The sequence below is a fragment of the Zalophus californianus genome, chromosome 11 (assembly GCF_009762305.2).
Source record: "Zalophus californianus isolate mZalCal1 chromosome 11, mZalCal1.pri.v2, whole genome shotgun sequence".
NCBI classification, from domain to species: Eukaryota; Metazoa; Chordata; class Mammalia; order Carnivora; family Otariidae; genus Zalophus; species Zalophus californianus.
The window spans coordinates 33,887,312-33,959,400 of record NC_045605.1 but is presented as its reverse complement, the minus strand read 5'-3'; the positions used below and the strand labels follow the sequence as shown (position 1 = coordinate 33,959,400).

At 34.8% G+C, this 72,089-nt stretch overlaps 1 protein-coding gene and 1 pseudogene across 1 annotated transcript in view; both read left to right on the top strand.

Annotated features, from left to right (window-relative positions):
• The first annotated feature begins 33,267 nt into the window (after positions 1-33,267).
• On the top strand, positions 33,268-40,575 carry LOC113913713 (annotated as a pseudogene).
• Positions 40,576-67,415: 26,840 nt separating this feature from the next.
• CNTN5 (contactin 5) overlaps positions 67,416-72,089 on the top strand; it is a 1,400,310-nt gene continuing 1,395,636 nt past the window's right edge. The window contains exon 1 of the mRNA XM_027581317.2: positions 67,416-67,738. The gene's annotated coding sequence lies outside the window, so the exon portion shown is untranslated. The remainder of the gene's footprint in view (positions 67,739-72,089) is intronic.

The window sequence follows — 72,089 nt, the reverse complement described above, 5'->3', positions numbered from 1 at the left end:
AGTTACCCTGAATGTAAATGGGCTAAATGCCCCAATCAAAAGACACAGGCTATCAGATTGGATAAAAAAAACAAGACCCATTGATATGCTGTCTGCCAGAGACTCATTTTAGACCCAAAGACACCCCTAGATTGAAAAGGAGGAGGTGGAAAACAATTTACCATGCTAATGAACACCAAAAGAAAGCTGGGGTGGCAATCTTTATATCATACTAATTAGATTTTAAACCACGACTGTAATAAGAGATGAGGAAGGACACTATATCCTACTTAAAGGGTCTATCCAACAAGAAGATCTAACAATTGTAAATATCTATGCCCCTAACATGGGAGCAGCCACTTATATAAGCCAATTAATAACAATGGCAAAGAAATACAACAACAACAATACAATAATAGTGGGGGAATTTAACACCCTCCCTCACTGAAATGGACAGATCATCTAAGAAAAAGATCAAAAAGGAAATAAAGACTTTAAATGACACACGGGACCAAATGGACTTCACAGATATTTTCAGAACATTCCATCCCAAAGCAACAGAATACACAATCTTCTCTAGTGCCCATGGAACATTCTCCTTGGTCCCAAATCAGGTCTCAACCTGTACCAAAACATTGGGAGCCTTCCCTGCATATTTTCAGACCACAATGCTTTGAAACTAGAACTCAATCACAAGAGGAAAGTCGGAAGGAACTCAAATACATATAGGGTAAAGAGCATCGTACTAAAGAATGAGTGGGTCAACCAGGAAGTTAAAGAAGAATTAAAAAAATTAATGGAAACCAATGAAAATGAAAACACAACTGTTCAAAATCTTTGGGATGCAGCAAAGGCAGTCCTAGGAGGAAAGTATATAGCAATACAAGCCTTTCTCAAGAAACAAGAAAGATCTCAAATACACAACCTCACCGTACACCTAAAGGACCTGGAGAAAGAACAGCAAATAAAGCCTAAACCAAGCAGGAGAAGAGAAATAATAAAGATCAGAGCAGAAATCAAAAGAGTAGAACAAATCAATAGAACAGATCAAGGAGACTAGGAGCTGGTTCTTTGAAAGAAATAGTAAGATTGATAAACCCCTGGCCAGACTTATCAAGAAGAAAAGAGAAATGACCCAAATAAATAAAATCGTGAATGAAATGGAGAGATCACAAACACTGCCAAAGATATACAAACAGATATAACAACATATTATGAGCAACTATATGCCAGCAAATTAGATAATCTGGAAGAAATGGATGCATTCCCAAAGATGTATCAACTACCAAAACAGAACCAGGAAGAAATAGAAAACCTGAAATAACCTATAACCACTAAGGAGTTTTAAGCAGTTATCAAAAATCCCCCAACAAACAAAAGCCCAGGGCCAGGTGGCTTCCCAGGGGATTCTATCATCATATAAAAAAGAATTTATACCTATTCTTTTGAAACTGTTCCAAAAAGTAGAAATGGAAGGAAAACTTCCAAACTCATTTTATGAAGCCACCATTACTTTGATCCCCAAACCAGAAAAAGACCCCTTCTAAAAGGAGAATTCCAGACCAATATCCTTGATGAACATGGATGCAAAAGTTCTCACCAAAATACTAGCCAATAGGATCCAACAGTCCATTAAAAGGATTATTCACCAGGACCAAGTGGGATTTATCCCTGTGCTGGAAGGTTGGTTCAACATCCACGAAATAGCAATGTTACACAATACATTAAAAAAAGAAAGAAAAAGAACCATATGATCCTCTCAATAGATGGAGAAAAAGCATTTGACAAAGCACAGCATCCTTTCTTGATCAAAACTCTTCAGAGTATAGGGATAGAGGGTACATACCTCAATATCATAAAAGCCATCTATGAAAAACCCACAGCAAATATCATTCTCAATGGGGAAAAACCAAGAGCTTTCCCCCTAAGTTCAGGAACACGGCAGGGATGTCCACTATCACCACTGCTATTCAACATAGTACTAGAAGTCCTAGCCACAGCAATCAGACAACAAAAAGAAATAAAAGGCATCTGAATTGGCAAAGAAGAAGTCAAACTCTCACTGTTTGCAGATGATATGATATTTTATGTGGAAAACCCAAAAGACTCCACCCCAAAACTGCTAGAACTCTACAGGAATTCAGTCAAGTGACAGGATGTAAAATCAATGCCCAGAAATCAGTGGCCTTCCTATACACCCACAACAAGACAGAAGAAAGAGAAATTAAGGAGTCGATCCCATTTACAATTGCACCCAAAACCATGAGATACCTAGGAATAAATCTAACCAAAGAGGCAAAGGATGTGTACTCAGAAAACTATAAAATACTCATGAAAAAAATTGAGGAAGACACAAAGAAATGGAGAAACACTCCATGCTCATGGATTGGAAGAACAAATTTTGTGAAGATGTCAATCCTACTTAGAGCAATCTATACATTCAATGCAATTGCCATCAAAACACCATCCACTTTTTTCAAAGAAATGGAACAAATAATCCTAAAATTTGTATGGAACCAGAAAAGACCTTGAATAGCCAGAGGAATCTTGAAAAAGAAAAGCAAAGCTGGTGGCATCACAATTCCAGACTTCAAGCTCTATTACAAAGCTGTCATCATCAAGACAGTCTGATACTGGCACAAAAACAGACACATAGATCAATGGAATAGAATAGAGAGCCCAGAAATGGACCCTCAACTCTATGGTCAACTCATCTTCGACAAAGCAGGAAAGAATGTCCAATGTAAAAAAGACAGTCTCTTCAACAAATGGTGCTGGGAAAATTGGACAGCCACATGCAGAAGAATGAAACTGGACCATTTCCTTACACCACACACAAAAATAGACTCCAAATGGTTGAAAGACCTGAATGTGAGACAGGAGTCCATCAAAATCCTAAAGGAGAACACAGGCAACAACCTCTTCGACCTCAGCGACAGCAAGTTCTTCCTAGAAACATCGCCAAAGGCAAGAGAAGAAAGGGCAAAAATGAACTCTTGGGACTTCATCAAGATAAAAAGGTTTTGCACAGCAAAAGAAACAGTCAACAAAACCAAAAGACAACCGACAGAATGGGAGAGATATTTGCAAATGACATATCAGATAAAGGGCTAGTACCAAAATCTATAAAGAACTTATCAAACTCAACACCCAAAGAACAAATAATCCAATCAAGAAATGGGCAGAAGACATGAACAGACATTTTTCCAAAGAAGACATCCAAATGGCCAACAGACACATGGAAAAGTGTTCAACATTGCTCAGCATCAGGGAAATCCAAATCCAAACCTCAATGAGATACCACCTCACACCAGTCAGAATGGCTAAAATTAGCAAGTCAGGAATCGACAGATATTGGCGGGGTTGTGGAGAAAGGGGAACACTCCTACATTGTTGGTGGGAATGCAAGCTGGTGCAACCACTCTGGAAAACATAATGGAGGTTCCTCAAAAAGTTGAAAATAGAGCTACAATAAGATCCAGCAATTGCACTACTGGGTATTTACCCCAAAGATACAAATGTAGGGATCCGAAGGGGTACGTGCACCCTGATGTTTATAGCAGCAATGTCCACAATAGCCAAACTATTGAAAGAACTCAGATATCCGTCGACAGATGAATGGATAAAGAAGAAGTGGTATATATGTATATACAATGGAATATTATGCAACCATCAAAAGGAATGAAATCTTGCCATTTGCAGCAATGTGGATGGAACTGGAGGGTGTTACGCTGAGTGAAATAAGTCAATCAGAGAAAGACATGTATCATATGACCTCACTGATATGAGGAATTCTTAATCTCAGGAAACCAACTGAGGTTTGCTGGAGTGTTGGAGGGTGGGAGGGATGGGGTGGCTGGGTGATAGACATTAGGGAGGGTATGTGCTATGGTGAGCACTGTGAATTGTGTATGACTGTTGAATCACAGACCTGTACCTCTGAAACAAATAATACTTTATATGTTAAAAAAAAGAAGAAAAGAAGAAGAAGAAGAAGAAGAAGAAGAAGAAGAAGAAGAAGAAGAAGAAGAAGAAGAAGAAGAAGAAGAAGAAGAAGAAGAAGAAGAAGAAGAAGAAGAAGAAGAAAGCAGAAGGTAAGAATGAAGGGGGCGAAATTGGAGGGGAGATGAACCATGAGAGACTATGGACTCTGAGAAACAAACTGAGGGTTCTAGAGGAGAGGGGGTGGGAGGATGGGTTAGCTTGGTGATGGGTATTAAAGAGGGCTCGTACTGCATGGAGCACTGTGTGTTATACACAAACAGTGAATCATGGAACACTACATCAAATCCTAATGATGTAGTGTATGGTGATTAATATAAGATAAAAAAGAGAAGTAATGGGACTCATTTAGAAGAGTTTCTGGCAAATGTTTAATAAGTGTTAGTTAGTAGTGTAATTGTATTATCAAATTACCAGAATATCTGTCATTTAGTAATATAGCAAAGAGGTTAAATATTTGAACTCCAGCCATGAATAGGCCTTCATCAAAATCTTTGGTGTGTCTCTTCCAAGCCAGTGGTGTTTAGGTACGTTATAAAATGTATAAAACATAGGTAGTTGTAAATGCTTAAGAAGAAAGTAAATATAGGGGCGCCTGGGTGGCTCAGTCAGTTAATAATGCATCCAACTGTTGATTTCAGCTCAGGTCATGACCTCAGGGTCATGAGATCAAATCTTGTGACCGGCTTCATGCTGGGTGCTGGGTGATTGACCTGCTTAAGATTCTCTCTCTCCCTCCTCCCCTGCCTCTCCCTCCCACACCTGTTCCCGCATGAGCTCTCTCTCTCTCTCTAAAAAAAAGAAGTAAATATAGAATTAGCACAGCACCAAGTATGTTTAATAAATGTTTGTAGTTATTAGTATATTATGTAATTAACAGAGCTGCTAATACTATCCATTGTCCTTTACTTAAAACCATGTCTTTGTAATGCACCATAAAAATTTAAGCAAAGGCAATACTTAATATCTTAGCTTTTTCCTTGGATACAGAGATGTGTTGCCCGAGAAACCAACTATCTCCTAGCAACTTCATGTTTCAATTCCCTTTTAACTTGGAAGTTTTTCAGATGCAATGCTGGATATTTCTGAACTTCTGGATCAGCTCATAATATCTAGGTAAGAGAGAGTTAATATAAAATAACTAGATTAAACAATAATCTTATCTCTTTGACTTTAAAAAGCATGAAAGACAAGGTTGCTTATCATGCTAAAATTAATACTAAATGTGTCTGAAAGTAGAGACTCAAAACACTCAGCATTACTGAGAAGTACATCCCAGGGCTTATACGCTAATTAAAATTCTGCCTAAACTTATATTTCAAATACTATATTTAAACTAAATTTATTTGAAATGAAGAGACATAATTCTTTGTTTAACTAAAGCTCACTATTGCAATTTCTCAAAGAAAAATCCATAATATGATGTTCTTTAAAATAAATCCCTGGGTTTTATTAAGGTAGTAAAAATACCAGTATATGTGACAGTGGATTTTCTAAGACAAAGGGATTTTTTTTCTCTTATACACTAATAAAAAAATGAGGTATACATATTTCTGGAAGGAATTTGTGTGGGAAAAAAAGCACAACTTCTATAGTATATCTTATTTATACAGCTGCCAAATCTTTCCACCAGCTTTCTGTCAGACAAATGCAGCTATGCCTGGATAAGGTTGATTTTTAATTAAACATTCTGTGTCTTTCAGCAAGTAAAAAATGAGCCAATAGCAGCATATTCATATGAAGATATCAAAGTTTTATTTCTAAAATCTGCTACTGATGATGGGTTTATTTGTGTTAATAATGTCCACAGAGGTTAAGAAACAGATATTGCAATATATGTAGGCACAGGTATTCTATATTAATAATGGCTTTCAAAAGTACATAATGCATATTAAAATGTCATATTTAAGCTAGCAATTCAAGCATGGATTTCTAAGTCCCTGCCTATTAGTTTTACTTTAATTGATTTAACCCTATTTAAGGACTTAATTATATAGAATGAAAGAATACTTCCATGTTTTAAGAGACAAACAGTATATGTGTCATAATCTTTTCTTAATTAATCCCTTGAGAATTGAACCAATTTTAGAAGTGTAGTGCCTGTTTATTAATCATAGTTTTTCCAATATTAATGAAAATATCTACAGGGCATATTTCTCTCTTACAATAATAATACCCAATGACAAGTATATTTCTTTTTTTTTAAGATTTTTTTTTTTAATTTGTCTGACAGAGAGAGACACAGTGAGAGAGGGAACACAAGCAGGGGGATTGAGAGAGGGAAAAGCAGGCTTCCCGCAGAGCAGGTAGCCCGATGCAGGACTCGATCCCAGGACCCTGGGATCATGACCTGAGCCGAAGGCAGACGCTTAATGACTGAGCCACCCAGGCGCCCAACAACTATATTTCTTTGTTTAATAATAAAACCTATTTTTAGTCAGTTTATTACTACCAAAAACATCACAAAATAAAATACTTCCTATTTCATTAAGAATGATAATAAGGCTTACCACCAACTTTAGTCAACAGATTTGGAAGTTGAATGAATATAATGAGCAAGATGCCTGCATATAAGTGAGGTTCTCTATGCTATATGATTCGATCCTCATGGTCTTGGATCCGACTTACTGTGTACAGTAGATTTGAGAAGTCATCTCTAAGGCTAAAATTTTCTATTTTTATGGCTCAAAGCTTCTCTCTTAGAAAAAACTACTTTGTTACCTTTCCATCCCAGCTCATCCCATTTAACTTCAGTAAAAGCAAATCCAGAATATCTCTTCCTCTTTCCCTCATCTTCTATCTCCTACCTTCTTTCTTTTCTTTCCTTTCTCCATTTCTGTGATTCTCATAGAATTTAAGGATGTCTTGCAGGATGTGTCAAATGTAGACCTAATTCTTTACCAGGAACTGTGAGGGAAAGCACTCCCAAACATATTCTATTGGGTAATTTGTGTAAGCCAAATCAGAAGCATGCACACTGGACAAAGGCTCTGGTTAATTTATCCACCAGTGAGTTAGGTAGTTGCTTTGATGGCAATCTTTGAGAGAGGCATAAAATTCGCAATAGTTTTTGTCCTTCATTCTTGGGGCATGCCCTGTTTAATTCAGCAGTATTATTATTAGGGAAGGCAATATTAATTTCAAAGCCCTCCATATAATTTCTGTTTCCCATTCTCCTCTTCGGTTATGCACAAATCTCTCCCTCTGGACTCCATTCCTTGGGCTACAAAGTTATCTGTTGATCCCCCTAAAAGATGCTAATCTCAGCACTCATATCTCAGAGGTTATTTCCAGGACTCAAATTTGACTTAACCCTTTAAGGTTTTCTCACATGTGATTCTAATAGGATCCTACAAAACCAAGGGGTTAGATGTATTGATTCCAAATGACATTCTGGCATCTCTTTTCCAAAGAAGAATTAAAAATCCAACCTGGCATCTCACTGCACACACATTCTCACCATCATCTTCATTAGTCAACTACTTTTGTAATATAAAACTTTGTATATGCTTTTTGATTAGACACAGCACTAATGACTTATGTATTGTCTGGATGAACATCTAGGAAATAAGTTGTGCTATTTATTAATCAAAGGTCTCAGCACCCTCTGCATAGTTTGGCATTAATACAATATCTTATTTTTCTGCATAATATTGAGATAAAGAAGGTATGTTGCAATTGCATATGTTTAGTTTATATATGTTTGCATTATAATAGAGCACAGCAAGAAGAAAAAAATAATAACTAGAGGTTCCCATGTTGATACTTCGAGTAGAAAAGATGAGACAAGTCGTCCAATCAGGAGCTATGTAATTTGAAAGAAAAACAGTCTTGATATTTTAAATATGATTTCTACTTTGAAAACAAAATTATATGGTGTTTTCATAATACAAAATATTGAAAGTAAAACACCATAAAATCATCTTGATTAGTGAGGACAAACAGAATATAATGGTCTGTGATACTTTAGGTGGAGGGAATGTTTTTTCTAAGTCTGCAAAACACAGAAACATGTGCTTATTAGTTTGAAATTTTACTGCCTCAGCTTCCTATCCAGCCATCATTAAGATATTTCCAGCTCAAGGGTTTTTTCTTCCCTCCCCTCCCCTCCCCTTCCCTCCCCTCCCCTTCCCTTCCTTTCCCTTCCCTTCCCTCTCTCTCTCCCTTCCTTCCTCTTCTCTCTCCCTTCCTTCCTCTTCTTTCTCTCTCTCTCTCTCTTTCTTTCTTTCTTTCTTTCTTTCTTTCTTTCTTTCTTTCATCTTTTTCTTTCTTTCTTTTCCCCACCCTTCCTTCCTTCCTTCCTGTCTGTCTTCCTTTCCTCACTGACTCAGTGAGTCATCAGGAAGCTCCTTTATCCAAACAGACAGCACTGAAAAATGCCACAAGGAGAAATTGGGGTTATCTTTCCTCATCCAAGCTGAGTTGTCACATACAAAGGAGAATTAAGACGAAAGCATATTTAGAATTATAGTTAGAAAAACAGATCTCTCATTCAAAGCACAATGACAAAAGAAACTATTTCAGAGGAGAGATTAGTTGAGCTTTTAAGGGTCTGATAATGTATGTACTAATTAATTCCTCTCTGACAATATATTGTTTCATGTGGGCATTGCCTTAATTTGTCAAAGCCATATATAATCTGATTCCATACTTTGAAGACTTCCTCACAGATATAGCTTCACATTTTTCCCACAAAGACAACTTTCCTGCTTATTATTTGCATAGAGTAGAAAACAAAATCAATGTTTATCTGGTGTAGCTGAAGGGAAATATTATGTCCATTAACTTTTTTTTGTTTTTGTTGTTTTATTTTATGTGCCCTCTTTAATGCCCATCACCCAGTTATCCCATCCCTCACCCACCTCCCCTCCAGAAACCCTCAAGTTTGTTTCCTATGATTAAGAGTCTTTTATAGTTTGTCTTCCTCTCTGATTTCATCTTATTTTATTTTTCCTTTATTTATTTTTTAGGGTAGCTCAATTTTTAACTTTTTTGAGGAACCTCCATACTGTTTTCCAGAGTGTCTATACTAGCTTACATTCCCACCAACAGCATAAGAGGGTTCCCCTTTCTGGGGCACCTGGGTGGCTCAGTTGGTTAAGCAACTGCCTTCAACTCAGGTCGTGATCCTGGAGGCCCTGGATTGAGTCTCACATCAGGCTTCCTGCTCAGCAGAGAGCCTACTTCTCCCTCTGGCCCTCCCCTCTCACTCATGCTCTCTCTCTTTCATTCTCTCTCTCAAATAAATAAATAAAATCTTAAAAAAAAGAGTGTTCCCCTTTCTCCACATCCTCACCAACATTTGTTGTTTCCTGACTTATTAATTTTAGCCATTCTGACAGATGTGAGGTGGTATCTCATTATGGTTTTGATTTGTATTTCCCTGATGCCATATGATGTTGAACATTTTTTCATGTGTCTGTTGATGATATGTCCATTAACTTTTAAAAGGATGCACATTTGATTAAATATGTTAAATTAATAAAATAACATGAAATAAAATTTTAGATCTTAAGAATCTATGCTCATACTATCCAGAAGGATTATTGCCATCTAATAAAGTACATTTAAAATTCATATTGAAAATCTTATATTAGGAATGCAACTTATGTATATTGAAAATATTAGACATGTGTTATGAATGAATCTTTGGCATTAAAATAGTGTTTCAGATACTTTAGAAATGTAACTTCAAAAGTGGATTTATGAAAGCAAAGGGTATTCATCAAATAATGCCCTAGTTATTTCCTGTTCTATGAAGCAATTCATGAAGATAGAAAGCAGATTAACTTCTTATCTATCTTATCCTGAGCTAAATTGTATGGTAATGTTTATCTTTAGGATCAATAAGTATTCTCTGGATATCCTGGAAAAACAAATATTTGTTTATTTTAATTGCAGATTTAGAATGTTCACTCCACCACAAAATCTGAAATATGTAGGTTTAAAAGATCATGTCCTTAGAATGAAAGAAATACTTTTAAGTTTGAAAGATATGATTCATTATCACACTTAAGTATTCATTTTTGCCTCATCTGATACATTCTTTAGTTGAAGGCCAGCTGTCTGACCCTCTACTCTTTCCCCCACTACCACAGTAATGTGATTGCAGCTTCCCTTCGTAGCATTCTAAAACTTGGTGTTGTCATGAGATATTAAGGATTCATGGATTTCTAAGAATTATATTTGCCTTTCAGAAGATCTTTTTTATTCTTTTTATTTTTTTATTTGAATATAGTTGACACACAACATTACATTAATTTCAGGTGTACAACATAGTGATTCAACTTCTCTACATATTATGTTATGCTCTCTACAAATGTGGTTACCATTTGTTACCACACAATGCTATTATGATGCCATTGACTATATTCCCTGTGCTGTGCTTACCTCAACATAATTAAGGTAATTATAAAAAACCCACAGCTAACATCATATTCAATAGTGGAAAACTGAGAGCTTTCTCCCTAAGACCAGGAACAAGATTAGGATTTCCATTCTCACCACTTTTATTCAACATAGTACTAGAAGTCCTAGCCAGAGCAATCAGACAAGAAAAAGCAATGAGATATTCATATTGATAATGAAGAAGTTAAACTGTCACCATTTGCAGATGGCATGAAACTATACATAGAAAAATCTAAAGACTGCACCACAAAACTATTAGAACTGATAAAAAATTCAGTAAATTTTGTAATTCAAGATACAAAATTAATACCCAGAATTGGTAACATTTTATGCACTAATAACAAAGTTGCAAAAAATTAAGAAAAAACTTCTATTCCTCCAGAAGTTAAAAGTAGAGCTACCCTATGATCCAGCAATTGCACTACTGGATATTTACCCCAAAGATACAGATGTAGTGAAATGAAGGGGCACCTGGACCCCAATGTTCATAGCAGCAATGTCCACAATAGCCAAACTGTGGAAGGAGCCAAGATGCCCTATGACAGATGAATGGATAAAGATGTGGCATATATATACAATGGAATATTACCCAGCCATCAGAAAGGATGAATAGCTACCATTTACATTGATGTGGTTGGAACTGGAGGGTATTATGCTAAGTGAAATAAGTCAATCAGAGAGAGACGATTATCATATGGTTTAACTCATATGTGGAATATAAGAAACAGTGCAGAGGATCATAAGGGAAAGGAGGGAAAACTGAATGAGAAGAAATTAGAGAGGGAGACAAACCATGAGGGACTCTTAACTATAAGAAACGAACTGAGGGTTGCTGAAGGGGAAGTGGGTGGGGGGATGGGGTAACTGGATGATGGGCATTAAGGAGGGCATGTGATGTGATGAGCACTGGGTGTTATATGCAACTGATGAATTACTGAACACTGAAACTAATGATGTACTATATGTTGGCTAATTTAATTTAAATTAAAAAAATCCATTTACAGTATCACCAAACATAATAGAATACCTAGGAATAAATTTAACCAAGGAGGTGAAAGACCTGTAGTCTGAAAACTATAAAATGTTGATGAAAGAAATTGAAGACAACACAAACAAATGGAAAGATACTCCACGTTCACAGATTGCAAGAACAAATACTGCTAAAATGTCCATACTACCAAGAGCAATTTTTACAGAACTAGAACAAATAACCCTAATCTGTATGGAACCATAAGAGACTGAATAGCCAAAGCAATCTTGAGGAAAACAAAACAAAACAAAACAAAACCTGGAGATACCACAATTCCAGATTTCAAGATATACTACAAGAAATATAATAATCAAAACAGGATGTTTCTGGCACAAAAATAGATTAATAGAACAGAATAGAGACCCCAGAAACAAACCCACACTTATATGGTCAATGAATCTTCAACAAAGCAGGAAAGAATATCCAGTGGGAAAAGACAGTCTTTCAACAAATGGTGTTGGGAAAATGGGACGGCAATATGCAAAAGAAAGAAAGTGGACCATTTCCTTATATCATGTACAAAAATAAATTCAAAATAAATTAAAGACCTAAATATGAAACCTGAATCCATAGAAGTTCTAGAAGAGAGCACAGGCAATAATTTTCTTGACATCAGCTATAGCAACAGTTTTCTGGATATATCTCCCAAGGAAGGAAGGGAAACAAAAGCAAAAATAACCTATTAGGGATACATCAAATAAATAGCTTCTGCACAGCAAAGAAAACAATCAATGAAACAAAAGGGCAACCTACTGAATGGGAGAAGATATTTGAAAATTATATATTTATATATTTAATAAAGGGTTAATATCCAAAATATATAAAGAATTTTTACACCTCAACAGCAAAAACACCCCAAACATAAAATTAAAAAATGGACAGAAGACCTTACTAGACATTTTCCAAAGACATACAGATGACCAAAAGACACATAAAAAAAAATACTCAGTATCACTAATCAGAATCCCTTCTTCCTTCATTTAATGTCTGTTTTGTCTCTAAACAAAGAGAATGTCACAGATATCATTGAACCTACAAAAAAAATATTTATCAGTAGTTTAAAACATTGCAAAAGTAAGATGACATTCTGGAATATTATCCAACTTTCTGTGTCAGAATTATTCAGATCAATATCAAGTTTTATCTAATGGCCATATATTTAAAAACTTAAGAAAACAAATACTTCCACATACTATGTCTATTTAAACTAGCAAACAAGAAAAATAAAATACACAGGGATAATTGAGTAAAAGAAAAAAATGAAACAAATAAAAAAACCTCAAATTTCTCATAGATCATAGTTAAATCCGAAAATATAATGAGGAAATTTTGATTAAGAGTGATATTTAGAAGAAAAATAAAAAGGTATGTTAAAGATAGTTTTAAATTATTTAAAATCTATGAATAGAAGATGTTCTTTAGAAACATTTCAGTTGGAAATACACAAAAGTTATTTGTAACGCTTCCTTGATCAGGGAGAATTTTGGAATATCACTCAACAGGTAAAAGTAAAATGTGTGAACTACATCTATAAAGAAGTTACCAGAGTGTTTGAATGAGTTTTGATAGAATGAAGGAAGTATGTAGTCACAATGTTGCCTAACTCTACCTTTTTAAAATGCATGCAAACTGGGTGCCTGGGTGGCTCAGTTGGTTAAGCAACTGCCTTCGTCATGATCCTGGAGTCCTGGGATAGAGTCCTGCATCGGGCTCCCTGCTGAGCAGGGAGTCTGCTTCTCCCTCTGACCATCCCCCCTCTCATGCTCTCTCTATCTCATTCTCTCTCTTAAATAAATAAAATATTTTTTAAAAATGCATGCAAATTTATAATTAAAGGAATAGTCTGTTTCTGACTATGAGTGTTTTTGTTTTGTTTTGTAACTAAATATAAATTCAAGAAGTAGAAAGTCAGATACTAGAATTCATATGTGAGTTCTCAAAATAATAGCTCCGTGACTAAAGAGTCAGAAGTTTAGAGAGTTGATTGTAGAGTCCTCTGTTACAAATACAGAAATGACATCAGAGAAAAACACATGAGACTATATTTGCTAATGTGTCTTGCCTTAAATGTGTAAGTACATACATACATCATAGTAGTAACAGAGCTATAACAAAACCACTACTAACACCTGAGTGTTCTGATTCCTTACTAACTTTCTGTTCAAATCTTACCACGTAGCTATCATCAAAAACCATTTAAAAGAACATCTGGTTTGCAGAGATTTAGGCACATATATTTGTTCAACATGTGTAAAGAACAGAATATTTGAAAAAATATTTTGTAAATATTTTCATGTCCTATCAACAATTTTTGTATCATCCCAACCATTGAATTAACAAAGAATGTTGTTTTCTTTGAGTTTCAAAGCTGATTTTCTTGAAATCATAACAAAGCCAGTATTTCAAAATCCAAGCTTTATTGGGAAAAAAGGGTTTTGCAAATTTCCAAATTCCCATTTTCATGTGGAGAACCAGATCTCATAGTCTTAAACTTAAAACTTTACCATTATCAGCAGAGTTATATGATTTATCAGAACTGTCAACCAGCAGGAAGGGCTCTTCTCTTTCCAACAAGGCAGCTGAAAATCAGGATGTGAGGCAGAGAGGGGGTAGAGGAAAGTACAACAAGAAGTAGATTTGAACATTCTGACTTGCTATTTGATATTAAAACATTCAAAGGGTAGATCAAGGCCCAATAAACACTCCTAAAACAGAGATCTTTACTCCTCATTTCAATGACCTCACTGAAAAAAAATTGAAAGAACTTAAGAAGCACATGATGCTGCTCAGGAAGAATATGCAGAAATTGTTGCATATTGGGAATAAACTCATTCTTTAAAAAAATTAGAAAGTAGAGGGAAAGAGTGATGCCTTAATCCTGTTTCCTATATAAGCTATATTGAGTAATAAAATAGTAGATGAGGGGAAGTTTCCTTTATAGAAATATTTCACCATTCGTTCTGTGCTCTGTTATGGTTCTGCCCTCTGCACCGCCTTTTTCATGAAGGGTAACAATCACATGTTGACATCTGAGTAGTTTTCTACTTGCTTCCCGCTGATAAAGTTTTAGCATTGGAATAAACCCTTCACTTTGTATTCCTTGTCCATTTCAATCCAAAATGACAGTACTTCCAATATAACTCTAAAAATATTTTGGGTGTCCTCTAGATTATTTTAGGTGTTAGTTCCCTTGACAAAGGGTAAAACCATATATCTCTTCAAGATTAAGCCCTTCTGTTCCTTGGGCTACTTCTGAGACTGTTTTGATAGAACACCCTTAAGCTACTTAGGAGCACTATTATTTGATTAGGAGGATCTATGAGGTGTATACTTAATTTCCTTACAAGGGCTTTTGTTTTATGTAAAGGTACTCTAAGATATTACTTTTAATTTTTTGAGGGCTTAATAAAAAATTTTGTAGTCATACTCTCAGCTTCATCTTTAGACCCTATTTGTCTTGCTAAACCTAGATTTAATCTTTGCTCCATAATAATCTCTTAATTTTAGTATCATTTGCCTGCTGAAGAGGCTGAGAAACTTCAAAATCGTGATGTTTTGACCCCTTTCTGTTTAACAGTTTTCCTTTGTTCATTCTTAACAGTTTGTCACTGTCCTCTTGCATTTCACTCTAAAGAGCAAGGAAAAAAAAAAAGACTACAATAGGTGGCACTTCTTTCGTTGTAAATCTTCCTACCCAGATCACCCAGTTTATTAGTTATATTTTCTACTTTCCATATAGCATATATATTTTCTACTTTCCAATTCTGTAGGCAACAGAATTGCTAAACTTTCTGCCACTACACAACAAAGATATCCTTTTCTCCAGTTTCCAATAAAATACTCTTCACCTTCTGAAGAGTTCTTATCTACAGCATGCTCAAAGTCCAAACCTCTACAGGTGGTAAGTTCAAGGTACTCTAAGTTTTCACTAAACTCTCCTCAAAGCCCACGGTCCATTGCAAGACCATTCCCTCATTTTAGGTTGTAGTTGTGACAGCACTCTACTTCCAGATACTAACATTGATACTAGTCAACTAGTGCTGCATTAAAATCTATCCCATACTTTTTCAGATTAAAAAAACAAACGTTTATTTACTCAAGTTCTAAGGGTCAGGATTCTGGGAGTGGATGCTTAGTTGGATGGTTCTGTTCCAGGGTCCTTTATGAAGTTTCAATCAAGCTGTCAGTCCAGACAACAATCTTTGCATTTAAGGATTGATGGATCTGCTTCCAAGTTCCTTAACGTGGTTTATGGCCAGAGGTTTCATTCTCTCAATTTGCAGACTTCTCAGTAGAGCTACTAATGCTGTTGAGTTTCCATACTGAGAGATTAGATATTAGAGTAAGGGAGAGAACCTCCAAGATGGGAAGCCACAGTTTTTTGTTTTGTTTTGTTTTTTTATAACCTATCTTGGAGTGACACGTCTTTGCTTCTATTGTATTCTATTCATTAGGAGTGAGTCATGAAGTGCAGTCTATCCTCAAGGGAAGGGAATGTGGAACACAGTTTGCTACTGTCTTTCTTTGGAATTTAAATAGGTTAAGGAAATTGTATATGGATTCCAGGTGACAAGAGGTTGATAGCAGTGATTTTGTAACATTCGTTAACGAAGTTGGAACTAAATGTTCCAGCATGTGTTAGTAATGTTCAGATAAGGTTGAGCACAAATAAAATAGCAAGATTTATAAGGTGTAAGTAAAGTGGCAAAGATTTTCATTGTCACAGATTGGCTATCTCAACTTGGTGCATGGCAGAATTCAGGCCTGAAATTCCTCTACTTACCACTGGATTTCCTTTATTTTATGCTCCACTTCCTGGGCCAGATATATGTAAAATTCAGCACGAAAGCGCACTAGCTTCCTCTGTTGTTCATCTAATGTCATCAAGATTGTAGGCAGTGAGACCCTGGCATATGTCCAGTTAATCCTCACTCTCCCCTGCTTCACACCAAGCTTTTCTTCTTCTTCTTTTCTTTTCTTTTTTTTTCTTTTGGGCCTCGATCAGAAGGACTTGGGCCCCCCACAAGCGGCGCCAGGGAGTGGGTCTTACCACTTAACTGTTGGTCCTGTTGATTTAAGGCAATTACAGACTCATCAGCTGATACACAGTAGTATATTTTCACAGCTTTCTTTACCAGCTCCCAAGATCATCTAAGGTCTAATTCTTACAATATTTCCCTTATCCACTATTAGGTGTTCTACTTTCCAAATAAAACCTAAAATGATAGAGCAGGTTACTATTGCAGTCTAATTACTCAAAAATATATCAAGATAGTTTCTGGACATATAAATGCTATGCAGTGGTTATGAGTGAAGAAAATGTTATTAACCCTCCAGACATAGGGGTTTACATGTGGGTCCTTTTTCCTACACTAATAAAAAGTAGCCATGAGTCATTTGTACTCTATTGTTTTTCTGTTTTCAGAGCAACAATTTGAAAAAAAATTACTGACATATTATAGTATATGATTTGGTCACTTCACACTTAAAAGAAAATCTCAAGGTATGCATTCTTAATTATCTCCAAAATTAAATCTAAATGATAAACCAAAAATCTCATCTCACATCAGTACCATCCACATGTGTATGTTCAAACTCATCCAAACTGCCTACTTTTTTTCAGAGCCATCATGTTTGTTAATCACATTGCCCTTATATATGTTATTTCCTCTGCCTGAAAATACCTTTGACTGGCCTTTTCATGGATACTATCTTCCAACATTTTAAGAAAACTATCATGAAGCTTTACTATCTGGGTTACATTCCCTTCCTTTTTTCCATACTCTAAAATACATTCTCACATAGTATCTATTGCTTGTATTTTATCTCTTTGTCTTCCTTATTACATTGTTTGCTAAACTGAATGGACAAATGGAGTAAGTTATGTGACATTAACTATAAGGGTGAAATATTAATTAACAATATGACCCTGGAGCTTAAGTACCATAACTTACATAATTAAAGACTATTGTGTTCATTTACTGCCTTTCTAAAAAAGGTACCATTCTAACAACAGCAACTGAGAATTGTATGGATGATTGTCTCTGATGCTCAGAACATTGCAGTCATTCAGTAAATACAAAAAGCAGAAAACATTTTCAACATCAACCACAATGAGAATGGACAGATAGAAAATAAAGTTCTGTGGCAGTGCAAATGAAATAAAGTAAAATATTCTTTCAGACGTGAAATGTAACAATTTTCTTTATTATCTGAATGTTTTGGGAAAGCTGTTGATATTTTGGTTTTGGTAAAATAGAAAGGTAGAGAAAGACATTAAAGGCAAGGAGAAACCAAGAAATGTGTTTTGCTGCAAATAATAATGATTATGTGCAATTCTCCTTCTAATGCCAGATATTTTGTGATTTAGAGTTAGTTGCTGAGAATGGGTCTATGAGTAAACACATAATATGGATTCTTCCCTCATAGAGCTACACTTTTGAGAAGGTAGATCTTTGGTGCAATAAAAGATTCTATTTTCTCAGACATATACTATCACCATAGATACTGGAACTGAAACAAATGCAGCTTAATGAGGCAGTTGCTCAGAGGATTTGGAGAAGCTATAGCCTAATTTCCCATACCCATTATTTGCCACGGAAGTTATGAATACAATTACTAAAAAAGTAGTCATCTAGTAATTACATTTAGTATTAAGGATGGAATGAATAAGAGTTTTGCTTATTCTACATGCCCGTACCGGCAATTTTATACTCATTCTAAGACTACATTTACAAGTATATGGAAATGATAATATTTGAGGTAGTACCCTCAAAGGCCCCCAAATCCCCAGGTATTTTATTATATGTTCACTGATGACTGATATTCTTTAGTTATGCACAAAATTAATATTTCATAATTTTATGTATGGAAATAAACGCTAATATCCTTATTATAGCTGATGAATTGGCAGTATAGAAAGCAATTCTGGGTTTTAGTTTTTTATTAAAAAACAAAAAGCAGATAAAGGTTAATAAAGTTACTATGAAAAGAGTAAACAGGGGCGCCTGAGTGGTTCAGTCGCTGGGCGTCTGCCTTTGGCTCAGGTCATGATTCCAGGGTCCTGGGATCGAGCCCTGCATCGGGCTCCCTATTTGGTGGGAGGCCTGCTTCTCCCTCTCCCACTCCCCCTGCTTGTGTTCCTACTCTCTCTCTCTTTCTCTCAAATAAATAAACAAAATCTTTAAAAAAAAGAGTAAACATCATAAAGTGTGTGGGGTGCTAAGCAACTTCATGTAAAATATTTTAGCTACTGTATTTACATTTGCATCTAAATATTCACCATCAAATTATTCCAGAAAATAAGTTTGAATGGAAATGGGGGGCGGGAATGAGGAACTTTCAAAAGGTAGGAAAAGGGGCTTGCATGACAGGCATAGAGTTGCATTAAAGGTTGAATAAGTGGATTCTAGCACCAGACACAAAGTATGAGAACATCAGAATTAGCTTGGGACTGCCAGGACCCAGATGATTTTAGCTTGTTTCACAGTATTATATTCCAAATGAAGTTAGAAGCTCAATTTTATTATCTTGTAAAATGGGATAATATACATTTCATTAACTGATAGGGTGTGTGTCAAAGCCCCCATCATAAATCACATTTCATTCCATTGCTTTCATAATGAAGCTAAAATTATTATCAAAGAATCAGGTCGTAACTAAAGAAAAAAATGAACAGATACATTGTATTATTATTATTATTATTCTTTTTAAGATGAAGAAACTTGCTCAAAAAGTTGATATGCTGGCAGTATATTGTAAGTTTCAGGCAGAAATAGTGATCAGCAAATTCTCTATATCATTATCTTCTAACAGTGACTGATAATATAGATTGGAGTTTGTAATTATTGAATAATTTGGTGAAAAATAAATAAGTGATTTACACATGGTCAGAGGAAAACTTGGTTGCTAAGCAAGTATTCAAAACCATGACTTTGTGGCATCAATGCACCTCTGTGTTGTTAATTCTTCCTCCCCCACATTTCCCTCACCTCCTCCTCCTCTCTCTCAACCTCTCTTTCTCTCATCTCTCTCTGTCTCTGCCTCTCTGTCTCTTCTTTCAAAGAGAACATATTGAATGGTGCGCTATTGACATCTAAGTGGTAGTACAGAATTTGGGTATCTGTGAAAATGCAGAGGTGGCATGAAACCAATATGTATCTCACCAACTTTAAGCCCATCCTAGAACAGAAAACAGTAGTATAACACAAAAGAATTTCTTCTTTTTTTTTTAAAGGTCAGCTTCAACACTTTTAAGGTATAAGTAGAAAATAAGATAAAATAAATGTTTTTCAGTAAAAATTTAATAAAATAGGATAACAATTAATTCATAAAATTCTATTTAACAAAAATGTCCCACTTCAATATTCCATATTTGTTTATAACCAGATGCTCTTTATTTATCTAAGGAGTTGTTTTTCCAACCTTCTATGTTGCTTCCTAGATTTTCAAAAATCAATTTTTTAAAAATCTAACATTTTCAAGGAAGAACTCAAACTATTTTTGGGAGTTAGCAAATTTGTCTTTAGGGCCTAGGGAAACTAACTGCAACTGTGCTCCCAACTTTCATGGATTTATGCCTCTATTTCAAACAGAAGCTCAAGAATATGGTTATTTTTCTACCCAGAATATGAAACTCTGAAAAGAATGGTTGATTAGGCTGATACAATTCTAAACTAAATCTGGAAATAAATATGCACACATCTTACTGTATCCTCTTTAACAGGAAATGACAATTCTGTTTTGGCTCAAGGGTTTGAAATGCGTTTTATAGCACAGGCTTTTGGAGAGAGAACATTTTGATACTCAGGACATAATCAATCAATCCATTGTCAGGCAAATGCATGTTTTTAATAGTGCTAACTGATACAGCATTTACATTTTACTTCAGATTTTTAGACTTCATGTATTCATTACATAAATATAGAAAATGTAATACAATATTTCAACTAACAGTCTGCTCTTAGTGGAACCTTGAAGCCAATCTTTCAGAAATATTTTCCAAATTTTATTTTGTTACATGCTTCAATTTAGTAACTATCATATTCAGTAGTTAAGCTAACTTTGCCTAAGCTGGGAAATTAAATTTTCTTCTACTTGCTTAATTTTCTTTACCATTTTTCTCTTTTCTAATTATATAATTCTAATATTCCAAGAATGTTTTCCCTTGAATTTTCTTAAATTAGAATTATATAGAATGATCACAATATCAAATCACAAAATCTCTATTTTTCCCCTCAAATTTCCCTTTATCTTTGAACTAGAATAGTTCTCTTGGACCATTTCAGGAATAAGTAGCTCACTGAAATATTCACTTGCCTTTGATAATCCAAAATTGACTATAATGGCTATAAAGGAATAATTTTCATCAGTTTTGTCTGATAACATCAAGTTCAGATGGTTCAATATGATATTTTTAATTTATTCTGTTATGTCAGTTCATGTCAAAAAACACTTTGTTCATATGTAGTGTTTTGAACATGTTCTGTTCTTTAAGTTTCTTTTCAAAATTTTAACAAAATAACTTATATACATGATTTTAAAAGCTTCTCATAGTACAGAGAAGCTGTAATAAAAGAATCTTAAACCAATTCCTAATGACAAATACTATTTTTGCTTTTACTTCTTAAATTATCAATTCTAATTTACCATGTAATATACTTGGATCAGTTTTTTTTTATCAAAACATTATCTTTTCACTCTGTCATCCAAAATATATAGCTCTAACTTCCTTACTGTATGTAATCCCACTTACCCTTTTTATGTCCTCAATTCAGTTGCACAATTATTCTCACTCTCTCTTTCCATTGGTCAAATCTGCATTTTGATTGTACCAAACCTTTCATTCCTTCTTCCAAACTCATAGATATTATATCTTGACTTCCCATTTTGTCAGATGCAGATATCAGTACTTAATCTTTTCTCTTATCTTCTCTCCTCCACTGTTTTTATTCCCATGTTCGACTCTCAGGGTTGTAAATATGTTTTGTATTTCCATTATATTTTAATTCATAGTTAAGTTATCTAAGATTGGTCTGTGGTTTTTGTTTATCTATTTCTTTGGGTTTTTATTTTATTGTTCTTGCTCTTTGTAAGTAAAAAGCCCGTAAAAAACATCTAATTATCATAACTCTGTAATTATTTTCAGTAAGAAGTAATATGCTGTGTAGTGAAGAATTAACCTTACTCAAAGAGAGGTCTGGTCTTTGCCCTTGACCACAGGGGAGGTCATCTCTAGGACCAATGGAAGGTCATGCTTGATAGGAGTGTCATGGTTTGCCTGCAAGGTTTGTCCACTGCAAAGTCTAACAATGTGATATATGATGGAGTCTTTGGGACACGTCATATAAATCCTTACCTCTCAAGAACCTGAAGACTAAAGCCATTAGCCTGAACCCCCACCCCAGCTAGCAGCTGTAGCCACACAAGCAGTATACAATCAAATCCTAATAAACTGTAGACACCAAAGGCTCTAGAGAGCTTCCCTCTCTGTCAATACACAGTACTGTGCATACTGTCACCATCATGGCCTGGAGCAGGTTATGCTGCTCATGACCCCACAGGGAGAAGACAATCAGAAGCTCCATGTTTGGAATGCCTGAACCGCGTCCTTTATCTCCTCTCCCTTGGTAGATGTTAATTGTATCTTTTCACTGTTCTAGAAAACAGTAATAGTAAGTATGGATTTTCCTGAGTTCTAGGAGTCATTTTAATGAAATAGTTAACCTGAGGATGGCTGTGGAAAACCCCAAATTTCTAAGCAGCTGGTCTGAAGTAAGAGTGTGCCAGGGCTCACAAACCTGTGACTGTTGTCTGAAACAAGGGCGATCTTATAAGGACAGTTCCCTCAGAGTTTACAGTTTGACTAATAACATTGCATGTAACATAATAACATTTCTTTCTCTAGGACTCCAGATGTTGCTCTTATGCCAATGAAAGGTGATGGTTTCAATTTTGAATGGCTTTTTTCCCCCTACACTCCACAAAATATTCCAAATCATAAGACATTATGGTTTATTTTTCCTCTATTGGGATCATCCTTTTTATATTTGCTTTTTATGAAGTCTCTAGTTCTTGACTAGGTCTTACATACTGTCTAGATTTTGTTTGGAACTAGTTTTATTTAGATCTTCCTTTAATTTGTCCAAGGTTGGACCTGTATTCAATAACTTTCCCTTCCTTATTTTAAGCACTCATTTTGTTAAAATACACCCTCAAAGGGGATCCCAAAAATATTTTGTCAGGATAAACTTTGAGTCTTTGCAAATATGAAAATAGTTATATGCTGCCCTTATCTTTTTTGATAATTTAACTGAGTATGAATTATAGATAGGAAACTATTATCCCATAAGATTTTAAAGACTTTGCTCTGTTCTCTTACTAGATGTGTCCTATCTTTTCTTTCCTTTTTTTTTTTTTTATCTCTTTAACATTTGTTCGTTTATTTGGGAGATTTCTTGACCTTATCTTCAGACCACTCTAGGATACTTTCTTGCTGACTGTTTGATCTCCAGCATGTAAAACAGTGTCTGATAAAAGTAGGCTCTCAGTAAATAGTTATTGATCCTTGAAGGACTGGATCCTGTGCTCTTTTAATATATCTTCATTGTTATAATAACTTTATTAGGCAAATAAGATTTTTTAAATTAGAAAAAGGTAGGCTTCTTATAAAAATAATTAGTAAAATAGTTGTACTTTCTTTCATTTTTCTTATTTCTTTAACTCATTATGATATCTATTTGTAGTTATTCTCCTAGAACTACATCCTTCTGTTTGGCCACACTGCTCTGAGAGGATTATTTTCAGAGTTTTAGGCAATTTAATTCCTCATTTTTAGCTATTGTGATTACTCTAATTAGTCTTACAGTCAGAAGTTATGTTATGTAGAACATGGAAGTTTCTATAGTAAAGTGTTCTTGGATTTTTCTTATTTTGATATCTTTAAGTAAAATATGTGTTTGATATCTTTAAATAAAAACAAAACTGAAAAATCTAAATTCTACATGTATCATCTCAAAAAATAGATAAAATTAATGCATTTATTCACTTATTTACAAAATACTTAATAGTGCACGAGTAAGAATAATATATAGATGTTGGGGGTACAAAAATGAATAAGATATAATGATTAGTTATATTGTTAACTATATATTAAATTATATAAGTATGCATGGATATATATTTATAACATAAGTATATAGATAGGTTATATCAGCATATAAATGTTACCTGTAAGTATAAATATTGTGAAAATATTTAATTTTAACAAGGTCATTATAAATTTAGCATAGTCATTTAAGATAGTCAAAGGAGGAAACTTCAATGACTTTTGGAGCCTACACTAAAACAAAAAGTGTGATGGTTAAAATGTCAGAAGCATAAAATCTGAAATACTGTATCACATTATTTGAATAGCCAATTTAAGATGCTATATCCATTAGAATCCATCATCCAAGGTGGTGGAGGTTTTCAGAAAGATAACCATTTGAATTTCATTACTTCAGATAAGACTTGGTATTACAAACTCAGTCTTATGTCTTTTCTTTTTTTTTTTAAAGATTTTATTTATTTATTGGACAGAGAGAGAGGGAACAGAAGCAGCGGGAGAAGGAGAGGGAGAAGCAGGCTTCCCGCTGAGCAGGGAGCCCAAAGTGGGGCTCGATCCCAGGACCCTGAGATCATGACCTGAGCCGAAGGCAGGTGCTTAACGACTGAGCCACCCAGGCGCCCCTATCTTATGTCTTTTCTTATGGTTAAAATTTATAACCAAATAAAATTTGAACAAAAGAAAAACCCTCTTGTCTACAAATATATTGTCATTTAAATAGATGTTACACACATAGTAGACTCTCTATAAATAGGCAAGGAATTATTAAATTCAAAAGTTAGATACAAAAAAGAAATTGAGTTGCATAGAAAAAAAATGCCTGGTGAATTAAAATTAATCACCATACTAAATATTCACATTAGGTATTTGTGTTTCACATTCAAATTTTCAACAGCAAATTGAAATCTCTTATCACTGAAAAGAAATCTCTCACTTTGTGTGTGGGGGGGTATGCATAATACCCAAATAGGTTTTTAAATAAATACCTGTGATTAGAAAAAAATAAGTCAATCAGAGAAAGACACGTATCATATGATCTCACTTACATGAGGAATTCTTAATCTCAGGAAACAAACTGAGGGTTGCTGGAGTGGTGGGGGTGGGAGGGATGGGGTGGCTGGGTGATAGACATTGGAGAGGGTATGTGCTATGGTGAGTGCTGCGAATTGTATAAGACTGATGAATCACAGACCTGTACCTCTGAAACAAATAATACATTATATGTTAAAAAAAAAAAAGAAGATAGTAGGAAGGGAAAAATTGAGGGGGGTAAATCGGAGGGGGAGATGAACCATGAGAGACTATGCACTCTGAGAAACAAAGTGAGGGTTCTGGAGGGGAAGGGGTGGGGGGGTTAGGTAGCCTGGTGATGAGTATTAAAGAGGGCATGTATTGCATGGAGCATTGGGTGATATACGCAAACAATGAATCATGGAACACTACATCAAAAACTAATGATGTAATGTATGATGATTAACATAACATAACAAAATAAAATTAAAAAAAGAAAAAAGAAAATAATGTTTACTTATAATTTAGGGCATTTCCTAGCATCATGAATTGTTTAATAAGGAGAATAAGAATATACTCACCTCCAACAATCATGTAAAGTAGTGTTTGTAAGAGAAGAATTTTCTAACTTAAGAACGTATTTTCTGTGTTAATTATTGTACAGCTCAGTCATAGTAGAGTAGATTGTTAAATGTCAGTTTTATTTTTAATAAATGTATAAGAAAATATTATTTTCTAATAGTAATAATAATTATTATATAGTACTTTTCAAAAGGTATATAAAGTCATATCATCCCAATTTTCTTTCTGAAAACTAAAATTAAAATTAAAATCAAAATAAGCTGATTACATTTATGATGGTCCAATTACAGTTATGATGGATGTAGAATACCAAAACTCCCACCAAAAAACAAGTAAACAAAAAAAGCTGAAATTTCTATTTAAAAAAAACTGGCTAAAGAATTGTAAAGAATCTGAGGCAACCTAACAGAAATAAAATCAAGAAAAAGGAGAAACAATTAACAGAGATGAGCTGTTATTTTGCAGCCCCTTTTTCTCTCAGGACCTTTGTTAATTCTCGACAATGGGCAAAATATGGAAGGTCTAGGGCCCAAGCTAACAGTTGCTACTAAAAGGCAGGAAAATCAACATTCTCATGACATCTCTCTGGGCTCTAGAGAAAACAGCTACAGACAAGAGATTTCTAGGATTCTTTTGAGAAAAACAGTGGGGAATCGAGTTCACTTCCATATCAGTTTCATATCAGGGCATTCACTTCTGAAAAATTAAATTCTGAAGTTTCCTAGTGTTGGAGGTTAAGACACTAAGTAGATTGCCCTCAAAAATAAAGGCAAGTTTCAACAATCTTGTGATTCTGAGGAGAAAAAGTTTCATTTTCAAGGACGACCAGTGGGAGAGACCTCACTGGTGATCATCTCAGATTCTCAGTCAGAACGTGTAGGACTCTACACCCTAGGAGGAGCAGCAGCTCTAGAAACAGAAGTTTTTATTATTTTCAAATGAACTTAGAGTCATTTCTTTTCCTGACTGAAAAAAACTGATCTAACTGTGCTCTAGCTGCCTGACCAGAGGAAAGGTTGAAAGTTTCTAGGGAAAGATATGATGAGGCAACTCAATAATTTTTCAGATAATGCTCAGAATTTATTATAAAAATATGTTATGCAAAGAGACAGACAAAGACTAAAATTCAAAAGAAATAAAGGTATAAATAGGATCAGTGGTAAACCTGACTATTGTAGTTATAGGAATATTTTTAAACTAGATATAATTAGAATATGTTAAAAATAGAGAAAATATATAATCTGAAAATCTTTTCCTGACAAATGGCTCTGACAGTAGAATGGACACAGCATAAAAAAGAATTAGTGTTTGAAGGAAACTAAAAGTCAGAGTATAGAAATGATTCATATTGAAGCACATAAAGAAACCAGAGTAAAAATTAGCAAAAGATCATAATGATATATGAAACAAAATTAAAAATCTAGCTTACTTTTAATTGGAGAGCCAGAAGAAAAAAAGAGAATGAACAAAAGCATTATTTCAAGAAATACAGGCCATAAATTCTCCAAAACCAAATACTAACAACAAACCATGGATGTAATAAATTCTGTATACTCTAAGAAGTATGAATACTAAGAAGTCTACATCTTGGAACATCATAGTAAAACAAGTGAAAACCAAAGATAAAGAGAAAATTTTAATAGCAGCTATAAAAACTGACACATTATTGTTGTAGGAACAACAATATAACTGATGACTGATTGTTCATAAAGGTATGGAAACCAGAAAACCATGAAAAAATATTGCCAAATGCAGACAAAACAAAATGCTGACAGTTCTACATTCGGCAAAAAATATTATAGATTTGAGATGGTATAGGCTTGTAGGCCCCTTGCGAGCCAGGGTCATTTGAGAACTGCAGTGAGGTTAAGGACAGCCAGGCAGGCCTGGGCCAGGAAGAGAAAATGTTCTCTTCCCCTTATCTCATGTTGCAAGTTCTGGATGCCTGGATCAGCAGGAAGTGGCTCTTGCCTAGATTAGAGGTGTTCCTTCTTAGGACAAGAACATGCTGTCTCCAGAGGAAGGGTGGCTGAGAGAATTCTTTAATTCAGCGAGCATAAACAGGATACATTCTGTTCTTAATAAATTTTGGGTTATATATTCCTTATCAGAGATACACCTCAAATGTGTGTGGACATTAGAGACTAAGAATTAAAGGATGGAAGGGGTCCAAAATGGTGGCATAGGAAGATCCTGAACTCTCTTACTCCCATGAAGATATCAAATCTACAGCGACATATGAATCATTTCCCTCTGAAAAAATATCTGAAAAACAGATGAACTCCTCTTCTACAAAAAAAAAAGATAAAAAATGAGACAACTAGAAGAAGCAGAAACACAGTCTCAGTCTCAGCGAAAAACCCTACCCCTGGAACAACAATGCACAACAGGGAAGGATCTCACTAATGTGGTGCTTCTAGAGGAGTGAGGGATTGAGCCCCACATCAGGCATTCCAACCTTAGAGATCTGCACTGGAGAGACAAGCTCCAGAACATGCCTGGCTTAGAAAACCAATGGGGCTAGCATCCAAGGAACCCAAAGTGCTATAGGAAACTGAGATTCTTCTTTTAAAGGTCTGGCATGTGGTCTCACTCACCCTTGGACCGAGCAGAAAATGCCAATTTGAAAAGTACCTAGACTATAGGTGAAGGAGATTCATTTGCTTGTCTGGGGGCATCTACTCAAGAAGTAGAGGGCAGTCGGAGCTCTCTCTGGGGATGGAAGTACTGGCACATGCCGTTTGTGTGCTCTCCACTTATACTGCTTGCACTGGAAGATGTGCTTGTATGAGGCATCATCCTGCTGCTTCACTTGGATGGGGAGGGTAAATGGTCCTGGCACTGTTCCACTGTCTTGCTGAGGCCAGAGAGATGGATAGGCATTGTGATCCTCTGCTCTCTGGCTAGAGCAGGTGAGTGCAAACAGTTGCAGCATTCTACTGTTCCCTTGCTAAAGTCGGCAAACACAGGTGGTTGTGACACTCCCACAAACCTTGGCTGGGGCTGGCAGGTACAAGTGATCACAGTATTACCCCACACCCAATCTGGGGCCAGCAAAGGCATTCAGATAGGGCATTCTCTTGCAGCCTGCTGCACCACATGCGGTCGAGTCATTTTCTCACTGCTTTTCTGAAGTGAATATAACTCACCCCCTATAATTTCCAGATGCCCTGCTAAATCCAGCAGGTGCACACAAACCATTCTGGGAACAATCCACACAAGGGATAAATTGTCTTATATGGGGATTGATTCCTGAGCTCAATGAAACTACAATAATCAGAAAGACAGTTTCTGGCAAGCCAACACCTCCAGGAGACTACACAGACAGCAGACTGAAACATACCTGTAATCTTCTTGCGAAAAAGTCCTATTTACTTATACTGGAGATTCAGCCTGAGGGCATCTGTGCCCCCATTTTCATGAGCTAATATAATCATTGTGTTAGAGCCACGGTTTGGGATGGGGGATAGTGGAGGGTCCTGGAGAGACCATGAGCATAGGTTCTAGTTGAATAAGAAGAGCTGTCCCCTTTTCATTTGTAGGAAGGAATAGGAAACTTCCACCCACAGCAGTTAGGCAAGAAAAAAAAATTAAAGCCATCCAAATTAAAAAGGAAGATGAAAAACTATATATAGACTTAAAAGATACATTAAACTAGATGTCCATAGTGGATATATAAAGAGTATTCTATCCAAAAGCAAAAAATACCCTTTCTTCTCAAGTGCACATGAAACATTACCCAGGATAGATCACATATTAGGCCAGAAGACAAGTCTCAATATATTCAAGAAGATTAAAATTATAACAAGCATCTTCTCTACTATAATAGTATAAAACTAGAAATCAATTAGGAGAAAATTGGGAAAAATACAAATTTGTGGAGATTAAACATGCTACTGAACAACTGGGTCATCAAATAAACCAAAAGAGAAATTTAAAAATACTTAGAGACAAATGAAAACAGAAAAATGACAACAAAATCGTTGAGATGCAGCAAAAACAATATTAAAAGGGAAGTTCATAGCAATAGATGCCTACCTCAAGAAATAAGAAAAATCTCAAATAAACAATCTAACTTTGCTTTTAACGGAATTAATAAAAGAAGAGTTTAAAGCCCAAAGTTAGTAAAAGGAAGGAAACAATAGAGATCAGAGCAGAAATAAGTGAAATAGAGAATAAAAAGGCAATAGAAAAGCTCAATGAAACTGAGATGGTTCTCTGAAAAGGTAAAATTGAATAACCTTTAGCCATATTCACCAAGAAAGAAAGAGAAAGCGTTTAAATAAACAAACTCAGAAACAAAAGAGGAAAAGTTACAACTGATATCACAGAAATACAAAGGATTACAAAAAGACTACTACAAACAATCATATACACACAATTCAAAAATCAAGAAGAAACAGATAATTTCCTAGAAACGTATAATCTTCCAAGACTGAATCAGGAAGAAATAGAATATCTGAATAGGGTAATTACCAGTGAGACTGAAATAGCCAGGAACAAATGGCTTCACTGGTGAATTCTACCAAACATTCAAAAAAGAGTTAATACCGATTCTCAAACTATTCCAAAAATTAGAGGAGGAGGGAACTCTTCTAAATTCATTTAATAAGGCTAGTGTTACCCTGATACCGAAAGCAGATAAGGATACCCTATAAAGTAAAATTATAGGCTAATATCCCTGATGAACATGATGCAAAAATACCCAAAGAAATGTTAGCAAACCAAATTCAACAATACATTAAGAAATTTATACACCATGATCAAGCAGGATTTACTCCAAGGCTGCAAAAATGCTTTAACATCTATGATCAAACAATGTGATACACCACATTAACAAAATATAGGATTAAAATTATATGATAATATCAATATATACCTAAAAGGTATTTGACAAAATTCAACATCCATTTATAATAAAAACTCTAAGCAAAATGAGTATAAAGGAAATGTACCTCAACAAAATAAAAGCCATATATGATAAACCTACAGCAAATGTAATAGTCAATGATCAAAGTTGTAAGTTTTTCCTCTGAGATCAGGAACAAGACAAGGATTCCCACTCTCCCACTTTTATTCAAGACAGTATTAGAAGATGTGATATATGCATCACATATATACCTATGTACCCATATATATGTGATTTTCTACACACCATTTACGTCAACATGGATGGACCTTGTGGGGATTATAAGTGAAATAAATCAGAGAAGGACAAATACTGTCCTGTCTTATTTCACTTATATGATAATGCTTCCTGACCAATTGTGTTAATTCCAGAATGAAGTCTTGATATAAAGGTCACAGGTCAGGAAGTGTAACTGACAAAATCAGTAGGAAAAAAAGAAGGACAAAATAGAGTAAATATGTAAAGTCAAAACAGGCAGATAAATGATAAAATTCACCATACATATATTTGACAAAGTATTGATATACAGAATATACAAAGAATACTTACATAGCAAGGAGAAAAAACAACTTCAAAAAGAGATATCCAAATGAGAAAAAAAACAAAGCAAAACACTGATACATGCAACAAAATGGATGAATCTAATAAACAAACTTAGCAAAGTAAACCAAGCTGAAAAATGTAAATACTAAAAAGATTCCCTTCATAGAAAGCTCGATAGCACAGAGAACTAACTTAGGGTGTTGGAAATTGAGGGAGTCATTATCCTTGGTGTGTTGATGAGTAACTGGAAGGAAGCACAATGAGGATTTTGGTGTATTAATAATATTCTATTATTTAGCCTACCACTGATTACATCAGTATGTTCAACTTATAAAACTATAACTTATAGTAGTATATAATAATATAATATATAACATATAATAATAACATAAAATTCAGCAAACTATGCTGATTCTTTGTAATTTTTTAATAAATCCTCTTTATATGATATACTTAAATAGATTATCAGTCTAGGTATCTATATTCTAAACATCATTCCAAGACTTTCCACGCAAAATAACACTTGTCCAAGATTTCTATTCACTATAGCTTCTAGTAAAGCTGAACCAAATTAAACAAGGCTTATAAATTTTGTTTAGGAGTACCTCGCTTATGTGTAAATTTATATAGAGGATAATTTTGTATTTGGTACACACATAAGCACACACCTGTAAATGGAAGTTTAATTTATGTAGTCAACATTTCCCCAGGCCTTACAAATCTAAAAAGTAAGGTTGAAGTGGGGCGCCTGGGTGGCTCAGTTGGTTGGGCGACTGCCTTCGGCTCGGGTCATGATCCCAGAGTCCTGGGATCGAGCCCCTCATCGGGCTCCCGGCTCAGCGGGGAGCCTGCTTCTCCCTCTGACCCTCTCCCCTCTCGTGCTGTTTCTCTCTCTCTCTCTCTCTCTCACTCTCTAATAAATAAAATCTTTTTTTAAAAAAAAGGAAGGATAGGGCGCCTGGGTGGCTCAGTTGGTTAAGCGACTGCCTTCGGCTCAGGTCATGATCCTGGAGTCCCGGGATCGAGTCCTACATCGGGCTTCCTGCTCTGCGGGGAGTCTGCTTCTCCCTCTGACCCTCTTCCCTCTCGTGCTTTCTATCTCTCATTCTCTCTCTCTCAAATAAATAAATAAAATCTTTAAAAAAAAATAAATAAAAAAAATAAAAAAAAGTAAGGTTGAAGTTAAAATAAAAATTATGAAAGCAATAATTATTTCTGAACCTCAAGTTTCCACCTGTACTTTAAGTAGTCCCAGCTTTGTGTAATATTGTCCTCACTAATCCCTTCAAGTCATATCTTGTAGTCCCCAGGTGTTCTTGTCATCTTACAAAAGCTTTGTCAGTTCATTTCCAATCTATTATTTTCTTCCTTGTCTCTTCCCTGCTGCAGAAGCCTGTGCTGCCCATAAAATTTCATAACATCAGCCACAGCAGTTACTGCCTTGGCTAGCACTCATTCTTAAAGTGCTCTAAAGCTTCCCCACTCTGTGAAAGCCACCGTGCTGTGACAAACCAACCATGCCTGACTCTCCTCTGATATACTAGGGTCCAGAATATATCTATGCTCTTGTCATTTTTGCAGATGTTCAGTGCTGGATTATGTGCCATGATTCAGTAATGTACCACCTGGAATTAGGGACAATAATAAAAATATACACAGTCAAAAGCCTCAATATTTAAAAATAAAGCAAACAACCAAAAAATTCTAACACCTATAACAAACTCCATGAGTACATGATATATATTTTGTGAAAAATATGAATTGAAAAAAATATATTTTGAAATGTTTAAGCGCAGTGCACTGACATTTTAGGAGTACAGTTGAAAGGCTGCATGTGTGAATTCTATATGCAAATGTTTATAGAAATCTTTCAGTGCTTATTTGTTCTTGCTTCTTTATTTTTCCATTTTAACTGAATTTCATATTGTACTACACTCAAGACTAAAAAGAAATGATTAAAACATAACAAAAGGAAAATATTATTAACTCTAATATTTGAGATCAAAATGTAAAAGAAATAAATATTCTAAAATATCCATTCTGAAACAACTACTATAATATCATTCCTGGAGAACTCCATAAACATAAAAGCAATTCATCATCACTATTCTAATTATTGTTTTTAATCATGTTTGAAATAAGATGGAAATCATAATAATGTGAGATAAAAAGAATAAAAGTAAATTATAATAATAAATGTTATTTAATGGTGAATTAACTTATTTTTTAAGACATACTTAATGAAAAATAAAATTGTTGAGCATATGAAAATATGCGTGATTGGAGAAGACTGACAAAGAGTAGGTATGCCAAAGAAGAATTTCACAAAACTGACTAACCCAAGAAACACTTCCAGAATATTTCACTTGTCAAATTGCCTGAAAATATCAAGACTAACTGACAAGATTCTTTATAACCCAAAGGTACAAATTTATAAGTTATCAAGTTTTTCTAAGAGGATAAAATGTTCAAGACCTGTAGAATAGCCAAATAATACTAGGGTTGAAACAAGATAAAGCTATCAAAAAAGGATAGCTTGTACCATGCTATAAAAATAAAACCATGTAAAAGGAATCACTGAAGATGAAACTTTCTGAGGATATTTCATTGGCATTACAAGCTCATTATTTATATTTCCAGTAAAGTCAAACATTCCAGTAAACTCACCAACTAACATAGCCTTATAGCTAGGAGACTATGTCAGAACCACCATTAAGGGTTATGCTGAATATGCCGTTGATGAGGAAGACCCATGAAGAGAGAGAATTGAGGCTGCAATCAAGCTTTCACATCTCTCATACAGCTACGTGAGTAGGCATGTTCCTGCAGGAAGGTTGACATCCTTAGAATTAGCTTGAAGGTACAAGTTAGGGGGGATATCATGAGTGTGTATGTGTGTGTGTGTTATGGATGATTAGGAATGAATTCAAAAGTCATGAGTTCTATTTCAAATATCTACATATACATAAAACAGTAAAGAAAATCTAAGCATCTAATATAGTAGGGGAAAATGCCTTGATGATTTTCACTTCTGAGAGATAGAGGAAATGTTTCATCAAGTGATAATTTACAGACTTGTATATTTCACTTCTATTTCCCATTTTCTCCCAAGCATGCTTGTGACACCTACAAGGTTTACAAATGACATGAGCATATTTAAAATACTCCCTACTGTCCAAAAAATTTAACCTCTCTTCTGTTTTTTAGATGAACAGATATGAATTTTATTCAATTATTTATAACAAATGTAATCCACTCTATGGCATATTCTATGAGGCTAGGAGAAATACAATAATAATTGCATCCCCGTTTTTAGGTCCAGAAAAGGTATTCAGAAGACTCCCACAATTAAGGGCTCTGTGCAGATCTCTCTGGTCTTCTATCCACATTGGTTATACTGCTACATGCATTGTCCATGCCACCATGATTTCTGAAAGGCAGATAGGTCTATAGCTGTCTGACAATGTAGATCTTTGCCAAGTCAAAGGTTCCTTGTCAATATAGCCATTCTTCTTTGAGACCCTATCACTTAGGACCTTCAAAGTAGTAGGACACAGCTAATTCTGGATCCAGTGAGTCTCCACCAATCCTTTCCAGATCAGAGAATGTACTTCTTTCCCAAGTAGAGTCACACTTTCTTGTAGCTCCAAGTTGTTATTCATCTCCCTTTCCTTTTTGAGAAAGTTTTGCTTAAACTTCCCAAAGAGGAGCTGGGAAAAGAAATACTAAAAAGGAAACTTCTTCAGTTTCATTTTTTTTAAATGAAGGTGTTCCACAGCAAAGAAAATGATATAATTTGCTATCTTCTTGAAACAAGAAAACAAAACAAAACAAAACAAACTCAGAACACAAAATAGTATTTTAATTAATTATCTTGCCATTCTCCTACAGTAAACTTTACTGCAAAGACAAATCATTTCTCATTCTGAGATACTTTTTTTTTTTTTTTTTTTAAGAGCAGAGAATAAGGTAGACTCCTCAGGGCAATACGTCTTTCACACAGTTGCTAACCGCTTCAGTGTTGTTTTCATTTATTTTCCTTGTTTCATTGAGTATAAGCCTTCAAGGGTAAGCAGTGATATTTGGCTCCTAGCCCACTGCTTCCAATCAATTCCTTCATTATAGAACTTTTCTCAGTTATTGAGCCTATAAAGTTGGAAGGGATTTTGTATTGTTTAAATCTGAGGATCCCTTTCCAATCTTTCCCTGAAAACCAGCCTATTGTTAGAAGGCAGAGCAAAAAATGTCCTGCTATATTCATGACCAGTCTCTCCCAATAAAAGCATCTATTGTTCAGTGAGTGATTCAGCCATTTTTCTCCCCCTGCTGATGACTGATGACTTGGTGAATTTGGAGCTCCACAAAGGTAATGGCACCTTGATCCTTCTTGTGGTGTGTGATGAAGCTATTCCTTATTGCAGACCTATTATAGAGATTCAATATATAGTTAATAAGTGAATGGATAGATGGATGCGTGAATGATCCAGGGTGGAGAATATGAGGATAAGCCTTCATTCTTATCTAAATGAATGTGCCATAAAATGCATAAGCATTCTTTGGAGAAAATAACTCAAATCCAATATTCAGCAATAAAATCTAGCTTTTGTTAAGAGTTATTTTTCAAGCATATATTAAAGACAAAAAGAAACTGATTTGTTTTTGAAGGATACCCCAAATATGTCCCTTTGATCATTGGTTATTCTGACCTGTAGGCCTTGAAAAACAGTAACTGAAGAGAAAGGCTTTCTCTGAACTCCCTTTATCTGGTTGAAGATAGATCCTCCAAAAGGAATTCAATTGTCATAAATCCCCTCTTGGAGTTCCATTAACCAGGGAAGATTGATGCAGCGTCTAGAGGTCTATACCACACCCAGACAACATTGTCACAAACTATCAAACATACCATCTATTCTTATAAGAGTCTATTCATCTTACCTAAAAAATAATTTGTTTTCCCCTAAGATACCTTCACTCCCCCTCTCCTTTCCCTATTAAGATAATATTTAATCCTGAATTTTAAAGTCATCTCTTTTAGTTACTCAGTTTTCCCTGGGTATCTCCATGTATACATGAGGTGTATATGTTAATAAACTTTTGTTTGTTTTTCTTTTGTTAATGTTTATTATATAGGAGTCTCAGTTAAGAACTCAAAAGGGGAGAGGAAAATTATCTTTCCTCCCCTATACTGCTTTAAATTCATCCAGAAATAAAATGGTCTCTTCAACAACATCATTTGAGCCATCTACCTTTTATTAGCTAGGGATTTTTCTTAGGTACCCAAATGGCTCAGAATGGAAGGGTGAAAGAATCATAAGTGTGTTCAAAGTTATGTGCCATGTGATACTGTGACACAAACAACATACAAATCTCAGTGGCTTAACATAATAAAAAGTATGTTTCTCTCAACTACACATCCAAAGCTAATCAGTCAGGGGCTCTGCTTCATGTCATCATTGAGGATCTCAGTGTGACAGTGATGCCACCATCCTGTAGCTGCAAACATGCAGCATCCTCTGACAGCATGGTGGGGGATAAGGCATCCACACTTAGAATGATGCACATCATTTCCCCTCACCTCCTTTGCCAGAACTAGTCGTATGACCCCAACTAATTACAAGGGGCCAATGAAGTGGACTCTCCTTTGTTGACACAAGGAAAAGAGAACTTGATATAAATGGGCTCTAGAAGTGAAGCAACTCATTAACACCATGTGTTATATTCAGTAATGCTCACAGATCTGCATACTTTGTCATTAACTTCTGGATGCTGTATAATTTGTACAAGTGACTTTATCCTCTGACTCTGCTTCCCTATCTAAAAGTGAGAATACTGAATTTATATGGTGTTTGTGAAGATTATAGAATGTAACGGAATATATAAAGACCAGATATATAGAAGCTTTTCAACAAATGGCAGTGGTAGTAGTTTTTCTTACAATATATAGCACAACAGAGGTAATCACTGTCTAAGGCAGTCCTCTTCCTTAGCTACATATTGGATTTATCTGGAGAGCTTAAAAAATAATAATGCCTGGACCCTACCCTCAGATTTTTATGTGGTGAAACCAAAGCACTGGTATTTTTTAAAGGTGACCAATTTATCTCAGCATAAAAGCAGGGTTAAATACCTCTCTGGTAAGATGAAAAATAAAATAGACATATGTGGTCGATATTAATTTGTTGTCTTTCTCAGAGTTTCTTTCCTTTTTAAAAATATATAACTCAACAAACTATATTGTTTGAAGAGGGAACTAATCATGTGTTGTATAGTGAAATACATTGCTATTACGTTTTAACAATCACATTCATTTTATAGCAAACAAGAAAATAGATGCTCTATAAATAATTGTTTTCTCATGGTGGAGAAGAACAAAAAAAAATCCATAGAAATATAACATCTAGATGTACAGTAGCTGAGTAAACCAGGGGAATCACCTTGAAGTGTAATATGTATTTCCAACTAAAACAAGAGATCAAGATTATGCTTCACATATACTCTTAATAAAAAGACTCTCAGAATGCTTTATTGATGGAGGTATATTCATGAGAAAAAAATTTTACCTGAAAGTCTACAGTGACACAAAAAATAGAGAACATTGTGAGGAATAGTCTAGGGTGTAAACATACAGCTTGAATATTCATTTGCAAACCAAAACTGCTACTATATAGTTTGTTAAAGAGGAAGAAACAAAGCATTGTTGGCAAAAGCACAAATTACAATTTAACATAGCAATTTGGGAAGCCACGCTAAAATTTAATTTTGCACATAATGATAACTTGCTTGATGACACTCCATCCCCTTAGTTTCTTCCTCTCCTTCCTTTATCTCTCCTCCTCCTACTTCCTCTCCCCTCCTTCCCGTTCTTCTTCTCCTCTTACTCCTCCTCCTTCATCATTGTCTTCTCTGTCATCATCTTCTTTTTCTCCTTAATACACCATTAAGGATTGTAAAGCATAAACCTGCACTCTATGGTTGGCATTTTTAGACAACCCATCCCCATCATCAATGTCACCCTTTCATGCTTGCCTCAAGTTATCATTAAAACATGGTGAATGAGCAAGCTATTTAGAGTTTGAAAGTATTTTCCCTGAAGTATTTACATCAGGATATAATCTCCTGGCCTTAGGTAAACCATGACAGAAAAGAACACCATGTGTTATTCTTTTCCTTCATTAGTTAATTGAGTTGGGATTTAAGTCAACAAATGTAGTCAACATTTATTATACACAAAGTATTGTATTAACAATGCTATTGTTCTTAAATATTCATTTATTTAAAACCTCTTAATAGGTTAATTTTGTATATAAAGTATGTGAACATATATATATATATATATAATTTATATATTTGAAGTTTCACATATATCTAAAATACAGAAACAAATCTCATTTAGTATTAATTATTTATTGAAGAACTGGTATATTCAAAGCACTATCCTAATTTCTTAGATACTGTGTCTTGTGTTTTGGAATTTTACTTTTGTTTTGTTGTTTATTTTTCATTTCTTACCTAAGTTATGAGAGTAGTCAGCAAAAAGGGAAATATTAACTTAAACATGGAGAAATAAGGGTGAAGTCAGTATATATGAAACATTTTGCAGCAATAAAATTGTTTGGATATGTACAGAAGAGCAAAGGTAGAATCCACATACTCCTTAAGTTTGTGAATAAATTCATAAAGTAACAGCAAGTTGTTTTCTATTACTATTACTTACATGAAGAAATGCTATATACACTTGTGAAGAAACAATCTGGACTTGATGCACCTGAGGAAGCGTGGGGGCTCTGACATATCCTTGTTTTACTGAGATATCATCAGCACAGCCGAGGGTGAGGACTTAGGGGTTCACTTTGAGGAATCCAGCAAACTGGAAGACCTGTTGAGGAAGGTTCGCACCAAGGAGACCAAGAAGCATGTGCTCTGCAGGTTGAAGTTTAAGCTCAGCAAAGATACAGCACTCACACATGAAAAAGTGCTCAACATCGCTCGGCATCAGGGAAATCCAAATCAAAACATCAATGAGATACCACCTCACACCCATCAGAATGGCTAAAATTAACAAGTCAGGGAATGACAGATGTTGGCAGGGATGCAGAGAAAGGGGAACCCTCCTACACTGTTGGTGGGAATGCAAGCTGGTGCAACCACTCTGGAAAACAGATGGAGGTTCCTCAAACAGTTGAAATTAGAGCTACCATTCGATTCAGCAATTGCACTACTGGGTATTTACCACAAAGATACAAATGTAGGGACCCGAAGGGGTACGTGCACCCCAATGTTTATAGCAGCAATGTCCACAATAGCCAAACTGTGGAAAGAGCCAAGATGTCCATCGACAGATGAATGGTTAAAGAAGATGTGGTATATATACACAATGGAATATTATGCAGCCATCAAAAAGAATGAGATCTTGCCATTTGCAACGACGTGGATGGAACTGGAGGGTGTTATGCTTAGTGAAATAAGTCAATCAGAGAAAGACATGTATCATATGACCTCACTGATATGAGGAATTCTTAATCTCAGAAAACAAACTGAGTGTTACTGGAGTGGTTGGGGGTGGGAGGGATGGGGTGGCTGGGTGATAAACATTGGGGAGGGTATGTGCTACGGTGAGCGCTGTGAATTGTGCAAGACTGTTGAATCACAGATCTGTACTTCTGAAACAAATAACGCAACATATTTTAAGAAAAAAGAAAAAGAAGAAGCTAACAGGAGAGGAAGAATGAAGGGGAGTAAGTCAGAGGGGGAGATGAACCATGAGAGATGATGGACTCTGAAAAACAAACTGAGGGTTCTAGAGGGAAGGAGTGTAGGGGGATGGGTTAGCCTGGTGATGGGTATTGAGGAGGGCACGTTCTGCATGGAGCACTGGGCGTTATGAACAAACAATGAATCATGGAACACTGCATCAAAAACTAATGATGTAATGTATGGTGATTAACAAAACAATAAAAAAATTAAAAAAAAAAGATACAGCACTCACTGTCAGCATGTATAATATGGTCCAGAAGGCTGTCAACCCTCCTCTTGTGAGGCTTTATCAGGAAACCAGTGAACAAGTGAAATCCAAGACCCGGACATTTGATGTAAATACCGGCAGTTTGCTTCTGCCTAGCGACACCAAGAGGTCTCAGAACTATGGGAGTCATCAGATTGTACTAGAGAAAGAGGAAACAGAAGAGCTGAAATGCTTTGATGAACCAGGTTTGATTCTCATCGGTCTCAAGCCCTTGATAATGCTGAAGAAGCACCATTACCTGAGGCCCTCCCTGTTTGTGTACCCCAAAGAGTCCCTGCTGAATGGAGCTCAACCCTGTTCGGTGCTCTCCTCACCAAATGTCTGGAGAAGGAGGTCATGGCAGTGTGCAGATACACTCCCCGTCAGAACATCCCTTCTTATTTTGTGGCCTTGTTGCCACAGGAAGAGGAGCTGGATGAGCAGAAATTTCAGGTGACTCCCCAGGCTTCCAGCTTGTCTTCTTACCCTACGCTGATGATAAACGGAAGGTGCCCTTTACTGAAAAAGTCACGGCGAACCCAGAGCAGATAGACTAGATGAAGGCTATTGTTCAGAAGCTCCGTTTCAACTACAGAAGTGACAGCTTGGAGAATCCAGTGCTGCAGCAACACTTCAGGAACCTGGAGGCTCTGGCTTTGGATCTCATGGAGCCTGAGCTAGCGGTGGATCTGACACTGCCTAAAATTGAAGCAATAGATAAAAGACTGGGCTCCCTGGTGAATGAGTTTAAGGAGCTTGTCTACCCACCAGATTATAATCCTGAAGGAAAAGTTGCCAAGTAGATACAAGATGATGAAGGTTCTGGAAGCAAAAGGCCCAAAATGGAGTTATCTGAAGAGGATCTGAAGGTCCATGTGAGCAAGGGCACACTGGGTAAGCTCACTGTGCCCATGCTGAAGGAAGCCTACAGGGTGTATGGCCTGTCCGGCGGGTTGAAGAAGCAAGAGCTGCTGGACATGCTCACTAAGCACTTCCAGAACTGACCAGACAGCCAGCCCCCACTTCTGCACTCTAGCCAGGCTGCTTGGTTTTGTTCTCATCAAGTTAAAACATATTTCTCCTGAGCCAGGAAGAGTCTGCCTGATGCAAGCCAAGGACTTTACATTTATGAGATGTTCTGTTGCCGTGGAGACAGCATAGCTCTCCCACTTTGCTGTGCTTTACTGTCTGAATAAAGAGCCCTAACTTTGTACTAAAAAAAAAAAAAAAAAAAGGTTTTTTAATATAGTACAAAAGTAGTGTTTTATTGAAATAATGCATCACATTTGTGTCTTAATTTTTAAAGATTATTTAATAGAATAATGGTCAGTATTTTAGACTAATACAGTTGTTTTCCAAATATCCATTTTACACACAGAAATTGACAAAATATGAAAAACACTTGTTTAAATAAGAATCAAGAGAAAAAGAAAACAAGAAAGAAATATCTCAGGTTCTAACCATGAAGAGGAACATGTTTGTTGTAAACAACCAGACTACTGATATATAAGAAATAATATCAAACAGTATATACTAGATTGGGAAACAGATGCATTGTTCTCCTACAGTACAGATTGGAACTAAACCCCACAAACTTAGAAAACTGAAAAGGCTGGCCCACTGCAAAAAAGGGATTAAAAATATTTGGCACGTTGACTTGGGGATATTCAATAGACATAGGCCATTGATCTAGGGCCCTACATGAAATAAGAGACACCTAAGAACAAACAGTATCCCATTACAATTTCCCATGAGATACAAAAGACCTAAACCAATAAATGAAAACAAAGCTGTACTGAAACATGCACAATACTTAAATGTGAAAAATAATATATTTACTAATTCAACTTGCATTCTTACAAGGTGAATGTGTCTTCATTTATGGACACAACATTTTCTCATGTTAAAAACAATGACAATAACAACTTGATACATCTTTAGAAGCCTGCACATTTGCAGCAAGAAGAACGTATGAGAACACTGATGGTAACATTTTTATTTTGATCAATGGCAACACTAGAAATAATCCAAAATAAATCAAAAGTAAAATGGATATACAAATTATGGTTTATTCATACAAGAAATTACTGTGGAGAAACCGAAAATATAAGCAATGATTTCAAGTAAAAACTCAGATTAATATTAAAAACAATATTGGAGAAAGAAACCCATAAGACAGAGGAAAAACTACATACTACATGAATCTAATTATATAGTTTTTTTAATGGCAAAAGTAAACAATAGAGATTTGTAGTTATGGGATGCAATAGGGATGCATAATTATGAGGTAAATTTTAAAGGGAATAAAGAAAATGGTTGCCACACAAGTGAGCTTGTGGTAACTCTTATAAGAAAGATGTTGTGATTGGGTTGTAATAAAATAATAAATACGAAAGGAAGTAACCTAGAACTTATAAAGGGCAATGATGAAGATTCTCAAGTAGACATAATTTTACTTATTTCCTTTGCTAAGTGCAACTAAAAGCCCTGAACATTATTGAAAAAAAAAAAAAAAGACTCTTCAAAGGTGGGAAAAAGAAGGCATAGCTGCTAGGGACATGGGGACTGGGGGAAAAAAAATTAGTTCTCTGGGTTTTATTTTTGTCTCATATATCCAAGACTTGGAGTTAAAGATGACTGCAACCTGGACATGCCAACAGGCACAGAACTGTTCTTTTTAACCAAAGGAGCAAGGGAAGAGGAACTTAGCAAACAGAAAATTTTTAGGTAATGACTACTCTACTCTAGACAAATAACACAGAAAAACTCTGGCCCCACTCCTACTTGATCCAGCAAGTGAGGAATCTAGACTTCTGCCCTTGTAAGGCTATAAAGAGGCACCCAACCTCTGTGGGGGTGATGTCAGAGAGGGTCAAGTAGGGGGCTGGGAATTTCATCCCTGCTGGATGATGAGAAGCTCCTCCTCCTTGGTGTGCCTGGAGACCATGCAGGGGAGCAGCCTAGACTTCCACTCCCAGCAGCAAGGAGGAGCTTTCCACCTTTGGCGTCAGGAGAAATTGAGTGGAGAACTTGAACTTCTATCTCTCTCTGGCAGTGACAAGGTGGTTCCTCCTATTCTGTTGACAGACTATTGTCAGAAAAAGCCAGCTAAAAAAAAGTTTAAGTAAATTCAGGACTCTCATAACATAAAAGAATGTGCCCCAGTGAAGATCATTCATCATACCAAGAACCAAGAAAGATCTAAAATTGAATAAAAAAAGAAAAGAAATAGATGTCAACATTGAGATGACAGATATGTGAGAACCATCAAATTAAGATTTTAAAGCAGCAGAAATAATAATTCTTCAATAGTCCATTATGAACATGCTTAAAACAAAAGAAACAACAACAACAACAACAAAGTCTCAGCAAAGAAAAAGAAAGTCTCAACTAAAAATAGAAGATACAAAGAACCAAATGGGACTAAAAAACAAAATAACCAGAATATCAGTCTAATTCACTATGAGAATGGAAGTTAGAAAAAATAATTAGTGAACTGGTAGAGAAAACAATAAGAAGATAAAACAACAGGAGGATAAAACAGACTGAAAACAAAACAAACAAAAAACAAAACATGATGAACAGAGCCTGAGGGACCCATGGCATTATAAGAAATTATCTAATATTTGTATCTAGAGTCCTAAAAGGTGAAGGGAAAGACTATTGAGGTGAAAACTCCTCAAAGAAATGATGGTTGATAAGAAAATGACTGACAAATTTACCAAGAGACATAAATGTACAAATGAAAGAAACTGAGAAAACCCCAATCTGAATAAACCTTATGAAAGCTACACCAAGACACATCATAATCAAATGTGTATGTACATGCATGTGTATGTTTCTAAACAACAACAAAAAAAAACCATCCTGAAAACAACAAGACACCTACAAGACCTTACCTGTAGGAGAAAAATTATTTGAAAGATTTCCTACCAGAAACTGTGGAAATTAGAAGTGGCACAAAGAAAAAGAATTGTCAAGCAGAACCAATATTCTACAAAAAATATACTTCATCAGTGAATGAGAAATCAAGATATTCTAGGTGAAGGAAAACAAAGATAGTTTCCTGCTAACTGATCTAGTGCTAAAGATAGGCTAAAGAAATTTTTCCAAACAGGAAATGATAAGAGATGGAACTTTGAGAAACCAGAAAGGAAAAAAAGAACACAGTAAGCAAAAATATCAATAAATACAATAAGCTTTCTTTCTCCTCTTGATTTCCTAATTTATGTTTTTGAATATTGAATTTATATTTTGATAGCTGAAGCAAAAAATGTGGCACTGTGTGATGTGGTTCTATGTAGAGGGAAAATATTTTAAAATTATATTATAAATGGAGTAAGATAAAAGTTTGTAGAGAAAGGTAAGGGTTTTATAGTCCACCCAAACTGATAAAGTGATGATATTAGTAGACTGTGATAAGTTTTGTATATATAATGAAATATTCAGAATAACCACTAACTATATATATAAGAAGTATAAATAAGTTAAAATGGAATTTTAACTAAGAAAACTGTAGATAAGTTAAAATGGAATTCTAAAAAATGTTCATGTATAAAAGTAGATAAAAGCAATCAGAGAAACAAAAACCAGAAAAAAATATAAAGTGACAGGCTTAATCCTCAGCACATCAGTAATTGCATTAAATATAAATAGTATAGCTACACTACTTAATAGGCAGGAATTGGCAGAATATTTTTTAAATGACCCAATTAGTAGCTGTGGCACCTGGGTGACTAAGCCTCTGCCTTTGGCTCAGGTCATGATCCCAGGGTCCTGGGGTAGAGTCCAGCTCCCTGCTCAGTGGGGAGTCTGTTTCTCCTTCTTCTTCTGTTTCTTCCCATACTCCTGCTCTCTTTCTCAAATAAATAAATAAAATCTTTAATAAATAAATAAATAACTCAATTATATGCTCTATACAAGATACTAATTTCAATTATACAATATAAGCAGTTTGTATTCTATAAGTAAAAACATAGAAAATTATATCATGCAAATATTAATCAAATGAAAGTAAGAGTGGCTACATTAGTACCAAAAAAAAGAGTAGACTTTAGAGCAAAAATAATAGTAAAATAATAATGAGACAGAGAGAAGCACTGTATAATGTTAAAGGGGTCAACCTTGCACAAAGACATTTAGCTTCTAAAAATGAATGAGTCAACCAATACAGCTGCAAAATGTATGAAGTAAAAGCTGATAGCACTAAAGGAGGAAATAGACAAATTCTCAATTGGGGATGTCAAGACTCTTCTCTCAACAACTGACAAAACAAATAGGAAATTTGCAAGGGTATCGAATAATTCAACATTACAATCAACTAACAGAATAAAATAGGCCTTTATAGAACTCTCCACCCAGAAAACCTCAGAACACATATTTATTTTTAAGTACTCGAGGAACATATAAAAAGTAGATCATACACTGGGCCATATAAAAAATGTGAACAAATTAAAAAAAAAACTTGTAACCATAGATATGTTTTCCAACCACAATGGAATCCTATTAGGAATCAGTAAAATTAAGGTAACAGGAAAATCTCCTAAAATTTTAGAAACTAATTAACAGACTTCTAAATAATCCATGGGACAAAGGAAAAAGTCCCAAAGGAAGTTAAAAAAATACATTGAGCTAATTGAAAATGAAAATGCAGCATATGGAAGTGTACAGGTTACAGATAGCAGTGTTGCCTGGAAAACTCATAACTCTAAATGTATGAATTAGAAAAGAGGAAGTCTCAAATCAATAATATAAGCTCACATCTCAAGATCCTAGAAAAATACAGCAAAACAAGCCCAAAGTGAGCAGAAGGAGGTAAGTAATAAAGGGTAGAAATCAATGGAACAGAAAAAAATTACAGAAAAATCAATGAAACAAAGGGCTTGTTTTTTGAAAATAACCAGTAAAGTTGACAAATCTCCAGTAAGACTGACAAATAAAAGAAAAGGATACACATTATGAATAATGGGAATGAAACAGAGTCATTGTAATCATCAAAAATTAAGGAAATTAAGGGCACCTGGGTGGCTCAGTTGGTTAAGCAACTGCCTTCCGCTCAGGTCATGATCCTGGAGTCCCTGGATCCAGTCCCGCATCAGGCTCCCTGCTCGGCAGGGAGTCTGCTTCTCTCTCTGACCCTCCCCCGACTCATGTGCTCTCTCTCTCTCTCTCTCTCTCTCTCCTTCTCTCTGTCTCAAATAAATAAATAAAATCTTAAAAAAAATTAAGGAAATTAAATTCATATATAAAATTTTTTCTAAGGGTATTTTTAGGCCCAGATAGTTTTACTGCGGAATTAAACCAAATGTTGAAAGAGTAATTTTCACCAGTTATATAGAAATCATTTTAAGAAATAGAAGGAAGATACTTCCTAATTTATTTTTTGAAGTTAGTATTACCATGATACCATGATACCAAAACCAAAGTACAAAAAAATAAATAAAAAAATAAAGAAAGAAACCTACAGTTCAATATCTCTCATGGATATAGATGCAAAACTACTTAGAAAAAAAATACCATTATAGTATTTAGCAATATATAAGAAGAATTATGTAAAATGATCAAGTATAGTTGATCAAGTCTGGCTCAATTTTCAAAAATCAATCAACATAATCCACCACATTAACAGGCTGAAGAGTGAAAATCACAAAATCATATCAATAAATGCAGAAAAATCATTTGATAATTCAACATCCATTCATGATTGCAATTGTTAGAAAAATAGAAATAGAGGATACCTTCTTCAACTTGATAAATAACATTTACAAAAAACCTACAGTTAATATACTCAATGGTCAAAAGACCAAATTCCTTCCTCCAGAATCAGGAATAAGGCAAGGATGTCTGCTCTTACCATTCTCATTCGTTATGGTACTTGAAATTTCAGCCAATGCAGTAAAGCAAAAAGGAAATAAAAATGCATCCAGAGTAGGAAAAAAAAAAAGGAAAGAAAGGAAACAGATCCTATTTTCAGATGACATGATAATGTACAGATAAAGTCCCAAGTAATCTAAACAACAACAGCAACAATTATTTCTAGAGCACTCTTTGATTCAGCAATTTAAGATCAAAGAGAAATATACAAAAATCTATTGTATTTCTACATGTTACCAATGAGCACATCGACACTGAAATGAAAAACACAATGGAATTTATAATTTCTGCACCAGAAGAAGACATAGAAATATAAGTTCAAAAATTGAAATTGAAGCAATACAAATACAAAAGTAACCAAGGAAAAAAAATCAATCTGTGTGCAGTGCTTTTATGAGAAAATTTTTAAACTTTCATATAATCGAAACTGCCGTAAGGTTTTCTGAAGAATCTGTAAAGATTAACATAAAGTATATTAGAAGCAGAATGAACAAGAATAATCAAGACACTCCTGATAAAAATTATTATGTGGATGTTTGTTATCAGATATCAGAATGATCTATAAAGCTATAAAAGTTGAAATAATGTGGTATTGGCTCAAATAATAACAAATTATCAGTGGTAAAATTTATTTTGTCCGTGAGGAAAAAAAAACAATTCTGGGTTAAATAAGTACCTAGATGTGAAAAAAAAAGCTGAAAAAATCCATAAACAAAATCCACATATTTTATCATTTTGGTATAAGGATCATGCCGATGAATAAATTTTAAAATATTAAACTAACACAAAATCATGAAAAATTCAATTTTACTAAATTTAAGAAACTTGGGTTATCAAAAAATACTACAGAGGGAAAATGATTTAAATAAAGAAAGCCTCCACATATTCTGAGAGAATTTATAACACATATAATTGAAAAATAACCTGGGTATAGAAAATATAAAGAATGTCTATGAAGGGCAAAAATTAAAAATGGACAGACAAGAATTAGCTTCCTCTGCAATGAGATGTTATTTCATATTTGGTAGAACTTTTTTTAAAAGCATGAGTGCCACATTTAGCAAAAATGTGGAACAAGGAATCACTTCTAAGCATAGGGATTCTCTTCTTGAGTGGAAGATGGAGTGCTTATCTGAATGCAAACAAGACTAGAGAAGAGAGGTAGTGGCCAAATCATTCATGGCTTTAAATTACACTGGATTATATCCAAAGGCAATGAGAGGCAATTTGAGTATTTTAAGAAGAAAAGTGACATATCAGTTTTATGTTTGTGAAGAAAACAGGAGTTAGCTTAAAGGATCAATTAGAGAAGGGCAAGAGAGGAAGCCAATTGTCAGCATTATGGTTAACAGGAAATGTTTAAAAATGGAGAATAAGAGTTGATGGTATAAAAGCAATATTATTTTTCTAAATTTAAGTCTTAAGGCAGTTACAAATATTTTATTACTAATTATAAAATTACGTTACAATATAACAGGAGTAATGAAAAGTCCCTAAAGCAATTTTAATGATGTCCTTGTTTTCCAAAAATAAGTTATTTGATTAGAACCTTGTTACTAATTTAATAATTTTTAATTGATGACTTATGGCCTAAAGGATTTTTCACCCAAGTACGTAAAAAACCAATTGTGAAATTAGTAATAACTTAATGATTCAAGTAACAATTGTCTAAATTATAGATTATAATAGATTTCCTGAATTAAGCCTATTATACTTTGCATTATTTATAAATTTTATTTTGAAAATATGAGTCATCTGCTTTAAACTATCCCCCCCCAGATAAAATCTATGAATACAGGAGATAATATAAAAATTGACTCCTTTTGTTTTTATGATTCATAAAATTCAGTTAATTCCTCTAATTATTTAATATCCATGTACTTTTATAGTTCATAGGAATCCCATTTGATTATAAAATATTGGCAATAATTTAAAGACTACATGAAGAAATAACTGAATAAAGCAAAGAAAGCAAACTATTAGGAATTCTTATTTTCATATTTCTATTTTTCCATGTCACCGTCTTAAACATTTCACACCCCTAAGCATTTTGGTTTAGTCTTCTATCTTATCATTTGATAGGCACAAGATGGCTGTTATAATTAGAGAAATCACATTTTCATCGACTGTGTTCAAGGCTTGGGTAAGCATGAGGAGGAACAAAAGGATATTCTCCTCACGCCATTCTTGTCTGCATCAGGGAAGAAATCTTTTTCTAAAATCTCTGAGGCAGACTTTATTTATGTGTCATTGTCCATCCCTCTACCAATCCCTAGTAGAGACATAGGGTCTCCATGATTGACTCAGGTTAATCATGATGTGTCCCTTGGAGCTGGCCACATTACTTTTCAAGAAAAATAAAAAGCAATTAGTTATCTGCAATAGAAATGATGTTGGCATGTAACAGGGAAGCCAAAAAACATTTCCTGAAGCCTTGTCTGTGTCCCTTACTGTGCTATAAACTTCCTGTAGATTAGAGGAGAAGAGGCAAAAGTAGTAGTACTGCTCTATATTTTTTTTCTATTATCTTTAAATGTTAACACCTTAACAACTTTAATATATTTAATGTTAATGTGTTTAAAAACCTGAATTCAATAAACACAACATTCGTAAAAGGATGCTGAAAGAGCAGCAATATTTCAAAAGCTTCTGTATTTTAAATTAATTTCATCATTGTTTTAGAATGCATAGGCATTTGCAGGGTATGGATTCAGGTACAAGTGAAAAGTTTTAAGAAAATATGTCTAAGAAATGCACATTTATTGAGAACTGAGCTTTCAAAACCTAAATTTTAATATAAAGTAGTACAGTGAAAAATAAATTTGAAAATAATATTGCGAACTTAAATGAAACAAACACTGATTAAAACATTTTTGTGTGTGTGTGTTGTAGTTCTTTCCTCTCTGATCTTTAGGTGTAGAGTTTACACTCCGTACTCCTCAGCTCATAGCACACTGTATACATGTCTATTTGAAGTTATTCCTTTTGTATTTTACTTACTTTGTCTTACACTGTTCCATTCCATTTTATTATGTTTTATTTCCCCTTTTCTTCTGGTCTGCTTCTCTGTGCCCTTCCATCCCCATATGAACCCACTCTCCTTATCTAATTTTCAATGGAAAATATGCATGAAAACTTATCCAATATGGAGTATTGTTGAGTAAATGTGTTTTGATTTACAGACATACTTAAATATGAATTACATTATTTTACTCCACTTTCATTCTCAGCACTAATGTTTTGAGATAGAGCCATGCTTCTTTATGTTTCTAAGTTGTTGCTCCTTACTGCTCAGAAGTATTCTACTCACATTCTATTTAAGCATTCTTCATGTAATGCTCAGTTTTGAAACTTGCGACTACTATTGCTATAAAAAGTAATGATGTGACATGCCCTTACACAAGTTAGTTTTTTTGTTTGTTTGTTTTTTTCCCCCACCTGTAAGTAGGGATCAGTTTGTGTACCATCAGTATATTGCGAGAATATACTGAGAGAGAGAGAACCTCTCTAGGAATTTAGAAGATGTTATCTAATACAGAGAATTAGGTTAACAAAACTCTTAGAAAAGCTTGAGATAATATAAGGAAAGACTGCTGTTGTTCTCAGATTCCCTCCTAGCTTCCATGGCATCAAGAAGATGAAGATCTGAAAAGAAGAAAGAAGAAGAAGAAGAAGAAGGAGGAGGAGGAGGAGGAGGAGGAGGAGGAGGAGGAGGAGGAGTGAGGATCTCAAACTACTTCTAATGTTCATGGGTAGGTGACTCACACAAGGACATCTCAAGGCTGCTGAAAACCCCACATCTGCTGAGTCCCATACCACTGCCTGTTGCTGTCACAATAGCCCCTTCTACCTTCCAAATCACATGCTACTGCTTCTTATTGGAGGAATCTAAAAAATGACTAGTATAGCAAAAATTCTGGAAAGTGTATTCCCATACATCCATTATACTCCATATGATAGAGGGGAGAATACAGAAGAGAGTAGAGATTACAATTTATTTCCAAAAATGAGTATCTAGCGTATCAGGCTTCACCGTCCATAATTTAGATAAATATTGCTTTATTGACATCTACAAATGGTTGGTCATCTTACATAATCTTGGTAAAGCCTAAATTTGATCTCCCCATGTCCTTGCCCTTTACTTGGAATGACACACACTTCTGTCATTCACGGTACATGAAACTAGGATCTTACAAATGTTTCTCATCTTTATTTCTCTAATTTCTAGTAAGTTAAGAGTATCTATTCATATGCTTATTAGCCACCCAGGCCTAAATTTCTAACTGCTCATTAATATGTGTTGATTATCTTCTCTTGGTTTTCCTAATTATTTTTATTTAATTTAGATGTTCTTAGTATTTTTTAGATATCCATCGCTTGGCCATTTTGGATTCATAAATATCTTCTCCCAGTCACACTTGATTCTTAACATCAATTAACATCTATTGAATAGAAATCATCATTAATCTTAAGATTTATAACTTTTATGTCTTTTTAAAAAATTACTTCCCTAAGCCTTTGAGAGATATATATATATATATACATTTTCTTCAATTAATTTATTATGTTTACCTTTAAGGAACTTACATTACTATATTGCTTAATATTGTGAATGTGAATAAATATACATTAAAACTGGCTTCTTAAGTCTGCCCAATAATAACATGACTCTCTGTTTTATGTGATTGAATTTGTAGACATTGCTTATAGTGTCATGGTAGAGTTTTACTGTATTTTCTGAAATTTCTGATCTTCATTTATAAATTCATTTAAAGTTTGTTTAATGCTTCTTGGAATATTTGCTTATTAATCTAGAAACAGATCAGCTGGGCTTCAGAATGATTTGCTCAGCTACACCCCTCTCAAAACTGAGGGTTCTTTCTCTACATTCCATATGTGCGTTCCTTTGTTAATCAATAAAATAAGGAAATGCCCACCAATCTTTTGTATGGAGGAGAGTAACCTTATGATGGCGGTATGAGCTAAGCTAAAATAAACTCCCCCCAAGGGATGGAAATAGAGATGCCATGTCATTTCTTGATAATGTCAATAATAAACCACTTCTCCGCTCGCCACTCTTTCATAAAATACAGCATCTTGAGGTTGGGTGAGAGATTCAGTTAGTGTTTAAAGTATCTGCATTCTCAGGTGTACACTGATCAATCTTTCAGAATAGCTATGAATCCAGAATAAAATTAAACATTTCTAGAAAAAGAGTTGAAACCACAACCATGCATCTTATTTCATGGACAGAAGTAAAGTTGAAATAACATATTTTATTTTATATTTTAGAATTCATTAATTTGCTTTTACAACAGAGAACCAAAATTATATGTGTCCATAGCCTTTCCACCTACCCACCCTACTCACTATAGATATTGTCTTTGCATGCTCAGTCCCTGGGCATTTGCTGCCCCCATTGTTGATAGTGGAAGGGTAAGTAGAACTGACAGAGCCAGGAGGTCTACAGCGAGTTATATGATGAAGGCAGAGCTGCTGTAAGAAGAGAAATTAGGAGAATAATTGGAAGGTAGGAAAGAATAAGTAAGGGAACTAAAACAAACAGGAGCATATGTGTCCTGAGACTGGGAGAATTTAGAAAATGAGAGCTGGGGGCGGGGTTGACTGCCAGGCTTGTGAAATGCTGAGAGAAGACATGTGGAAAGAGGATTGGAGAGAGAGCTGGTAAAAGTCAGGATTAAAAATGTCTGTGTCTGAGGAGATTTGCTCCTTTTAATGCTTTACTGAGGCTTAAATTCTAGAACTATCTCAATTTTCTAAGCAAGTCTGGTGATTATTTAATTATAACTGTGCTCACACTTTGCTGAGGGTAGCTCAAATTTATTTGGGTTCACTAATTCATTTTACCCTTAGAATAAAAATTTCTAACAAGTAAATGTGCCATTAAGTTATATTCCCTTATTAAGACTATGTGTGCACATGTATGTGTATAATTTTAGAAGAGTTTTAATGACAATTTCCCTACAGATTGTATGGAATTCTGTGTTACATTGCTGAAGCATATGCTTAAAATGTCATGGAAAAAGACCTGTTAGAAAATGTTAGCTCAAAAGATTATCATAAGGTCTTATATTCTTACAACCTAGGGAGCTAAATGATTTCTATACGATGAATTTATATTAGCTATTTTGATGGATATAAGTGACAAATCAAATTTAGATTTGTAAATAAATGGAGATAGTAATATATGCTTTAATCTTATCAACACAATAAGTTAAATCATTCTGATTCAGAAAACTGACATTACCCAAAACTAGAAGGTGGTCCTAGAACTCTGTGGTCCCAAAGACTTTTTAGGAGGTACATGAAATCAAACTATGTTCATAACAATGCTAAGATGGTATTTACTTTTTTAACTTTCAATCTCTCATGAATATACATTGGAGTTTTCCAGCAGTTACATGCCATTTGATATTGCAAAAGATTAAATGCAGTAGATATGAGAACATCTGTCTTCTATTAGGGCAGATATTTAAAAGTTTTGACAAACATAAAATAATGCTAACCTTTTCACTATTTTTGTTTTAAAAATATAGTCATTGTTCCATAAAATATCTTATTTATACTAACATAATGGCTCATTATTGCTAGTTTTAAAAGAATAATGAATAACTGTTCTTAAGTGTCTCAGTTTAGTTTCTTATGTGGTAAATATTAATAGATATACTCACCAATAACCAAAGCTCTTTGGGATCTTCATAATGTTTTAGAGCACAAAGTGGTTCTGAGATCATAAAGTTTGAGCTTTTCAGTCTTAGAAATGTTAGAATATACATATATATATATATATATGTAATTAAAAATAGGAGATGATGAAGGAAGAAGGAAGAATGGATAAAAGGAAGAGCAAGAGAATAAAGAACACATTGCAAACAGAACTGAAGGAAAGATGTTGGCTCACTATACTTCATGTGACATGTCAAATAGCAATGTCTCTTCCATTGAAATAAATAAAACACAAGAAAGATCAGAAGCCCACTGTCTCTACCCTCAAAACTACATTCATACTCAACCCATTGAATAGAATGAAGTATGAAAAGTAAAACACAAGGACCTTTAAGATTAAAATGTAATAATCACTACTAAATTTCTTATATTTCATTTTTGGAGTCATTAGGGCACAGCACTTTCTTTTTATTATTATTATTGTTATTTTAATTACAGGATAGTTTACATACAGTGGTATATTAGTTTTAGGTGTACAATATAGTGATTCAACAATTCTATATATTAGTCGGTGCTCATCCTGATAAGTGCACTCTTTAATCCCCATCTCCTTTTTCACCCATCCCCCAACCCACCTCCCCTCTGGTAATCATCAGTTTAATCTCTATAGTTAAGAGTCTCTTTCGGGCACCTGGGTGGCTCAGTAGGTTAAGAGACTGCCTTCGGCTCAGGTCATGATCCTGGAGTCCTGGGATCGAGTCCCGCATTGGTCTCCGTGCTCGGCAGGGAGTCTGCTTCTCCCTCTGACCCTCTTCCCTCTCGTGCTCTCTATCTCTCATTCTCTCTCTCTTAAATAAATAAATAAAGTCTTTAAAAAAAAAAAAAGAGTCTCTTTCTTAGTTTCTCTCTCTCTCTTTTTTCCCTTTGCTACTTTGTTTTGTTTCTTAAATTCCACATGAGTGAAATCATATGGTATTTGTCTTTCTCAGACTGACTTATTTCACTTAGTATTATACTGTCCAGCTCCATCCATGTCACTGCAAATGGCAAGATTTCATTCTTTTTATGGCTGAACATTTCAGTGTATATATACCACAACTTCTTTATACATTCATCTATCGATGGACACCTGGGCTACTTCAATTTGGCTATTGTAAATAATGCTGCAATAAACATTGGGGTGTATGTATCCCTTTGAATTAGTGTTTTTCTATCCTTTGGGTAAATACCCAGTAGTGTGATTACTGGATCGTAGGATAGTTCTATTTTTAACTTTTTGAGGAAACTCCATGCTGTTTTCCACAGTGGCTGTATAGAGCACAGCCCTTCTACTTCATGATAGTTTCAAGAGCTTTATTAATTAAAAAAAATAAATGCATGAAAATAATTAATTAAAAACCTTAAAAGTCACTGAGTGATTTTAAGAGTATGACATAGAGACATGGTACCTATGGCAGAGTAAGCATGTTTTTGTCTTTTGAAAATGTATAAAATGAAATGCTGCAAAACCAAGTTTCCCCAGTGTATACATAACTCATAGAAAATATTAATAAGCTCATCACTGTGCCAGTCTGGTACCAAATCACTAAGTCTATTTAGTGCTTATAATATAGTGTTACATTGATTTAATGATGCTATTAGTGATATTTGCAGTGATTGGACTGGCATAAACAATTAGTACTTAGGATACTGTTTCTTGGTAGAAAAAACACCTAATTCCACTAATTGCCTCTAGTTCTGCCTCTATTAACTGCACACTTTGTACATGCTAATAGTCTTATTATCAGCTGTTGCTGAGTTAATTAAAAGTCATGTCTACAAGCATAAGCCAAAATAAAAATACATATTCTGCTCAGCTTTTTATATATTAAATAAAAATTTTAGAAGACCATACTTAAACATTCATCTTCAGAAAATGCAAGACAATTAAAAAGATTCATATGCCAAATTAATTTATGACATGCTCAGAAGAAGTTGTAAACATAATTTTGCATTTGCATTATAATAGTTAAGAATTATACCAGTCCATTGGTGAGTATAGCAAATATCTGCTAAGTTTTCAGAAAAACATTGTTCATTCTTTGAATAAAGGAATTTATCCCAAAAAGACTCTTTTTATTTCCTTTTATTCCTGAAAACAGCTAAGATACATTTTAATTTGTAATGCAAATCTCAAAATTAACCTGAAATACATTTTCTTTTTTGTTAGTATTTTACTATTTCAGATTCTAATAAATCATTTCTAAGTAAATGATACAGACTGAGTGGAGAACTCTTCTTTTTTGTTCATTTATTAAAGGGGAATTATATATGACATAATATTTGTATCTAGGAACAGTGACTTGAGTTTTAAGCTTTTATTATTATAACCCATCATTAGTGACAATGTATATATACTGGACATTATTTTACAATTATGAATGTCACAGTGTATTTCAGTTACATTCACTTGTGTTATTCTTAGAGAAATAAAGATGTTAGGTATCACTAATCTTAACTGAATTTTATTCAAGGAGAATCACTCTAATTGGGACCAATCGAAATGAGCAAGTTTTCCTATGCTTTTAATTTATTCCTTAAGCATACAAGCTGTCTACATTCTCTCAACTGGGAATTGATAAGTGTTGTATTGCTATAAAATAATAAACATGTTGCAGTAGGCTCTGTGTTATAGTATGCTTTTTGTTTCAGAACAAATAATTTTTAAAATTTAAAAGTAAAATGTTATGTATATATGTACATGGGTATATACAAAATATTTATATCTAATTTGTACTTGGATTACATATCATAAATTGAATTCCTAAAATCTAATTTTCTTTCTAACAACAACAATAACAACAACAGAAAATAATTAGATGATATGTTTATGAAATATCTTTCCAGAAAAAAAAAACAAAAACCTTAATTAAAACAAAAACAAATAAAAAATCAAAACAAAAAACAAATAGGACTATTGACTTCAAGTAAAATTCAGTCAAACAAAGAAAGTTATACCAGGTGAAACTTTTAAAAATCTTTCTATACCCTTCTATTTCACTAAAACAAACATCAAAATTTTGATGATCTTTTCACATTATCCATTGCTTTTGACGCATTTTTCTTAACTGTCACATACTTGTGTATATTCCTAAAAGCCAAGTCAAAAATGAATGTTTAATTCCTACCTTCTTTCACTTCTTTGAACTTGATGCATTTGTGCATGCTCTGCTTCTTGAAATTAACTCCAACTTTAGCTTCCTTGACAAACTTCCATGGTTCTCCTCCTCATACAAGATAGTATCTTCTCAGTATTCACTATTGGTTCTTATTTCTCTGTGACTTTAAAACATGGCTTTCCCTGAGGTTCCATTATTGGCCCTGACCTCTTCTCATGCAATCATTCTCAAGGTAAATATTTTTATTCCAATGTACCTGATTACTTTTAAAAAAAAATCTATGACCTCTAAACATAGGTACTTAATATTATTCAGCACAACTTCCTTGAATATTGCACAAATGAATCTATATCACTATAAACTGAGCTCATTATCTATCTCCCAAATCTATCCCTTAACTACTATATCTTAGCTAAAATCACTACTTTTAAGCAGCTAGAGTTCCCCTTTTATTCCACTTAGCACAAAGAGTTCAGTGTAGTTTCTTATTTACTTGATCAGATCTTCTAATGGAATCCAAGGTCCAGGAAGGCAGAGTCTATTTCTTGTCTATTTTGTTCACCGTGGTACACCTAGTTGTGTGGTCCTAGAAGAAAAGAGTTAATGCGCACATTGACTCTTTTGTCTGTCACCACCCCACATGCCCAATTAGTCCACACGTCCTCTTGATTCCTCATCCTAGAAGTCTCTGGGATCTACCATCTTGCCATATTTCTATTCTCTGCTTTTATGATCCATGGACATAAATGCTATAATAATTCCCTAACTGATTTCTCTGATTCAAGCCTATTCATCTACAGAATTATCTTCTCCTGATCAAAACTTTTCAATGATTCTAGTTCCTTAAGATGATATATAAGTATTTTCCTAATGGAACTGCTACTTACCCCAACATCTCCTGCTCCGCACTTTCCAGGGGCTGAGTCATCTACCTATTCATTAATTTTAATAAATTTCTGGAAAACATGAAACAACACACTGTGCTCCTGTCACAGGGCTAGCTAGATATAGATACTGATATAAATATCAATATAGATATCTATATATGACGGGAGTGGCCTGCAATCCCTGTACTGACGGATGAACGATGACTCCAAACTTTGCTGTGACAGAGAGGAGAAGGCAAGGGGGTCAATGCTCAGAGACAAGACCCTTTGTTCTTCTTTGCTCCCGCCTTTATTGGTCCTTCAGGATAATCACAAATCCTTATCACTGTTTCTCAAGCGCCGGATGTGTGACTAGGGATCTTACTGAAACTAGGAGTATCTGTTTACAGGAAAAGATACAATATACTAATCCGCGTGTTCTAAGAGTTCTGCGAAACACAGCCTAAGGGACAGTGCATGCATCTCTTAGATCACAGGGCAGCTGTTCGGGCTAAGAAAGCTTGGGGGAAGGCAACTCCCTGGGGCATTCCAACAGCAGAGTGGTCACGCAGACCTCGGCATTCCAAAGGCTTGCGCTCTTCTCTGAAACCTTCCATTGTTCCCAGCGACCTCTGTGTTACATTTTAGCAAGCCAGGTATTATGGATGACTTCCTGCTCTACACTAATCCCAACATATGTAAATACAGACATAGATCTTGAAAGATATGGATATGGGCATAGATACAGATAGATATAGGTGTTAAAAGGAAGCAGAATTTTGGACCTCAAAGTATGTCTCTTTGGCATAAAGACTATCCCGACCTGGTTATTTATTTTTTTTTAAGATTTTGTTTTATTATTTATTTGAGAGAGAGAGAATGGGAGAGAGCACAGGAGGGAAGAGGGTCAGCGGGAGAAGCAGACTCCCTGCTGAGCAGGGAGCCTGAAGTGGGACTCGATCCCGTGACTCCAAGATCATGACCTGAGCCGGAGGCAGTCGCTTAACCAACTGAACCACCCAGGTGCCCCCTGACCTGGTTATTTTAAGAAACTGTAGACACAGCAGAAGTTCTGGAAACTGAGCAGAAGTTACCCTTTTGCAAAACATTTAGTTTATAAGGGAAATCTCTATTTGTAAGAGTGCCGCTCTCACCGTACCGGGAAGAGGTTTCCATTTCTCTGGAAATTGTTATCAACGGTGAAGACGTGGACTTAATCTGCATCACAGTCTTATTCTGGTTTACCGTGTTTTTCCTCCCATAAGTAACTCCCCACCTTCAACAACTTCTTTTGCCTTTAGCAGAAAATGGCGTTTCAGGTGATGGCTTCAACCATTTTGGGGAGTTACTCAGTTTTCCTGGGTATTTCCCACGTATACAAGAGATACACACGTTATCAAATTTCTGTATGTTTTTCTCCTCTTACTCTGTCTTTTTATTACAGTGTCTCAGCCAAAAACCTAAAAAGGTAGAGAGAATTATTTTTCCTCCCCCACAATATGTGGATGTGGATATAGATGTAGTTGTAGACATAGATATTTTTAATCACCCCTGGCCAATTCTCCCACTCATTCTTCTCAACCATTTCAGATGTATATCCTTGGTGAAGGATTCCCACCAAAGAACAGGGAAGTGTTCTCTCATGCCTTTCTACAGAATCCTGGCAATAGCTCTGTTAAAGCACTTGGGAACTGCATTTACATGTCTGTACCATAAGCTCCTTGAGAGTAGAAACGGTGTACTTTGGTATATTACACAGTGTCACATAATCAGTGGTAAAAGCATTTGTTAAAAGAATATGTAAATTAGGGGCACCTGGGTGGCTCAGTCAGTCAAGCGGCTGCCTTCGCTCAGGTCATGATCCCAGGGTCCTGGGATCGAGCCCCGCATCGGGCTCCCTGCTGGGTGGGGAGCCTGCCTCTCCCTGTCTCTCTGCCTACTTGTTCTCTCTCTGTTTCTCTCTGCCAGATAAATACATAAAATCTTTTAAAAAAATATGTAAATTAAAACAATTACAATTTGTATTATCATATAAATCTATCATGTGAAAAGAGAGAAATTTAGTTTTATTTATTTAGTTTTCTTTTTTTTAAGATTTTATTTATTTTTTAGAGAAGAGAGAGTGAGTGTGAGAGGGGGGAGGAGCAGAGGGAGAGGGAGAGAAGCAGACTCTCTGCTGAGCAGGAAGCCTGACAGGGGGCTTGATCCTGGAACTCCAGGATCTTGACCAGAGCAGGAGGCAGATGCTTAACCCACTGAGCCACCCAGGCACCCCAAGAAATTTAATTTTAAATACACTTATCCAGGTAACAGCAGCACAAAAACCCTCAAATTAAGAATCCTGTAAATAAAAATTCATTTCAGAACTCTTAAGTTCACTAAAGAATACTTAACATAAAAAAAATCAATCCCCAGTTGATTATGCAAAGTATAACTCAAGCAACACTTGGAACACCCCTCTCTTCTGTTTTTAATCTGATAACTAATAAATATGTTATATATTAAGAAGGCTTTATAGGTGAGAATTTGATTGTTGTTAAAATCCAAATTGCTCTTAGAGTTTAACAATAAACTATTTTGAGTTAGTTTGAACTTCTTCATATGAACTGAAGATCCTTATTTGGAAACATCTTTTTTATAGGAAATAATCGTAACGCTGGTTTATGATTGAAGCAAAACAATGAAACTTCAAATTTAGGTATGTAGGGAAGCATAAGCTTGAAATATTTGGTCATTTCTACTCGAGTCAGCTCCACCCTCCGTAAGCAAGACACCACAAAAGACAAGCCCAACTGAGATATCAGAAAGAATATCTCCTAATTTTGTATGGCATGTTAACTGTTTTCAACATTAAAAATATTTCCTATGCTTTCATGGAAAAAAAAAGGAAAACACTTGTGTACACAATCTGCAGTAAAGATTTAGTGAGAAAATGAAGCACAAATGTGTTTTATTCAATGTCAGAATATATCAAAGTCAACAATTTAGACTTTAAAAAGAAAAAGAAAATGTATTTCCCATTCTGTCACAAAGAGCATATTTCATTTTGAAGTAACTAACACAATGAGAACAAATCAGGATAAGATTTGTGTTTCTATCAATCAGCGTAAGAGAATAGAAGAGTTGGAACTCTAATTCAGGTCATATGGGAATACAGGTAGAGAAAAAACAGGGAGGGAGAAATAAGCAATCCTGTATGGTGTGGAGAAGATGAGCTCACTGCAGCTTGCTCAACTTAGAGGCTCCTCATGTGTGTCCTCTACCTTCTCAGGAGAACTGTCAAAGTCCATCTGGGAAGCAGAGAAGATGGTCTAGAGTGGAAACTGCTATACTGTTTTAATCCTCCCAGTGAGTCCTCCATGAATCTGGAAATCAGGTTCTTTTTGCCCTTATTAAGAGAGTAGAAGTTCTAATTTAGTGATTTGTCTATTAAGGTTTTCAAACTTCTAGTCAAACATGCAGTTTTCACTAATCCTAATAGGGCCTTACACATTAATTGTGCTGATGCCACTGTAAAATGACCGTACTTCTTATCCTTCCGGGTTTGTCACAGCTGGTAGCATTATCCTAAGGCTCACTCTGAGTACAGAACCACAGTGCTGTCATTTTTCAGCAAACATTGTCAATTTTTTCTTGTCTCATATTGTTTTCCCATGGGTTTTGTTATGATTTCTTCTGCTGCTGATTTCTTATCAGTATTTGCTACCTAATCAGCAACCATCATTTAGCAGAAGCCTCAGCTAACATGATGCCCCCTTGTTCAGCCTTTTAGCTTTCCTTGGGACTGTCCGACATAGACTTCTTTTACTTCACTACAAAACTGTCATCCCTTTGCAAGCTAATAATTAATAATCAATTAATATTTGATAATAAGTTTGCATTACAGTTTGCCAACTGAAGTAATTTATTTTCATCTCTTTAGGAATATCTCTTCACCAATTGAAAACTGAGAACATGTTCACAGTGTGATTCTTTCCTTTCATATAAAGTATGTATATGCACACACATGATGTGGCACAGGAAATAATGAAAAGTTTTATGAAAGCATGTAGCTATACTACTGATTAAGTTTTGTTTCCATATTAAATGAGCTTGGGAATCTTTTAGAAAGATGCTATTTAGGCATAAAATACTGCCTTTGTATCTGTACTTGCATAGCTTATAAATTATATCTTAAAATTTCACAAACAAAAAGCAAGTTTTTACCATTGTCAATGTAGCTATCCCAGAGGGGGCCTCCTCTGTTACCAAAACAATTCCCAGCAGAGTTCTAATCCCTTCACTGTTACCAGTTAGATGGAGCAGAGCAATGGTTGGTGGTAGGTCAGATAGAAAGAAAGAACTCATTTCTGGATGCCAGATTGAACCTGACATGGTGACAGGAAAATGATTTTTTTAAATTTATAAACAGAACAAACTAGATATAAATGGAATCATTTGCAAAAAATTTGGAACCTCAAAATGTAATCTCTTATGAACAAAACACACTTATTGTTAAAACTATGCATTTTCTGCCAAAATCATGGGTTGTTATAATGTCATTTAGCATTTTATTATTCAGGCAAAATATTAGAATGAGAGAATATATAGTTCTCCACTTTTTGAAGTATATGAAAAAAAGTTTTGTTAAAACCTCATATTTAAATTCATTCATCTTGTACAGTGCTTAGGCTAGTAATTTCCTAATAAATATTACTTGAATGAATCATATGTCCCAGAGAATATACAAAATGCCATAAACTGTCAATGAATAGGTTTAATATAGTATTTTATCGTGTTATATACTTGTGCTAAAATTATTTTCTATTTATTGGGTTCTATGTACATGGGGTCTGTTCTCTGCATCTGGTCCCCAACACTTTATTTTGTGATGATTTGATTGATTTACTCTAATCAAAACAGGGATTGGTTTCAGCTAGACCATTAGGATAAAATGGAACAATTCATCTAAAGCATATCTATTTCAATGCCTAGTGTATATTTAACCCTCAACAAATGTTAATAGCTCTTATTTTGCCGCCTAGTGCAAGATCACCTATTAAACATTTGACATTTTACAACTTGCAAATGTGTTTATTAGATGTTTATGTTAAATTATATATATAACTCTTCTTATAGCCTCAATCATTAATTTGGGGGTTCCTCTCAGTTCCTAAAAAATTAGAAAAATCCCTAGGACAGAACCTAAATGACATTCCTAATTGGAACACGATTGCCATCTAGTGGTCACATTTGCTAATGACAGGCTTACTGGTGAACAGAAACGCGATGAAAATATTCTGCTTCTGCTTCATAGTGCAGTCTCTTGGAATGAATCTCAGACAAGCAAATGAGGTTTCCTATATGTACACTATTCAACCAATAAAAAAGTTTAAACACAGAAATTCAGCAGACTGTGTAAAAAATTTAGTTTTTGGTCCACAGGAAGCATACAGTCTAGCTCTCTGTATAAAGACCTACATAAAAATCTTAAGCTGGGTTATAAATATGTTAAGGAAAAAATGAGTCCAGCTATAAATGAGACCATGGAATAGAAAGATGGGTATAGTATTACAGAGCAAAATTTATTTTGAAGAACGATTATCCTGATTTAGTGCAAAAAGTCAAATAAAGCTCAAAGTAGTGCGCCTGTAAGACCAGAAAGAGATGGAAAATAATCAAAATACAACACACATATGAAACTCCTTTAAAATAAGACACAAGAAATTAGAGCATAAGAAGGCAGTAGAGATTTTTATTCTAGACTGAAAAGATTGGTGTGTAAACAGAGAAAACCTGGAGACATACCTGCTCTGGAACAAATGACTCTTAGGTCTTGTTTCTTTACAGAAAACAATTGTGTATAAAAAGATCTTGGTGAGAGAACCCTATGCAAAATGGAAATTAGATATCTCTAAAAGTAAGTCTATTAAAACTTATAGGCATCCTGATACTGAGGATATATCCAAGAAAAAATGCAAGTGCTTATCTGACAAGTTATAGTAATACTTTTAAATTAATAAGATTTCAACTTTTACTCTGTTTTGTAAAATCTTAGTTTAATGACAGTATTTTTTGTTCTTTCCTAAGGAAAAACGTTTTTGTTAGACCAAGATGTCACAGAGGATGAGTATGAGGACCAGAGGAGGTCAGTCATGGCCATGGCTTCCACAAGCAAAAGTTGGCACTAGGAGCACCAAACAGTCAAATTAGAGCTCTTCTCTCATACATCTTAATGCTTTTGGTTGCAGATGTTATCAAGACATCCACAAAGTAGACTGTGTTCTTTAGTGTTGGTTACTGAAGCAGCTGTTAAATTAATTAAGTCAGTATATTTTCCAAGTCTGATTAAGATATGTTTATTTCTGCTTTCACAAAACAGCTGTGATGTAAGTACTAAAACTGATGTTCTAAGAAACCTAAAATAAAATTAAAATTATCATATGTTGTCCAGTTCAAGTAAAAGTTTACTTTTGGATCTTCATGTTTTAGTTATATTTATAGGGAATATGGGTGTATATTGACAATGCAAGATTAATTTAATTTCTAAGTACTTTTATGTTCACATTTTTTAAAACATATAACATAGGGGATTAAAACATCAAAACAGAAAAATGCAATGCTGAAAGTGACTACAATAAGCAAAGCAGGTTATTCAAGAAAGGACTGTACTCGGTTTGAATTGAGTATTGCTCTCTGTTTTTCTAAATACTATGGTTCAATTTGTTGACATGTAACAGTAGTAATGGCCCCTTAACTAGAACCTAGAACCTTATTTGAATCAAATGAAAGGAGAGGAAAAGGAGGGTGTGATTTAAAGGAGAAAGATTTGTAACACAAATAAGACAAAAGCTTAGAGGCAACTCAACTGCTACAGATGTGCTGCATCTGCTCACGTGCCCACTGGGGACCAGGAGATAAAGAGATTAAGACATTTACACAAAGATGGTTACACAACAAGATCAGATAAGCAACATGACAGCTAGGTCAAGGTACTGTAACCAGGGCGTGGAGAAAATGACTCACTAAACCACTTTAACCCACTTACAAACAATATTTTTAATTCATTTAATGTCCAAATGATATTTTATCAGGGTAGACAATGAACTGGTTATTTTTAAATGTCACTAACATTTTGAAATAGAGAGAAACAAGCGATCTTTTTAATAATGACCTTTTTAAAGTAAATAGCATTGCGATTTTATAATGGGGCATGAATACCTGTGACTTTTAAAGATAAATCTAAGAGCAATATTTTAAACCCCCATTTTCACATAAGAATAAAAGAAATGGTTAGTTATGATGCATGTGGAAAGATTTGACAGGTACTTGGAAAACATGAGTTAGCTTGTTTCTTCTTGGCAGACCTCCTGCAAGAAAAATTTTCCTGCTTCTTACTTTATGCACTGCTGTTTTTCTCTCTAATTTCAAACATTCACCTGCTTATATCTGAACCCTGTGGATGTAATAAGATGCAAAGACACATGACCTATAGACCAATTTAAAAAATCTGCGGCACACACACACACACACACACACGAACAAAACATTCCACAATAGCAAAATTCTAAATTTTTCAGAAAGCTGTAGAAGTCAGAAAGACTAATACTCTCTCTAGTACATATATAGATGTTAATATGGAATATATGTAATACTAATATAGAATATATAGTTGCATGATATAAAATAAAACATTTTTAATTATAAAATACATGAAAATAAACAGTCATATGTCTTGCTGAAATATATCCATGTAACCTAGTCACCCCTACATTATGACTTGAAATTAACATTCTAAATTTGAACTGACAGAAATAGACCTTACTATTCCTAATTAATCAGATTCAGCATCTCCTTTCTCTCCCTCTAAATTATCAGATAACCTCAAAAGGAAAAGTGCTCTACATCATCTATTTGTTATAAAAATATCTTCATGCCCAATTCCTATGATAATAATTGTCTTTTTTATAAAAACTCAAAACATCATATGCCTTGGGGCGCCTGGGTGGCTCAGTTGGTTAAGCGACTGCCTTCAGCTCAGGTCATGATCCTGGAGTCCCGGGATCGAGTCCCACATCGGGCTCCCAGCTCAGCGGGGAGTCTGCTTCTCCCTCTGACCCTCTTCCCTCTCGTGCTCTCTATCTCTCATTCTCTCTCTCTCAAATAAATAAAATCTTAAAAAAAAAACATCATATGCCTTTAGATGATTTTATTTAAAATAATTCATCCATGTATATCATTTGAAACATAAATTTCCTTGTTCATGTTAACTGTGGGAGGGTACCACAAATCATGTGACTGATAGTGTTTCCTTCTTTACATTGGCTACTATCTTAATGGTAAACTTAAAGCCATTTTTTAAGAAAATATAAATGAATTTTTCTGCCTAAACCCCACTCCTGGCTTCCTATCTCTCCTACTGTCTCTCTTTACTCTATGTCTTGATTTGACTAACCTACATTTTTGATTATTTTTTTAATTTTATTGAGCCAAGTTAAATCTTTTCTGAAATGATAGTAGAAAGAAAATATCTGAATTATATGAAGTAATGATGCAAATGCCAAAATTATCAAATCACTTGCAATATAAAGGTATTTGAGGAAGTAAAGAAAACTATAAGCAAGCTCGCCTTCCATATCTCCTATTAAGGCTGAATGTACTCAATTATAACAAACATTTAAAGGCAAAAACCTCATTGCACAATAAAAAAATGCTTTAAGCTCTTAGACTTTGAATCTATTTTGTGATATATTTAAAGAGGTTATAAAAGTCCTGGTGATTCTCTCTGTGAACCAACAGCCTAACACAGGAGTGGAGCTAGTGAAGCAGAGAAAAAGCCCAGAGAAGTCAAATCCCTGCAACAATCCCTCAGTTAACACATAAAGAAAATAACCTAATTACTGGAAAGCAGGAAAAAGAAAATAAAAAGTGTGGAAGAGTAGAGAAGCATTAAATGTGAACACACAAATTTGTCTTTGCTATGGAACAAGAAATCAGCCTAGATCCTGAGGGTAGCCATTAAAAGCAGAGACTGGATGTGCATACATGTGTGGATGAATGAGAAGCCAAGAAACAGGAAAAAGACTAATTTTAATTACCAGAAAAGCAAGAGAAACAACACAGAGCTAGTGGTAGGAAGGCTTCCAGCTACAGCCTGCATGGCACTGTACTCTCCTTACCAATTAGATCCGGTCAGACCCCACTGAGGGATTAAGTGAGCAGAAGAATCAGCCTCAGTGCAGGGTCAGGCTGGACTCAAACACACATGAAAATCGGACACAGACCGACACCGGGTGTGACCTGAGGCTCTCGCACAGTTTCATAGATAGACGTACAGAAACAGAAAACAGCGTGTGGGATTTCTTTTCCATTAAATACAGGTGCCAATTGCATTATCTATGGAAATACATCGCAAAAGAAATGTAATATAATTTTATAACACTCAACATCAAAGGAATCAAGAGAATTTGAGAAAGACTCAGAGACTGAGAGAGGAAAAGTAGAGGGAAGGGCTCATAGAACAATAGCACTAAAGCTGCCACACTGTGGATTTACTACCTGTGTTATTTTTCCAATTACATCCATTGTGATATAAAATTTCAGAAAAAGGGTTGACTAAGCCGACTATTTCCTTAGCTTATTCAGGACTGACACGGGGGCGAGAGGATCAAGGAGAAATAACAAGTCAAAGAGCCTACTTGTCCTTAGAGAAAACTCGCAAGTGTATGAACAAAGAGAAGTGCTTCCCAGTCAGGAGGTAAGGAATTATCCAAAGTGAAAAGTCCACTCCCAGCCAACCTAAGTGAACCCATCAGTCGGTGCCTCGGCTGTCTGGGGTAAAAGAGACTGAGTAGGAATCAGAAACAAGACAGACAGCAGCCGGCGAGCAGGGAAGGAACTCTTGTCTGAGATTCCCGGGCAGTCACCAGCCAACACGTTTGCTTTGTAATCTATGAATGTTAAATTTGGAAAGGTTGCAGAGCAGAAAAGCAGGGGGGAGGGGAAGCCCTCCCTACTTAGGCGCGAAGGGAAATACCGGTGGACTAGTGAGACGACTAGAGAAACATATAAAACCCTTCTGGAGGCAAGCAGACCTTTCAGCCCGGGGACATGCTAAATGAACCTTTTCAGCGAAAGGCAGTGAGGCGCAGGGCGCGGGCGACAGCGACAGCGCGGGCGAGCGGGGAGGGGCGAGGGACCGCTCCGCGAAGGACACAGCCAGTCAGAGGAGCGGGGCGCAGGGCGCGCGGACGCATTGGAGGAAAACACTCGAGCCCCAAACGTACCAGCCTGAGGAGGCGCCGCACCTTCTTCCCAATATAACCAACTACGGAGTGGGGGCGCGTAACTGCGAGAAGGCAGCAGCCAAAGTGCCATTAAAGCTCGGGGCGGAAAGGATGAGTTACCTGGGTCCCCTCTTCAGGGAGAAGCAGAGCCAGCTGGAGGATTCCCTCTGAATGATTAAAAACTCCGCAATTCTGTTCTGCCACAGGCTGAGTAGGACTCAAGGAACTGCTCTATTTGAACTGTGCTGACGGGCAGGAGGATGGGAGACAGGAATTGAGAGTCACAGAAGAAGGACAGGGGAGTCTGGCATCTCATTGGTAAGTGGCTTGCATTCCTTTGCCAGTGACTGCTTTCTGTGATTGTGCACTTCATCTCCCAGGCACTTACAATTTTTGACACACTCGCTTCTGCAAAGCCATCTTTTCTTGCCATGTTGCCAGAATTTAAAAACTGTAACGTAAAGCTTTTTTTTTTAACATGCATTTTTTTTTTCCTCTGCTGGGATTTTATGTCAGAAAAGTTGAAGCAAGAGTAAATATACCCTATTTGTTTATCTCATAATGTCATCCAAAATAAGAGTAAACAATTCCTACAAGTAAACAGCAAGGTGATAAATGCTAGGTGAGGGTAAGAATTTTTCTACAAAAGAGACTAAACGCTCAGAGAATAGGATGTGGCTCACAGATACTGAACGTATGCCTTATGATTGAGCAATGTATTTGTGAGAAAAGAGCCCAATAACTGGGCATCTGGCAGTGCAATAACTTGTTAAAATTCAGGAGGGATGCTCTGTAAGTGGAGTTCTATAAAGTTCCAGAGACCAAGGAAAAACAGGATCTTGGGTTATGCTGTGGTGTTTTCTAAATGTTGTGTAGGAATGTGACAGATATTTTTAAAGCATATAAAAATATGTCAGACATCCTTATTGAGCTTTTTATTAAAATGTGGAAGAGAATATTAATTTGCATAAACATGAACATGGTGTACAATAAGCTGAGAATTACTCTGACAATCTCAAAATGTTTTAATAGTTTCATTTTATTGGAAAAACAAGGATTCACTATTTTTGAATTATTATTTTAAACTTTTATAACCTCTTTAGCATGAAAAATACAATACATTGTGGTAATTTAAATGCAGATTTGGAAGCAAAAACTTTTAAACTGTTGTGTATGTGAAATGCCTTATCTATATTCAATCCATCTGTATTTTTTTTCTAATTGAAAAGATAAAACAAAATAATTTAGGGATACCATACTTCCACCTTGATTCTTAATTTTAACTGTGGAAAAAAGGATGAAAGAAGTAGATATTCATTAGGATACTAGCATTAAAAAAACACAGATAAATAAATAGTAGGTCAAATTTAAAAATTAATGTAGGTAAAATTGATTCCTATTGAACTGTAACAGAGCTACGGTCTGTTTGATTAATGTTGTGACCCTAAACATAAAAGAATTAGTAATGACTAGGTCATTATTTTTTTTTCAAAGGACCTGTAGTCAATTTTAAGCAACTTATGGATATTCCTTTGCATATTTTCCTACTTCGTACTCAAATTATTATAAGTTCTATGTGGACTAGTATATTGAGTATCAAACTTGACAGGTTATGTTTCCTCTGACTCAACTGGAAAAAAACTCCAAAACAATATGACTATGTAAGAATATGTGACATAAAGCAAATGATTAAAAAATAAAGATATTACATACAAAGACCAGCTGAGTCTAGGGAGGGAAACAAAGCACAAAATGCAAAGTTAAAAGTTAAATAAAGGAAATGTGACATAAAAAATGAAGCAGAATTTGAAGAAAATAACTTAAGTGGAGTGTGGTGAGATATTAAAACATATGTGAAATATGCAAATATTTTAAAATTGGTGAAATGTTTATTACAATATAAGTATCATGTTTTTTTCCAGGGGTTCGTGGAGACTTTAAATTGTTCTAAAGTTTAAAACTTCTGAAAACTAAGAACTGAGAAAAAGTGCTAATTTTAATTTTTTCTTTGAATGCATACACAGTTGAATAGAAAGTAAGAATTCTCAAAGTTAGAAAAAAGAATATTTACCCCAATAGATTAACTGAATGTCAGACTTTGTCTATAAATTGTGAAGCACATAGTACATTTGGAAATAGATCTGGGAAAGTACAGTTGTGGAATTTTTTAAATGGATCGCTGAAATACCTTAATGTTTTCCTACCAAAGCAACCCTTCATTTATGAGGTGGTCTGAAATCTTTATTAGGTTAGGAAGATTAACTAAAATCAAATCATGAACATACGCATAGGCTATGTTTATTTAATAAAATGATTAAAACTTAGTTGCTTGTACACATTTACTTCAATTTTATGGGCCCAATTAAGTAAAACTGTTTACTAAAATGTTTATTAAAATGGCTAATATCTATTCCTTTAAATGTATTTTTTATTTAACAGTTTAGAAAATCTTTACCTCCTTTAGGTTAGAGTGTGGTTTACTCTCAAAACTGATTTAGTGATAAGGACCAGAGGGTGTCAGTGAAGGGTAGAGGGCATTCCAGAAGAAGAAAGTAAGGGGATGCTATGCTGGCCAAGTCATTTTGGAGTTTGTCTTACTTCTAGAGAAAACAAAAGGTATATTTTTGTGAATTAAAAAAAAAAGGAAAGAAAGAAATTCACCTATATGGCTGTAATAGTGTAAAGATAATTTGACATTTAAGTTTCATTGACTAAAACAAATCTTATAGAAGCACTTAGTAATCCCCATTCATCAAAAATGAATTTAGGATTTTATGAGTCCAAGATGTTTGAAATGTGATTTGCTGAATCCATCCTGCCACACATATTTTGATTAACTATATAGTCTTTGAATTGTCTGTTTTTTTAAATATATATTTTCTTAAAATTTTACTATGAGATTGGAAATTTGTCTTAATTTCAACAGGTCCATAGATTTATTTAATTTGGTGTCTTAAAACTCTGACTTCGCGATCTCAGATTTATTTATCGCTTTTTTATTACTGAAGATACGAACATAAAATAAGAAAGGTATGTATTTCTGACAAGATATTTTTTAGATTAGTGTTATAAGGTTGTGTTAATATGTCACATGAACTTCTTAGCACTTTATAGCAGGAAAGAGGCTGGTCGGAAGCTCAAAGCAGTAGAATCTTTGCAGAGGTCTATTTTCTGAGCATTTGTAATCAATATTCTGCATTAGAGATTGATACTTTTTAAAAAGTAATGAAGTATATAAAACTACTTAACATAATATTTAGGATTAAAAACTATTATGAACTATGTTCCATCTCCCTACCTATGCCCAATTAATTTCTCCTTTTTATGATTTTTTTGATATTCAAATGTATAATGTTAGGAGAGTTCTGATGAACAGGATAGTATCAGTTGATATTTTTTGCCGACACTTGAACAGTTTGTTAGTTATTTATTTTCAGTAAGAATGAATAAAACAAATGTGGTAGTGTTCCATTGATAGAGTGGATATGAAAGAAAATTTTAAACTGCTTTATTGTATATGTTTACTTTCTAGGAAGATGGTTTTACAATTAAATTCTTCCATCAAAGTTATTTGGCAGTATTAAATTATAATCCCATGAATTTGGAAAAAGGTCATGTATTTAATTTCATGTATGTTTTACCTATTTTAAATATATGTATAAGCCAAATGTAGAACATTTTCATTTGGATAAATACCTTAAATTAAAACACAGGTCTTTAATTTCACATTCCACAGTATTAGTTATTGTATTTTTGACATTATAGCCTTCTTAAACATCAGCTCATAAGACTTAAAATTGTGGAAGCTCTTTTTTTAGTTTTCCAGGGAAACTGGAAGTCTGGCAATAGGCCATAAAGTAATCCTGGAAAATCAAAGTTATGTCTTTTTATGGACATCAAAAAATCAGTGAATACACCATTTCTTAATCAAATCTAAAATTGTGTGAGAATTATCATTTTTGAGAAATTTTAGAAAGTATGGTTGTTCTTTTCCCATGCGTTTCTTAAGATGGAATTCCTTGTGATCATTGTCATTTTTAAACAATTCCAAAAATGCTTCATTGGATGCATTTGACAACTCAGGTGTAAAATTGATTTTTTTCCTGGTTTTCTCAGTGATTCCTTAAAAATCCATAATGACCTAAATAACTTGCTTCCTTGTGGATACCACTTTTACTTATTTTTAGCAAGTGGATTTCTCTTAAATGATCCAGCAGGACTTGCACTTTTTCTCTTATATCTATCATGGTTCTGAATATTTCCTATATTTATATAGATGAAAAAAAGTTGAAATTCTGATAGAAAATAAGATATTATTTTGTATGAGCTTTCCTGCAAGTATACCTTTATAGTTTGTGACTCTAAAATATGGACATGCTTAAGGGTTGAAGTAACTAATCCGAACTTTATCCAAAATTTAAGCAATTGTATATCTGGGCAAGGAGGCAAATGAAAGTATTTTATTTATGAGTGATCAAAAACTCTCTTTTGTGACCATCAACAGGAAAAGTATAACTATCTGAATAAACATTTTATGGGGCTGGGTAAGAATCTGCTCTTTATCATTCTTAGAGCTGTTAAATGCTTAAGAAGATGATTTCATCTTCCACTGTGATCCAGTAGTAACCATAGCATAGGGAGCTAAGGAAGAGAAATTATGTTGATCACT